The 72,089-nt window shown below is 38.1% G+C and overlaps 1 protein-coding gene across 6 annotated transcripts; it reads left to right on the top strand.

Moving 5' to 3' along the window:
- The first annotated feature begins 16,767 nt into the window (after positions 1 to 16,767).
- Positions 16,768 to 68,443, top strand: RASSF6 (Ras association domain family member 6). Of its 6 annotated transcripts, XM_060187851.1 has the most exons (12): positions 16,768 to 17,002; positions 30,324 to 30,416; positions 49,221 to 49,299; positions 53,702 to 53,832; positions 57,885 to 57,982; positions 61,704 to 61,888; positions 63,589 to 63,690; positions 64,136 to 64,187; positions 66,909 to 67,030; positions 67,126 to 67,223; positions 67,329 to 67,377; positions 67,726 to 68,443. In XM_060187851.1, exons 2-12 carry the CDS (start codon positions 30,367 to 30,369, stop codon positions 67,729 to 67,731), a joined length of 972 nt encoding a protein of 323 aa, XP_060043834.1. In that variant the 5' UTR covers positions 16,768 to 17,002; positions 30,324 to 30,366; the 3' UTR covers positions 67,732 to 68,443. The 6 variants fall into 6 exon arrangements, with proteins under 6 accessions (XP_060043834.1, XP_016043851.1, XP_060043833.1 ...); XM_016188365.2 differs by having other exon boundaries at positions 66,912 to 67,030; positions 67,329 to 68,443; XM_060187850.1 differs by having other exon boundaries at positions 67,329 to 68,443.
- The last annotated feature ends 3,646 nt before the right edge of the window (positions 68,444 to 72,089 follow it).

Raw genomic sequence — 72,089 nt, 5'->3', positions numbered from 1 at the left:
GCCATGTGCATGACCCAGGTTCAAGCCCAACCCCTACCACATTAAAGGAAGCTTTGGTGCTTTCATATTACTCTCTCTCTCTTTCTCTTTCAAATATTAATATTACTACTAGTAATTAATATTACTACTAATACTATTAGTACTACTACTATTAATATTGCCACTAATAAAATATTAATATTTCAAATATTAATATTATTACTAATACTGAAAATTGGAGAAGTCAGGAAGGCAAAATTGCATGTTTAAAAAGTTAAGTTTTGTGAGTTAGAGAAGTTGATCTGGAAAACTGCAAAACAACGTTCAAGGCTTTGCCTCCAAAGCTGTAATCTGAGTAAATTGAAACGCCTAAAACAACTGAAGTCAAAGTTCCAGGACCTCTCTCTGTAAATGAATAAGCAGTGTATGTTGCTCCTTGCCGTCCTAAAGGAGGAAGCACAGCCTGAGGAGAAGGTGCCTTTCCAAAAGTGTGTCAGAAAGAATATATGTGGTGTGATGTGGAGAGATAGCATAACGATTATGCAAAAAAAAAAAAAAAAAGTTTTTTTCCCTCAGGCTCTGAGGGCCCAGGTAGAGTTGAGGAGTGCTCTTGTCTTCTCTCTCTGTGTACCTTTCTCTCAGCCTATCATTAAAGCAAATAAAATGTTTTTTAAAAGAAAAAATATGTTAGAATCTGTATTTGCATTATTAATTTTGGAGCAAGGGAGCTAGGGAAAGTCTTGCTTGGACTGACTACCAGAAAATGAGGCAATTCTATGCTTGAGTCTCTTAATAAACATTTATAAGAAAGGAAAACTTGACGGTGCTTAAACTTGATTAAGAGGCAGCAGACACTGCTTTGTCAAAGGGTGGGGTAAGTGTTGAATCTTTTCTGTGTTTGAACCCTGTTCCTGGTGCTTTCAGTATTCATACACAGAGTGATGGTTAGTCAGGATCCAATCCTGTCGTGGTGTAGCTTGTTTGGTGTCAGGGTTATTGTATTTTTTTTTTTTTTTTGAAAGAGCAAGAAGAGCTCAGTTGGAGAGCCAGGTGGATTTTTAGACGTGGCACACAGCTCGTCTCTTTCTGAAAGTTACAGTTTCCAATATTTAATCATTGAAAGTAATTCATCCCACTAAGCAAAGATACAGCTACAAAAGCATTGGAAAAGAAGCCTGTGGTGTCAGAATGTGAGTGGGGAATTACTACGTCAAGTTAGTAACTTTTCAGAACAACTTGACAAGATTTCTCATTTTCATCATTCAAATTTTGAGAACATTTTAAGACTTTGTGAGCAAAAAGCTTCAAAATTAGCTAAACAAGATTTTTTTTATTTATAAAAAGGAGACATTGACAAAATCATAGGATAAGAGGGGTAAAACTCCACATAATTCCTACCACCAGAACTCTGTATTCCATCCCCTCCCCTGATAGCTTTCCTATTCTTTAACCCTCTGGAATATGGACCCAAGGTTGTTGTGGGATGCAGAAGGTGGAAGGTCTGGCTTCTGTAATTGCTTCCCCGCTGAACATGGGCATTGACAGGTTGATCCATACTCCCAGCCTGTCTCTCTCTTTCCCTAGTAGGGTGGGGCTCTGGGGAAGCTGAGCTCCAGGACACATTGGTAGGGTTGTCTGTCCAGGGAAGTCTGGTCAGCATCATGCTAGCATCTGGAACCTGTTGACTGAAAAGAGAGTTAACATACAAAGCCAAACAAATTGTTGATCAATCATGGACCTAAAGGATGGAATAGTGCAGATGGAACTGGGGGAGGGTCTTCCATTTTGTAGATAGTTGGTAGGCATATTTTAGTTATATTCCAAAGGGCCTGTGGCTATACTAATTTTTTTTCCTGAGCCTGAAATCTGATATACAGGTGGATCCAAGTTATTGTCTGGGGGAGATGATGTCATGGCTGGAAAAGGGATAGAAAGCTGGATCAGGGAAGAGAGTAGCTCTCTAATATGGGAAAGGGGTATAAATATTGTTGACTATAAACCCCATCGATTTGATTTGGTCTGGGGCCCATATTTAACTTAGGAGCCTATGTGACCTCTGCATCCCTGTAGATCTGAGCTCACATTCTGTGGTCATGAGTAGGAACTTTACAAGCTGCCCCAATATCAGGACCCATCTTCCTCAGGTGTAGCATAGAGTATATTGCCCAGCCTCCCTTTGGAGGATGGAACATTCTCTACCGTTGTTGATGCAAGTTGAGGGCAAGATCCTATGGGAGGCCCACAAAGGAATCTATTTTGTTGATCCTGATAGAAATGACTGGGAACAATGGAGAGATTTATTTTAGTAACAAGATATTTTATGCGAAGGAAAACTGGGCAGAACTTTTAAGAGTCCACAAATAACTGAACAGGCATGTTTATTTATTTATTTTAATTTTGCTTATTTATTTATTTTGGTGAAACTGGGATCTCCTGAATGTTTAATTTCATCGTCCCTGGGATGATTTTTTTTTCCCTTTTGATTAAGATAGAAAGAGTTGGTTTTGGGGGGAGAGCATCAGAGCTTTCCTCAGTGCAATGACATTCCTATGTGGTACCAGAGTTCAAACCTAAGCCCTACATTTCAAGGTGCACACCTTACCTAGTGAACTATTTCCCAGATTATGTTGGAAATGTTAAAATGCATGGGGATATACAGGAAAGTTATCTATATATAGGCATGCCTGCATTATCATTTTGAAAAGCTATCTGAGAGCTGGCTGGCAAGATAGCTCACCTGGATGGTGCCCCGATGTGACTGACTCCCATTCTAGTCTGGTTCCCACTACACTAGAAAAGTTTTGGTACTATGGTTTCTTTCCCTCTCACCCTCTGTCTGTCTATCTGAAAAAGTCAGCTTGGAGTGGTAAAGCTCCTACAACAACAAAGAAAAAAATAAAAGCAATTAGGCCACAGAAATCAGGAGGTTTAAAACACATATTGGAGAGGATGTGGAGGGAAGGGAACCCCTGTATGCTATGGGTAGAATTGTAAATTAGTGCAGTCATTATAGAACATAGCATGGTGATTCCACACAAAAATATCAGGTTTCTGGTTATTAAATAATTTACCTTGCTTTATATGTTATCACTTTTCAGTCACCAAGTTACAGATGCTACCATGACACCATCCTGACTTTCCTAGGCAGACGACCTCACCAATGTGTCCTGGAACCTCATCTCTCCAAAACTCTATCCCACTAGGGAAAGAAAGAAGCAGGCTGGGGGTATGGATCCACCTGCCAACATCAATGCTGAAGAATCCAAACTTTCTACCTTCTGTACTCTAAAAATAATTTTAGTCCATACTCCCAGAGAGATAAAGAATAGGGAAGTTTCCTGTGGAAGGGATGGAACATGGTTCAAACTCTGGTGGTGGGAATTATGTGGAATTGCACCCCTTCTTGTCCTAGAATCTTGTTGATCATTATTAAATCACTAATTTAAAAAATGGCAGATAGCACCGAGTAGTGAGAGAAAAAAAGTCAAATAGGAATTCCTTATGGCCCTGTATCATCCAAACACAAAACTCTTACCTCAAAATTAAATGTGCAGCCTCACATTTATTGCAGTTTTATTCACAGTAAGCAAAGGCTGGAAAAAGTGTCCAGAAACAGAGGATTGGCTAAGGAATGTCTAGTGTAGTAGTTGTCCACAATGGACAACTATGGAGCTATGAAAAAAATGAACTCCTGCAAATGTTCACCAACGTGAATGAATCTAGACAGAACAAGAATCTAGACATTAACAAGAATGGTAACAAATGATTTCACTTATATGTACAATAGAGAGAGACTAGTTAGTCAAATGAAGTAAATAAAGCAAAACAAAGAAAGAAAACTATTAGACTGTATAACCAAATTAAGGGTTATAAAAAAGAAGGAGGGGGTTAAACTGAGTAAGAGGGGTCAAATGTGTGATAAAAGATAAAATTGAAATGTTAGTGGTAAATTTAATATAGTATATGTAGATGTTCATCTAAAATGATGCACTCCTGAATGTTACATGTTGTTATAGTACAATTTTACCTTAATACATTTTAAAATATTTATTTATTCCCTTTTGTTGCTCTGTTGTTTGTTGTAGTTATTGTTGTTGTTATTGATGTTGTTTTTGGATAGGACAGAGAGAAATAGAGAGAGGAAGGGAAGACGGAGAGGGGAAGAGAAAGATAGACACCTGCAGACCTGCTTCACCGCTTGTAAAGAGACTCCTCTGCAGGTGGGGAGCCTGGGGCTCGAACCGGGATCCTTACACAGATCCTTGCACTTTGCGTCACATGCGCTTAACCCACTGTGCTGCCGCCTGACTCCCTATTTTTATGAATATGATAAAAAGACAGTAATATGGATAAGAAAATGGGTTACTTTATTACTTACTTAGATGACAGCTCTGGTAAATCTCTTGATCCATGACCTCTGATGTCATGGATTAACAATAAAGTCCGTTAACTTGCTCCTTTACATTTGAACATGCTGCTTGTAGACAGTTCAAATTAACTTCAGTTGTAGTTGCAGCAAAAAAGTATTTTATTTTGAGCCACGAGAGGGCGCCACAGCCCACGACCTGGGATGAGATAGCAACTACACTACAATGCAGCTGCAAGATTATATCGCATTATGCTGCATTGTTAGGTTTGTCATGTTGGAATGTACTGAACTATATTAAAGTTGTGACGTGTGCTTTGGATTTACAAGGTACTCAGATTAATTTATAGAAAGCAATCCCTCTTCTTTCTCCCAAACTCTTGCTCTCTCATTCTTTTTGGCCATCATCAGGACTACATTGCTCTGTGTTGACTTTTTCAACTAGAGAAAGACAGAGAGAAACAGGGAGGGACACCACACAGGAGCTTTCCCATGTGCCATAGTACTCCCATGCATTGTAGCAGGGTGCTTATACTTGGGTCATACACATGGCAAAGCAGGTGCCCTCCCAGGTGAGTTATCTCACCAGCCCCCGGAAAAAAACATTCACTCTGCACTCTTACATTGCTGTCTACAACTGATGCCTCTGGTTGTCAATTTCTCAGATAATAATGATTAAAACAAAGTACAGCAAAACAAGAATTCCTCATTAGACTTTTTTGGAAAGGACGTGGGGCTCCACCTTTCTGTGAACTGTTTCTTTTTCAGTGTCCAGAGCAATACCTGCACACAACATGTACTCAAGACCACATTTTCATAAGTTCGGTATACACCCTTCTAACTACTGTTTCCTTGGTTCCTGGGGACACCTTTCCCCAGCAGAGGAGGGTTATTCTCCTATTAAGGATCTAGAAGTACTTGTGTTTCCCTCTTAAGGTACATACTCAAGGTAGTTCCAATACTTCCAAGACTCCAGCCACATTCAAATGAGGCACTGAATGTTGTAGTTTCCTTTATTTGAAGGTAGAAAAAAAGAAAATTTTCATATTCTAGGTACAGTCTTCTGGGGATTGAACCAGGGACCTCTAGGACCTTAGGCATCAAGCCCTGAACTACAGTAGCACCTATAGATATAGGTATTTCAAAATAAAAATAGGTATTTCTAAATAAAATGTGAAATATCTGATCTGACTCTAGGGAAGGATGTATAAAATTAGAAATCTGATACAAAATTGTGACCTGGAAAACTGAAAAATGTTAAGCGCGTACAAACTAGTGGTTTCTAAAATTTTTTATCGTAGTTATTATTGTTCATGTTGTCGTTGTTGGATAGGACAGAGAGAAATGGAGAGAGGAGGGGAGACAGAGATAGGGAGAGAGAGACAGACATCTGCAGACCTGCTTCACTGCCTGTGAAGCGACTCCCCTGCAGGTGGGGAATTGGGACTTGAACCGGGATCCTTAGGCAGGTCCTTGTGCTTTGTGCCACCTGCGCTTAACCCGCTGTGTTACTGCCCAACTCCCCCCCTTTTTTTTACTGTAACCCCCCAATAAAGAAATTAAAAATTGTGACTATATAAATGTTAAACAGACAGCACAATTCTCACCAGAGCCGACTGTATGGGATACACTCTGTATTTGTGCCTTTTTGCTTGCACTACAGCTAAGAGACAGAGCTATGGACAGTTATCACTAGCCATCATGTTGCTTGTAGGACACACTTGGTTCTGTAGTCATACTTGAAGTAACAGTGAGTGTGTATGTCTTTTTTTTTTTTTTTTTTTTTTGTCTTTAGGGTTATCGCTGGGGCTCAGGGCCTGTACTAGGAATCCACTGCTCCTGTGGTGATTTTTTATCTATTGTTTTTTGATAGGACAGAGAAAAATTGAGAGAAGAAGAGATAGAGAGGGGAAGAGAAAGACACCTGCAGACCTGCTTCATCGCTTATGAGGCGATCCCTGCAGGTGAGGAGCTGGGGACTTGAACAGGGATCCTTAGGCGGGTCCTTCCGCTTTGTTGTACTATGTGTGCTTAGCCCAGGGCACGCTTCAGCCGGCACCCCTGTGTGACTTTTCTAAGTTCTCATATATAAAAGCAGAATAAAAAGTATTATGAGCTATCTATTATTGTTTGTCTGAGACAGATTCACAGTGATTTTATATTATTCCCTTTGCAATTTCAGCTACATAAAAGTAATATCTTCTAATATGAAGACTTACATAATTTAAGAAGATATGATATATTTTGAGTTTGTACTGAATACATCTCTCGGATCAGTTTCTATTTGCACTAAGGGTCCTTCCCTAGGTAAATTTTCCTGGGGTAAATTTCTGTGATAGCATATGATCATATGATTTTATGTTATACCATGTTGGCAGAGCTAGGCTCTGTGCCTACACCTACTACTACTTCTAAGTGTCTTTTTCCCCCCCTCTTCTGACTCAGATAAGAAAAACTGTTTCTGGCTTCCTCTGATGTTTTCCAGATTTATTTCCCTTTCATTGATGGCATAAAAACAAGATTCCTAGGGCTTCCGGAGGACTTCCTAGTGTGGAGTAGGAGCCATTTCAGATCACACACCTGATAAATTAGGAAAAAACAAACAAACAAACAAATGAAAAATCACCTGACAACTCAACAAAATACAGGCAGGATTTCTCCAGAAACTCACTATCCTACTAGGGAAAGCTAGAAATAGGCTAACTATGTAAGGATCCACCTGCCAAAGCCAATGTCCAGGGGAGAAGCAATTATAGAAGGCAAAACTTCCACCTTCTGCACTGCAAAAAGAATTTTGGTCCCTACTCCCAGAGGGGTAAATGTCAGGGGAAGGATGACCAGAGAACTCTGAACTCCAATTCCATTAGGACCTGGAGGGAGAAAAGGAGGGCAAAAAGAAAGAATATTCAGAAATAGTAGCTGTGACTTAGAAAGGAAGAGAAGGCAGGACCATAGGGGGGAAAGGGGCAAATATATGTAAATATAAATAGTTACAGAAACAATAGTCAACCATATCTGTAATCTTGGGAGAAATAGTGCAGTTTCCAATGGGGGAAAATGGGGACACAGAACTCTGATGGTGGGAAAGGTGTGGAGTTATACTCCTGTTATCTTAGAATTTGGTAAATTAATATTAAGTCATGATTAAAAATTTTTTTAAAAATTCCTGGTTACCAATGCTTTGGGTCTTGGTGGAATGGGGGTACAGAGCCCTCTGGTTTACTTCCTTTATCACTTACCCCTGGGAATGTGGACCAGAATTCGTTTTGAAGAACAGTAGGTGGGAGTTGTGGCTTCTGTAATTGCTTCTCTGCTGGATATGAACATTGGCAGGTTGATCCATAATCTCAGCCTGTTTCCAGACAGATATTGTTTAAATGTATTACATATAAATTCACAGTTATGCACTAAGTTCTAGATCTCATTGTAATTTGAGGGAAAGAAGAGCGTCATAGTTGAAAGGATTAGAATGTACATAAAATCAAGAGGTGGAGAAAACAAAGAAAACGCAAAGACAGAAAAATCCAGTGTAGCTGGATTGAAACTGGCCAAAGGAGAATGTAGGAATCTCATTTTCCTTGTCTGTAAACTGGAGATAACACCTTATGGATCAGTGAGGACATGTGATAGTACCCTGCCAATGGACGCTACTCATCATGTGTTGATTACAAATATCACTACATAACTGCTGCAAAGGTGAAGACATTGCTTGAATTGCGTAATGCCAGATCAACCTCTTTTTCATCACTGTATTGTGTTTATCCTCTATGACAGACCCTCAGATCCTGCAGTGCCCAAAAGACCTGCAATTTAAGAGAAAATTGGGGCATTTTCTTCTGATCTTAGACTACATAGATGCCTGTCAGTGGGAAAAGGAATGCATACTTGAAAGGAAGGAGGGATAAAGTCAAAGAAACATGATGCTGTAAATATTTTCCCTACACATGTATTGAAATGTGACATGCCACTCCCTTAATCTTTCATTTTTCCCTCCTATCAGCAAGGGATCCGGACTTCCAACATGTTCCTGCAGGCATAGTCTGAACAGGAAGCTACTGTAGAAAATACTCTTTTAGTGGCATCAGTGGGATTGGATTAAATTATAGAATTAAGTAGAGTTTTTTTATTTTTATTTTTTCTCTCATCTAGTGTAGGGTCAAACATAAAACCCATTTGCGTACTCTCTCTGCCACTGAACCACTTTTCCATCTGCCTTTTAAATGAACTCCCAAATGAAAGCATCTGGATACTGCAGTATTAGTAACCTCACTCCAAATCCATCTCCTTCTCTCACTTCTCTGTGCCTTAGTTTCCCCATCTGTAGAACAAGGGAATTCATGAAAACAGTAGTACGTACTTCACTGGGTTGTTATGAGGATTAAGTGAGTAAACACAGGGAATGCACAGTACAGCGGTATGTACAACAGACCTCCATGCCTGAGGCTCAGAGGTTCTAGGCTGCATCCCCAGCACCACCACAAGCTAGAGATGAGCAATGCCATGGGAAAGAAAGAAAGAAAGAAAGAAAGAAAGAAAGAAAGAAAGAAAGAAAGAAAGAAAGAAAGAAGGAAAAGAAAGAGAGAAATAATAATCAAGTGAAAGAAAGAGAGGGAGGAAGGAAGGGAGGGAGGAAGGGAGGGGGGAAGGAGGGAGGGAGGAAGGTAGGAAGGAAGGAAGGAAGGAAGGAAGGAAGGAAGGAAGGAAGGAAGGGAGGGAGGAAAGCAGGTAGGCCTAACCTGCTGTGTTGGGTATTGTGTATGAGAAAAATGTGTGTGTGTGTGTGTGTGTGTGTGTGTGTGTGTGTGTGTGTGTGTGTGTGAGAGAGAGAGAGAGAGAGAGAGAGAGAGAAACTCTAGCCATCTTGGGTGAAGGAAAATATCCAGTTCTTTCAGCCATCCCAGCCTATCAGAGAGGAGGAAATACTAACTCTTGTGTGAGGTCCATAAGTCAAAGACAGAGAGAGACTCACTGAAGGATTGAGACCTAACTACAGGGTAAGAGAATTCTTTCCTCCCCTCACCTGTCACCCCTACATTACTGTCGTTCCTAATAGCCAGTGCAAGCTTGGTTATTATTTAAAAATCAAAACAAAACAAAACAAAAAACTACAAAGTATACTTAGAGACAAGAAAAATTTGATAAGAGTGACCACAAATGAAAACCACAGTTAAGACAGGAATTTTGGAATTACCAGACCAGAAATTTACTTACTTTTAAATATAAAAACTAATCTGTATTGCCTCACTAGCATGGTTAGATAAAAGAGGATCTGACTCCAATAATGTCCCATTTTACAACATAGGAACTGTCCCTGACAAGTGTCTAAATGTAAGTGCAGACTTAGGAGAGTGTGCCTCACAGCTGAAGACTGTCCCCTACATCAATATGTAACCTCTTGATGGACCCCAGGACTTGGGTAGCTACAACTCTGAACAATGTCAGCATGTTTACTCATCTGTTTATCCATGTAATGCTTATTATATGGTTTCAGAATTGGTTGGCACATCCTACTAGAAGAGCAAAACAACTACAAAACTTTAATGGTTTTATTGTGTCAGGCTAGAAATTAAGGAGAAAAAACAGGCAATCAATATGGACTTTAAGGGGGAAATGCAGATGACATAGAAGAAAAGATGGGAAACTAGGAGATGAAAATCCTTGGGAGTCAGGTGGTAGCGCAGCGGGTTAAGTACAAGTGGTGCAAAGTGCAAGGACTGTCTTAAGGATCCTGGTTCGAGCCCCCGGCTCCCCACCTGCAGGGGAGTTGCTTCACAAACAGTGAAGCAGGTCTGCAGGTGTCTCTCTTTCTCTCCTCCTCTCTGTCTTCCCTTCTTTCTCCATTTCTCTCTGTCCTATCCAACAACAATGACATTAATAACTACAACAATAAAACAAGGGCAACAAAAATGGAATAAATAAAAAGAAAGAGAGAGAGAGAAAGAAAGAAAGTCCTATGAATAACAAAACTAAACACTCAAGCTCAATGATAATCTAACAGAATGGAGATTATCTCTCAGGGACACAGCTGAGACAAGAATCTCTTAAGAGAGAGAATACATCAATATATAATTTCAAAACCAAAACACCACAAGAAAATTCCAGAAAAAAGTAACTGAGCATCTATGGGACGAGTATGCACAGTGAGAATTTCAGAAGAAGTAGGAGGGAAAGGACTAGAGGCAAAATTTGACCCAATTACAACTGATAATTTTCACAGAGACCAAACTGTGTGACTCAATTTTAATCAAGAAGCAGAAGTTAAATTAAAGAAAATAAAATTAAAAGAGAAAAGCAGAGGTTATAATCCACTAGGAAATATACAAGGAAGTACTTGGAATGCTATCCTATCATGTGCTTGCTTTTGTGTCCAGTTCTTTTCACCCTATTGTCTTTGTGAGCTTCATTCAGAAATTTTCCTTGTCACAAGTGTGCTTCTTCTATTACAGAATGACAACCATAAACACACACACACACACACACACCATAGTTTGTTGATTATCTCTCCTTTTGCTGAATAACAGGGTCATATCCAATTTCTTTCTCCCTTCCTTCCATCCTTCCATCCTTTCTTTCTTTCTTTCTTTCTTTCTTTCTTTCTTCCTTCCTTCCTTTCTTTCTTTCCATTCTCAATGCATGATCATTACCACTAAGCCAATTCTCTGCCTTAACTTTTCTTATTTTTAGAGTGAGAGAGAAATGGGGGGGGGGGGAGGAGAATGGTGGCTGGGGAGCAGGCTACTTCGCCGTCCATGGAGCTTACTTGCTGTGTTCCTGGGATGCCAAGAATTGAAGTTAGAGCCTCACATCTGCACACAAGACAGAAACTCTACTGCTGAGCTTCCTCAATGGTCCTGTTTCCCGTTTGTGGCAATAATTAATAAAGTAGCTTTAAACACTTTATACAAGTTATGGGCTGATTTCATAAGAATTGATTTAATTCTTCATGAAAATTGTGGTTACTATAATAAAAGTTGTGAGGCAGGACAGTGACACATCTGGTTGAGAGCACATGTTACAATGAACAAGGACCCTGGTTCAAGCCCCTAGTCCCCACCTACGGGGGGGGGGAGGAGGGGGAGGCAAGGGAAGCTGCATGAGTGATGAAGCAAAGTTGCCTGTGTCTCTCTTTCTCTCTCCCTCTCTATGCAAATCTGCCCCTGAACTCCAGACTCTTAAATCTAACTGGGTGTTTCCACTTGGATGCCCAGTAGATTTCTCAAATCTCATGTCTGAAAGAGAACTCTAGCACAGCATTTTCCCCTACCTGAAAATTTTCCATCTTAGTAAGTGACAAATTTCTCTTCCCACTTGTTCAGGGTATAAAACAGGAGAGGCAACCTTTACACAGTCGCTGCACACAAAAGCCCACAGGGCTGTCGGGAATCCAGCCAGTACCTCCAGTTCCTCAGGTTCAGTTGGCCCTGTGGCAGTGCCCATGGAGTGAGTACAGTTCTCAGACTCTACCATGGTCACTCAAGGTTTGTTAGAATGCAGACTCAATGCAGGGACAATAGTCACAGAGTTTTTCATTCAGTAAGTCCTTGGTGATATTTGATTACTTATGTTTCTAGCAATTTCCCAGGTTGAGAAACCATTTAGAGATTCAGAGCAAGAAGTGATGATAGAGTAGCCCAGGGTGTAGTGGAGATGTAGAAATTAATAATACAACATCAGGGCTTGCCAGAAATGGAAGGAAGGAATCAGAAGTCACAATTAAGCATTTGGCTTGACCAATCATGAATTTGCCAAGTCACAGTGGAAAACCTGGGGGTAGACAGATGTAGTTCTTGCCTCATAGAGTTTATAATGTGTAGTTATTTAATTTTAAAAGATTATTGATTTATTTATTCATGAAGAATGAGAAGCAGAGACCAGATTATCATTATGGTAAATGTGTTGTCATGGATTGAACTCGGGACCTCACGCTTGAAAGTCCAGTGCTTTATCTACTGCGCCATCAACTTCCCAGACCACTGTGTAGTTATTTAATAAATCTTACTTCAGGAATACATTAATAATTTTGAAAACTTGTTAAATATAGAACTGTGGTTTTTAAAACCATAAAATCCAAATAGGTTAAAATATTAAACATAATAAAGGAAATATATAAATAAGTAAAAAAGAATATATACAATACATATTAGAATATATAAGAATTTATATATGACAAATGAACTAGAAATAAAGTAGAAGGTATAAATACATATAAATATGTAAATACATATATTTTATGTGTTTACATATATAAATATAAAAACAAATACATATCTACATTGTCTGTTTGCTTTAATAATGGGAAAGCTTCTGACACTAATGTGTGAGCAATAAAGGAATATATTAATAGTTTGAATATTCAGTTTTTACTTTAAGTTTGCATATTAAAAATCTGCCAAGAAAAATTAAAGGGCTGGAAAATATAGTCACAGTATGCATGACAAAAAGTCAGTGTGTTTCATATGTAAAGCAACATAAAAGACTGTAAATATGATAAAATGTAAGGAAAGTCTCAAGAAAGAGTTCAATCTTAGAGATAGTAATATGCATATTGAAAATAGGACATGATCTTTTTCTTTTGCCTTTCAATTTGGTAAATATTAAAAAAAAAATCAGGGTTTCCTTAGGAGTAAAAAACAGATATTTTAAGATAAATTACTTCTAAATATACATTTCCTTTTTTTCTGGAAACTAATCTTTTGAAATATATCTAAAAGGCATAACTATGATAGGTACGTACTAGTTATATATAAATATTTACTGGTTTTGCTTATTACAATAACATTTTCTCACAATAAGAAACTAAATAATGACACATGAATATAGTATAAGAGAGTGAAGCTACTTAAAATTACATTGCAGGAAAAAAGTTAACTGGCATATAGCAAAATGTTCAGAATTTGCTTTACATGGTCAACATGGGTCATAAAACAATAAATCAAATGTAATAACATTTTGGAAAATATCTATTGAGAAACTATGTCAATAAAGACATTTGCCCAATTGCTTATAGTATCTATATTTGAAAAACTGAAAGTACAAGTGGTTGAGAACTAACACAGTGGCTAGAACTTTGAGCTTTAAAAGCAAGAGGTCCTGAGTTTGGTTCCTAACATGACACGTGCCAGAGTGATACTCTGGTTCTCTGTCCCTCTCCTTCTCTCTCATTCATGTTAATAATTAAGTAAAATAATAGGTGATATTTTTCTTCTCCATATATACATATATATTTCAATTTTTTCACATTATACATGTTTTCATAAATAAAAAAGTGTCACATTTACAAAAATGTAGGTACTCAAGAACAAAAGGAATCACTGATTTTAGAAGGAGTGGAAGCTCGTAGTTATAATAAAATTTCAAAAGGCTGCTTGCAGGAAAAAAAAAAAAGCACGACCAGGCTGTCTTGATACTGATAATTAACCAAATGATCCCTGAAGAGAGCAGTCAATATAGGTGGAGCATAGATTTCACAGAGATAACTGTGGGGCCTAGGAGCTGTAAACCTTACAGGTCCTGTTAGTCCTTATTCAAAGGTCAGTTTGTACCAATAGACATACAACAGGAAGCTATGTTGCCAATTTGGAATTCAAATTAATGCAAGTCACACTCTCTGCATATGTGTAACTGTAGAGGCTTTGATTTTGAAGCAATCAGCCTACTTCTATGGTTCTATTCAGTCTATTAAAATAGCCCAAAGAATGATTAATCTAATTGTTCTTGATCTTCTCACACAAGCCAATCAAATACACTATTCAAAATTTTCAAATACACTATTCAAAATTTTGAGCAAATTGAATCCTTAAAATGCTGTATTAGCCAAGTAACCTGCAAATCTAAAGTGATGGTGAGTCTGTTAACTTGTCACTTGAACATGCAGAATGCCAATCAGCTCTGCCTACTAAACTCACTCAGGTCTTGTATTTCATTCCTTTGGACAGCTCAAAGTTTTAGACCTGCAAAATAGTCTTAAAAAAAAAAGAAATTAAGAAGTTCTAGATATATCATCAGTTTTTTGCCTCTCATATTAATTAAATAGTGGGTTATATAATGTTTACACTTTAATAGGATTGTACATAAACACCACTCCCACCACCAAAAGACTGTGTCCCATGCCCACCACCCACCCCCGTCCCCCCACCCTCCACCGTGCCGGGAAGCCCAATGGCCACCCTCCCCTTCACCACAGTGTTTTTACATTGGTGCCCTGCTCTCGATTTAATCATATCCTGCTTTTAGTTTCCCTTTCTGTTCTTCTTTCTCAACTTCTGTTGATGACTGGGGACATCCCATACTCATCTTTATCTTTCTGACTTAGCTCACTTAACATAATTCCTTCTAGCTCTGTCCAGAATGGGTCAGAGAAGGTAGGCTCATTGTTCGTAATAGCTACATAGTATTCCATTGTGTATATGTACCACAGCTTTCTCAGCCACTCATCTGCTGTTGGGCACCTGGGTTCCTTCCAGGTTTTAGCTATTATGAATTGTGCTGCTATGAACATAGATGTACACACATCGTTTTGGTTGGGCATTATGGAATCCTTGGGTATATTCCCAGGAGAGGAATTACTGGGTCATATGGAAGGTCTATGTTTAGCCTTGTAAGAGTTCTCCAGACTGCTGTCCAGAGAGGCTGGACCAACTGACATTGCCACCAGCAGTGCAGAAGGGTTCCTCTGTCCCACAGCCTCTCCAACATTTGTTGCTGCTGTCCTTTTTGATGTATGCCATTCTCACAGGAGTGAGGTAGTATAGCAATGTTGTCTTTATTTGCATCTCTCTGACAATCAGCGACCTGGAACCGTTTTTCATATGTTTGTTAGCCTTTTGGATCTCCTCTGAAGTGAATGTCTTGTTCATATCCTCTGCCCATTTTTGGATGGGGTCATTTGCTTTTTTGGTGCTAAGTTTGCTGAGTTCTCTGTATATTCTGTTGTATGCTTTACATTGGGTTCTAGTTCTGTCCCGCCAAGAGAATTGGATCAATCCAGTTAGTTTCACGGCCCGCTTGGCCCCGCCTCAAGGAACCCTGAGAGAGGGTTCCTGAGTCCGAGAGTTCCACAGTTGGAGAGTTGAAGAGTTGCAGAGTGCCAGAGTTCCAGAGTTGAAGAGTCTCAGAGTTCGAGAGTAAGAGAGGGTTCCTGAGTTCCAGAGAGAGAGTTCGAGAGTTTGAGAGTTGGAGAGGGTTCCTGAGTTACAGAGTAAGAGAGAGTGCTTGCGCCGCTGCAAAGAGACAGCAGAGTTCTGTTTGGTGATTATTTTGTCTTAGTTTATTAATCGTTGTTCCTGAATAAAGAAATACAGCTTCCCTGCCCAACCGTTGTCTCTGTGTCTCTGTTACCCGCCCGTGAAGCTAACCCAGCCAGCTAGAGCCTTCCGAATTTTTAACAACAAAATTCCACCTTCCACCCTCTGCAACCCACAACGACCCTGGATCCATACTCCCAGAGAGATAGAGAATGGGAAGGCTATGGGGGGGGGGGGGATGGGATATGGAGATCGGGTTATGGGAATTGTGTGGAACTATATCCCTCTTATTCTATGGTTTTGTTAATGTCTCCTTTCTTAAATAAAAAATAAAAAAAGAAATTAATAATTGCTTTACATAGAGAGAATGTGAAGTACCAAAAGTGTATGTATGTGTGCCTATGTGTGTGTTTGTGTGTGTGTGTTTGTGTGTGTGTGTTCTCTAATAAATGCACCTTACATTTCCACAGCCCTTGGCATCTGAGAATGTCTTAATTCATTAGTGCCTGCTTCCATATTTCAAAATGATGTTGATTTTCTTTATCCATTTACTTTTTACATTCAGGTATAACTGACATATAATAGTTTCAGATGAATGATTCGTACATATGCAAAATAACAATAAAATCAGTTAACTAGACTTTAGTGCCTTTTTCAAAATTGGAAGAGGTATTGAGAAAAAGCAAAATCCCCAAATCTACTTCAGTAAGTAATGAACAAATTATTGTTGATTTCTTCTTTTATACTTCGTTAAGAATCATTTTCAAGTTTTTCTAGCTACCAGATCCTTCTGTACAGTTTATGAAAATCATCATCATCATCTAAAAAATAAAAGCCCTCTGGTGACCCTTAGCCTATTCCACATTGAGGCTCACTGCCTGGTGGCTTAGCAAATTTCATGGGTGGCTTGGTGAGAACCTTTGCTCTATATGAAAAGATGCTGGTAGGGAAAGAGGGTGATAAAAGTACAAGGAAGAGAAAATTAAGAAAGAAAAAGAGATCTTTAAAAGAGAGACAGGTAAATACTAGCATTCAGTCCTAGTTGTCGCCATCTCTTTCAGACTATTCTCTGCAGTCAGGACCGCATAGCAGCCTAGCAAGAGATTAGAATCAGTCCCACCAGGTGGATAAAGCCTTCACCAGGATTCACTTCTGGAGTTGTGTGGCAGGAAGCAAAGGAGGGCTCCTGTCAACTGATTCTAAGAAAGAAAAGTAAACACTCCCAACATGCACTGAGGCACAGGGAGTGGCTCAGGTTTCCAACACTTGTCTGCTGAGCCAAAAAGGAGTAATAATTAACAGCTTCTGGGGCCGGAGGATCCTGAGGACAGTACCAGGGGTGCTGCAGGCAGAACATAAGGTGCTCAGAAGAAGAGCAGCCCCTGCTCCTCACTTGGCTTCCACTTCAGGACAGGTGAGTGAGTGCTGGCTTTCACTTGAGTCTGGGACCAAGCAGGGGAGTGTTGTCTCTGGAGGAAGTTCAGTGGACAACTAAGGGGAAAGGCTCCTCCCGCTTTCAATGTAAATAACAGGTAAAAAAGTGGGGGTGGGTCAGGGACAACCCCCTCAAAGCTGCTTTTGGGGGGGTCAAGTTGAAGGCACATTATTAGACAGCAGAATCACAAGCAGCCAAGTTGAATGTGTGCCTGTATCAGAACAGCCTGGAACCCAGACATCCCCTTACTGTTGATTTATTTTCAGAATCCTCTCTCTTGGCCAAGGTAAGTTTGAGGAGTGGGAAGAGGGAGTGCTGAAATGGAGGCTGTGATTAAGGTACCAGCCACTGAACTCTTCCCTTTCCTCTTGGGAAATAGCAACAACGAGCCTGACAAAGATACTAGACTTCTGCATAACATCTCCTTTCTCTTAGTATTTTATAGTTATAACATTTTACTGAATTTTTCAAATTCTGTGCTGTCAAGGGTCTCCTTAATTAAAGAAACTTAGTTAAGGAAACTTTTGTTTCCACAAAGCAAAAGACACATACTCCCACCCATTAACAATGAAAGAAAGGAAGAAAGATTTCTGATAGTATTCAAGCCTCCATAAATTAATGAAAAAAATATTCATAAATAACTAAATGAGAGTCATTATATTAAAGATACAAATTCTTTTTTAAATTTTTTTCTTTTTTTAAATATTTATTTATTCCCTTTTGTTGTCCTTATTGTTTTATTGTTGTATTTATTGTTGTCCTTATTGTTTTATTGTTTATTTATTATTGATGTCGTTGTTGTTGGACAGGACAGAGAGAAATGGAGAGTAGAGGGGAAGACAGAGACGGGGAGAGAAAGATAGACACCTGCAGACCTGCTTCACCGCCTATGAAGCGACTCCCCTGCAGGTGGGGAGCCGGGTGTTTGAACCGGGATCCTTATGCTGGTCCCTTGAGAAAGATACAAATTCTGAAGCTGGAAAGCCACAGGTTCAAATCCTGGCTTTGCCATTGATTCATTTTTCCCTAGCAATTACTTTACCCATGAAAGTATCAGTTTTTCTAGTATAAAACAAGATTGCTACCAAGGTCTTCCAAAGGACTTTGAGGGGAACTAAACACTTACTGAGTGTTTTATAAATGTTGCCTCCTATTCCTGTTCAAAAATAAGCAACTCTGCTACTGGGACTAGTTCAGGGAGGAGATAAGGTGAGACCCCAGACACTGTGGAGGTACTGGATCTGAACTGATTTCTAGAGAATGAACAGGGTCAGCAAGCAGATGGCAAGTGGGCAAAGGATCATCTCTCTGAGTGCAAATGAAAATACTGGCTTCCTGCCACTTTACAGAGTATATGGTGATAAACTTCAAGTTAATGCTCCTCAATTACTTTCATTTTGAAAAGTCACTTTCATGATCTTGTTTTCATTCATTTATTTACCTGTATTTATTATCTGCTATTTCTACAGAGAAAGTAACATTTTAAAATAGGAGTGTTACACACAGTCCCATATTGTGGAATGCATCACATCTGAGTTTTGGAAGAGAGATTACACTTGAATATCTTTGATAAAATTAGACTATATAGTCTGTGTTTGACACTTCTATCTCATACTGTGTTGTTGCTGTTGAAGTGTGGTACACATTCACTTGTGTTGACGGACAAGAAACATAAAAAAAAAAACTTAAAAAAAAAAACTGATGTGTGTCTTGTAGGTCTTCACCTCTTAAATTACAGGAAGTGACTTTATTTTAAAAGTGTTTAAACGACACTTTTAGAATATGGTGCCCGAAATTGAAAGCAAGGTCTCACACATGTACATTTCCACAGAGTTACCAATCCTTCCCCACTTTCTCCACTGTTCACTGAGAAAGACAGACAGAGGTAATGAGAGAACTAAAAAGAGATAGAGTGGGAGAGAGCAAAGCACCACTTCACCATTCCTGGAATTAGCCTTGTGGCTTCAGGATGGTGCTGGGATTGAACTCTTAACACGTAAGATAAGCACTTAAGGGCTAAGCCACTTTCTCGGTCCCTAAAAATACTACTAGTTTAAGTAATTTGACAACTTTCAGGAAGGAACAAACTTATAGCCATGCCTAGCAAAGTATTTTTACTGATGATATTTTGTCTTTTTTATTTTATTAATTTAAAATATTTACACTTGATCCTAACTTATTGGCATCATAGAGTTTTCTAATACTTTATTTTAATGAGAGAGTGAGGGAGAGAGAGAGAGAGAGAGACAGAGAGACAGAAAGACACAGAAATAGCAGATTATTGCTCAACTCTGATTTCTGGTGGTACTAGGGACTGAACCTATGTAGGACCTTGGAGGCTCAAGCAGGGCCATCTTTTGCATAACCATTATGCTATCGCCCCAGCCCATGTCATAGTTTTAGTAGATTCTTTTCTCTATTTTTCAAACTTCTATGGACTTTGGAACCTCATTATTTTTAATGTAGTTAGTTTTTAAAAATTATAAAATAAACCAACCTATTTAGAATAAATTACCATACCAGTACTTACTAAGCATTTTTGCAAATAGGTAATACACCTTATACCAAATAAATATTGATAGAACTTCCTAAACCAAATTATTTGACATTATATTTCTTATTACATATATGTCTACACAGTGAACAATAGCTCCAACTGAGATAAATCTATGTAACCATTTATGAGTTTATAGTTTAATTCATTTAACCACATAACTGGGCATAAATCTTCCTGGTTAAAATCTAATTTAGAATGCATGCTTTCCTACTATTTCTAATGTATTCCTGGTGTCCTACCATTTCCAAATCTACTATTTCTTACATTCTATGATAAACCATTTAGTGTTTTGGTCAATCTAAAGAGAGAAATAGTCAACATGATTAAAAAGAATTAACATTTATGATTATATATATGCAAATAGCATAGTGCTATATAACATGTTTATAGCATGTAGTACAAAGTTTTATGTCTGATGTTGCCTTTAATTTCCTAAAATAAGAATTGTGTTATACTTTTAATTGAAATAGAAAATTATTACTAACAGTCAGTTTACTTGTATAAATTTATTGGTTATAATTCAGATAGAAAACTTAGGATTGTTAGAAATACTTGGGTGTCATATAAAAGTTTATTTAACAAAATATTCAAGTCTTGGTCAACTGAAAATACAGCCGCTAAGTAAGAACTTCTGAACATCACTGTTAGCACCAACATCTAGAGTTAGAGAATGGCTCTTTTGGAGAAAACAAATTAATATTTTCCAAAGCTACTAAATTTAGTTCACGTCAAATAATCTGAGGTGCCAAGTAAGACAATATTACAATTTTCTTAGTTCAATAGGAAAGTGTCTCCATTTTTAAATGATGAGATTACAAGTTAAGTAGTTGAGTGAGCTGAAGGAAAATAGCTTACTCACCATCCCATAGTAAATAGAGCTTAAGAGAAAGAGAAAGAATAATGACTCTTGTAGCCAACATATGACAGGTGAAAATGAGTCTTGGTTCCTGAAAAGTCAACCTTAGAATTTCCTCTGGGAATTCAATTGGTATCGAGAATTCTTATGCTATACCATAGCAATAATTCCAAAAGATGTCTTTGGCCATCTGAAATTACTCTCCCATAATGAATGTGTTCAGATCAGATGCCTTGAATTTTTGCTGCAGCTCAAAATTAGTCTGCATCCAAAACTTATGTTTTCCTCACCTCCCTGAGGGCATTCTGGGTAGGATAAAACAAATGGCTTTAGCACTGTATAAATATGCAGTTGAATATTAAAGGTTTGCCATTTCAAACTAGATTCTACTGGAACTGATGGCAATGGCAGCTCACATAGAATAGACATCTGTTGATCTGATCCACATCCTGTTTCAGTTCTGTTTTACACTCAGGCACTGTAATGATTTTTTATTTGCATCTCAAAGAAAACATTTCCTAATTGCAACCAATATCACTTATTGAAGTCAGATTCTACCCTGACTCTTGGTTTTGAAAGTCAGTACAAAGATGTACATTCTTGAGAAAAACTGGAGCCAAGTGTTTCCTAGAAATTATGCTTTTGACTCTTTTCCTGTTTCCAAGAATTGAATAATGGATAGGGTTATAAGTGTCTTATTTCCTTGATGTGATGTAATTGCTTTTTTCTACTAGAAAGCTCCAGGACAGAAATTAGAAAAACAGATTTGTGGGGGCAGCTGGCAATAAAGCACCAAGTGAAGTGCAAGTTCGAATCCCAGTCCTCACCTGCAGGGGGGAGGCTTCACAAGTAATGAAGCAGTCCTATGGATGTCTTTCTCTTTCTGTTGCCCTCCCCTTTAAATTTCTATCTGTCCTGTCCAAGAACAAAAAAGGAAAAATGGCCACTGGGAGCAGTGGATTTGTGTGCTGGCATGGATCCTCAACAATAACCCTGGTGGCAATTAAAAGCAAAACAACAACAACAACAACAACAAAAACCCAGAAAACAAGGAGAGAGAGAGAACAAGAACAGATTTGTTTTACAGCTGAATATATATATATATGAAAAAAAATATATATTTTAAAAAGGAGATATTAACAAAACCATAGGATTAAGAGGAGTACAACTCTACACAGTTCCCACCACTAGATTTTCATATCTCATCCCCTCCCCTGATAGCTTTCCTATTCTTTAGCTCTCTGGGAGTTTGGACCCAAGGTCATTGTGGGATGCAGAAGGTGGAAGGTCTGGCTTCTGTAATTGCTTCCCAAATGAACATGGGCGTTGACTGGTTGATCCATACTCCCAGTCTGCCTCTCTCTTTCCCTGGTAGGTTGGGGCTCTGGGGAAGTGGAGCTCCAAGACACATTGGTGGGGTCATCTGTCCAGGGAAGTCTGGTCATCATCATGCTGGCATCTGGAACCTGGTGGCTAAAAAGAGAGTTAACATACAAAGCCAAACAAATTGTTGAACAATCATGGACCTAAAGGATAGAATAGTGCCTATGAAGTGTGTGTGTGTGTGGGGGGTACTCACTGCAGATTATTGTGTACTTTTGCTTTCAGGTATATATTTTGCCCTAGTTTATGGGTGAATATATGCTCTATCTCACGGGACCTGGTCTATATCTAAGTTTCGGGACTTTGTTAGGAAGTGAACAGAATGGAATGGAATTAGAGAATACTATGAAAGGAAAGGTCTCAGCCAAGTAATGAAGCTGAAGGGTTGTCATTCCACACCTGAAGTCTCTGGACACATTTTGAAGTGAAGCATGCTGAGGTGGTACTTGTTGCATTGATTAGGTTAGGATCAGTGGATGCAATATTATTTGATATGAATTGAGAGAAGCATGCAGGAAAGTGTGCCCCACCCTAAGGTTCCAGGACTGGGGAAAATATAGGCTCTATAGTAGAAATGTGAGGTTTCTGCTGTCTTAGGTTTCAAGAAGACAATATATAGTTATTGTTATCATCACATTATTTGGTAATTGGGCTAACTTTCAAAAATCCCTTTGTTAGGATTTGCTGTATAATACCCAACATCTTGTATATAGCTTTGCCACCGGTTGCTTCTGTTGTCCCTGGTCTAGGCTTTTGAGAGAGTCAACATATCAAAGATTCAGCCTATGTATTAAAAAGACTCAGTTTGTGCTTTAAAAATTTTGAGACATACAATCAATTTTCCCCTCTTATATTAATTAAATAGTGATTTATATGACTACAAATTAATAGGAGTGTACATAAATAAATATATATTTTTTAACGTTCTAACACTTCTCTAGGCTGACACAATAATTTAAATAAAAAGCCCACTGTGTACAGCTCTTAGTATAATCTACTTCATAACTGAAGTATGTGCTTGTGCTGCCAGTGTGATACTCTGTTCTTTTTAGTAGCTTTTAATATGTGTGTTATATAGGATATGGCCTTCCATGTGATTTACAAAGTATATATTACAAATGATACACAATATAACACACACACACACACACACACAGAAGACAGAGAGCAGGGATCAGGGGGAGATAAACCACTGATCCATCTCTCATCTCTCAGGTCCCAGCATTACCCACATACTTGTTCTCCCAGTTCTGCAGTCTCAGGTTCATCTTTGCCTTGCTCAGAAGAGTTCTACTTTATCACTTTTCCTAGAGTTCTAGGATGAACTTCCATTACCTTTACCTATTTGTGCCTACACCTATCTAATACTTCCAGGACTTTATCAAGTCTTTATAGTTTATAAAAACTGTATCAAGTTTGAGCTTTCTGTGAATCATAGTTAATGGAAATAGAGAGTGAAATTTGTACAAATATTTCTTATTTAAGCAATTAATAATAAAATGAGACACTCACCAAATCCTACTTTTACCTTTTAGGCATTGGACTGTGAGAACTTCGCTTAACCAATTTCTAAATTCAGTTAATATTACTTTCAACTAACAATGTGCACCAAGTTTAAGAAAAAAAAATCAAAACCTTCAATCTCTTTTCTTAAATTTTATCCAACTATTATCACTCCTGAGGTCATAAAATAAGGTATGGCCTTTTGAAGTCTTCTGTCGCTTCTTCTGAAATCTAAAGTTGCCAGTAATATGCTTTGGAGTAGATCACAAGCTTGTGGATATAATGTAGACTGTAGTCATTTGCTACATGTAACAATAATTTTGTTATGTTTTATGACTACAAATTAAGAAGGGACCTACCAACAAACCACTGCTGTGATTCTTCAGCCCTCCATTTTCAACTCGCACTTTGTAACTATATGTGGCTTCAGTTCAAACTAACCCCAACTCCCAGTTCCAGATAAAATATTACATTCACTCTGAGGTCAAGAGACATTTTATACAGTGTAATTTATCATTCAGGCCACATCTACAACTTTCTTTGTAGTCAGCTACTCAGAGAATTAATTCCTTCCACATTCCAGGCAAAATTATGAACATTGAATGCATGCAGGTAAGCATATACACATGAAAAAGGGTCTTTTCTGTAAAAAAAAAAAAAAAAAAAAAAGTATGTTGTATTTAGGGAAGAAAGACAAAACAAATAAATAAACTCACCTACTAATTGATATTATTATTATTTTTTTGCCTCCAGGGTTATTGCTGGGGCTCATCATGAATCCACTGTTCATGGAGGCCATTTTGCCCCCTTTTTGTTTCCCTTGTTGTGATTATTGTTGTTGATGTCGTTCGTTGTTGGATAGGACAGAGAGAAATGGAGAAAGGAGGGGAAAACAGAGAGGGAGAGAAAAAGATAGACACCTGCAGACCTGTTTCACCGCCTGTGAGGCTACTCCCCTTAAGATGGGGTGCCAGGGGCTCGAACCCGGATCCTTATGCTGGTCCTTGCCCTTTGCGCCATGTGCCTTTAACCTTGCTGTGCTACTGCCTGATCCCCCTCACCTACTAATTCTATACCTAGGTGAAGATGCCGTGATAGGGAGTAGAAGGTGTGCAGGCAAAGTCTCAGAGAGGAGAGTCTTGGACTGAGATGGAAGGACGCGAAACAAGCAGTCACTTGAGAGTGTGAGGGAGGATACTCCAGGTAGGAAGAACCACAAGTGCAGATGTCTGGATCTGTGTGCTCTTAGGGAGTGACTGAGAACAAGAAAAAAGGCCGATGTAGACAGAATGTGATCAGTGAAGACATTAATGAGTGAGATGAATATCAAAAAGATTGGCAGAAATTTATGAATTATCATAAAGAGGTAATACTTTATTCTTGATCATTCTTGGAAGTCTTTTCAAGGTTTGAATTGTGGAATAACAAGATGCAATCAGAGCTTTGAAATTATCTTTCTGGGTGTCTTGTGGAGACTAGAACATAGGTCACAATGTGGATGTAGGGAAGTCATTCTGGGAGCTGATAATGATAAAAAGCTAAAAAAGATAATGATGACTGGGTGCAGGGTGGTAACAGTAGGAAATAGAAGGTTTTAGATTCAGCCTATATATTGTAGATGCAATCAGTAGCACTTGTTTTTGGATTGGAATCTGGTTGTGATGAAAGAAAAACAGTAAGACTGATTCCTGGTTTTGATGCCTAGTTGGATATAAATGAGAGAATTGTGGAAGCAGATATTTTGGAAGATAAAAGAATGACATTATTTCTGATCTTGCACATACTGAAATACTTGTTAGACATCCATATAGACATTAAGTAGATAGGGGGTTGGGTGGTGGCTCAACTGATTAAGTGCTCACATTACAGTGCACAAGGACCTGGGTTCAAGCTCCAGGTCCCCACCTGCAGGGGGAAGCTTCACAAGTGTTGAAGCAGGGCTGCAGGTATCTTTCTCTCTCTCTCCCTCTCTATCTCCCCATCTCTCTTGATTTCTGGCTATCTCTATCCAATAACAAATAAAATAAAATAAAGAGATTAAGTAGATAGTAACAAGAGTGGAGAGAGACTGGGATGAACATAGGTTATATTTCTGGAACAAAGTATAGATGAGAAGAGAGAATGACTGGGGATGATCTCAGACAGTCTCAACTTCTTAGAACAAGTGAGTATTTTTGTAACAGTAGAGGAGGCAGCAGAAGAAGCTGAACAGTTAAGACTTTTGAAACAGCAAGAACATAAGGCAAGCTTGTTGTCATTGCTGTTTTGTCTCAAAAGCAATAACTTAAAAAAAGTGTTTCTAAATTAAGTATTATGGGTAGAAGTGGAAGTGATTGTGCTTATCAAAATAGAAGGTGAAAGACAACTATTGGATGGCTTCATTCATATGTGGAATCTGGAGAATAGCAGTATGGACTTGTAAAAATAAACTATCTCTAAAATCATGTGAGAACTATGGTGGTTATAGTTGGGAGGGCAGGGGCACCAAATTTTTGTGTCAGGTGCAGTGTGAAATTATACTTTGTAATCTTACAACCTCAAAAAAAAGTCTCCATTAATCACAACTTTTAAAAAATGGCCAAAAAAAGAAAGGCACAATCAGCCTTGTCATGTGCTACTAAGAAGCAGAGAAAATGGTATATGTGTCTGAACATAGGATGAGAGGTGCAGGGAGGGCTCCACTAATAAAACTAATGTTAAATAATGTGTTGATAGGTTCTAGTAGAAGTGTTTGAACCAGAAGGTGACCACTGGGGAAATCTAACTAAGAACATGAGTAACCCTTTTTATGGATGATTTACAGTCACAAAATCTAAGAGTAAAACAGGTCATGGAGACAAGAGCAAAAAATTGTGCAAATACTCAGATCAAATCCTGTGAGTGAATAACTGGGATTTCTGGGTTCTTCATTTATTCTGTGACTTATTTTAAGGCAGCTTAAAATAGCTACGTAGCTTCTGATCTAGAGTCAATTTGCCTGGTTGACTAAAATTTCTGCCTTCCCCCCTCAAAAAAAAAAAAAAAAAAAAAACACACCTCAATCTAGCAATGTGCTGTTCCCAACTAGAGGAACACCATGCTTTGTGTCAGTGGGTATAAGTACAAAGAGTGATAAGACATAAATCAATAATGAGAACACAATTTGGAAAGTACACAGTGTCATCGCAGTCTGGCCTTGTAGGTTATTACTTCATGGGGATTTAAATAAAGATTTGAAAGAGTCCCTCCGGAGCAGACACTGGAAGGAAGCAGAGATCTGGGCCTCCAGGGTTGAGTTCTCGGTGATAAGAAATATGATGGTATAAGATTTCTATTATTCTAGATGATCTGATATGAGAGAAAGCTTCAGTTCAAAGCTAGAAAGGTAGATTGGGGTGGAATTACAAAAAGTCTGATTATTGGGTTAAGAATAAAGGTAGTCAAACATACATCTTAGAGACAACAATAATATGCCTAATGAAATGTGCTCTTATCATTCAAATACAGTATATATTTTCAAGCAGGCAATGCACAATAAGAAAAAATATGTTTCTGGAATGTTTTGAGAAGTTTTTTTTTTTCAATTGGGAAGTGGTGGTCATGAGGGAAGAAAACTGGCATTGTACTGGGGAAAGAAAATATAGAAGAGCTTTCACATGCCTTACCTCAATGAAAATTACCTGGGTTGAAGAGAAAAGAAAAATTCTTTCCCCTTTTAAAAAAAATTTGCTTTCTTTCTAGCCTACTTTTTAATTCTTGATATATATTCCATATGACTCTATAGGCATGAACAATAATAATTTAATTTTGAAAAATGGAATGGCTAGAAAAAAATGTACTTAAAACCGCTGGTCACACCCTACTGCCATTTATATGAAGACATAAAAGGAGGCTATTATTTATGTCTGACCACAATTTCTAGAGCCTGAAGGAGAATGGAAGGATGTTATGTTACATTTAAGCAACCCTTCGAGTCAGAACTTGAGTTAAGATGCCTGGAAGCTTAAAATTACATTTGTGGGACTAGGGTAGGGTTCAGTCAGTTTAGGTTAAGCTGCTGTGGTAGAAAGAACTTTTTTCTTGCACACATACTGGAGAAAATTCTTTCTTGAAATACTAGAAATAAAAGACTTAGAAAAAGTAACTAGTTCTTCCTTATCCTAGGCCTCTGCTTGGTATTTTACCAGTTCACTGAGTACTTTTCCCCGCTTTACACACCTTCAAACTGCCCTGGGACTTCTTCTCTAGTTTAGCTACCTGGTATTCCCATACTATAGCTTTAGTGGTTGCAAAATGCCCCCTCCCTCTTGAATCATAGAAACGTTTATAAATTGTACTTTTTATTTATTTATTTTTTATTTAAGAAAGGATAAATTAACAAAACCATAGCGTAGGAGGGGTACAACTCCACACAATTCCCACCACCCAATCTCCATATCCCACCCCCTCCCCTGATAGCTTTCCCACCCTCTTTCCCTCTGGGGGCATGGACCCAGGGTTGCTGTGGGTTGCAGAAGGTGGAAGGTCTGGCTTCTGTAATTGCTTCCCCGCTGAACATGGACATTGACTGGTCGGTCCATACTCCCAGTCTGCCTCTCTCTTTCCCTAGTAGGGTGGGTCTCTGGGGAAGCTGAGCTCCAGGACACATTGGTGGGATCTTCAGTCCAGGGTAGCCTGGCTGGCATCCTGATGGCATCTGGAACCTGGTGACTGAAAAGAGAGTTAAAATACAAAGCTAAACAAATTATTGATCAATCATGGACCCAAAGCTTGGAATAGTGGAGAGGAAGTGTTGTGGGGGGGTACCCACTGCAAACTCTAGTGTACTTCTGCTTTCAGGTATATAGGAAATATAACAGCTTCTAAGAAAGCAGAAGTTAAAACTGACTAAATATTTTTCACAAGTCTCTGGTAATTTTATTTTTAGATGTAACAGCAAGACATCGAACATTTTCATAGATTTCTAGAAAATTTTCTGTCAAGTATGAAATCAGAAAGACTTCAGAAGGATTATTCCAGTCAGACAGAATTCCCTATGAATCTCTTGTTTTCCCTTTTTTCCTACATGCCTATCAATAAAAAATGAGCTCTGTACCAGTGAGTTGTTTCAAACACCCCAAGCACATGTATCCATTTCTGAGAGGTAAAGCAGAAAGATAACTAAATTACTAAAATATGGAAGTATCAGAACTACAGATAAATTACAAAATGAAAAATATCCATATAGGATTTCAAGTCAAATACTAAAACTTCAAAAATAAAATTCATTTTAAAAGGAGTTATGGCATGCAAAATATACATTCGTTACCAGAAATATAGTTAATATTACCATCAACTCTCAGGGAGAGGGGTGGCACACTTGGTTGAACGCACATGCTACAGTGCTCAAGGACCTGGTTTCAAGCCCCCAGTCCCTACCTGCAAGGGGAAAGCTTCACAAGTAGTAGTGTCTGTCTGTCTCTCTCCCTATCTCCCCCTTCCTTCTCGATTTATGGATGTTTCTATCCAATAAATAAATAAAGACAATAAACATAAATAATTAAAATATATTAAAAGCAAGTGAAGCGTGGCCAGGTGATGGAGCACCTGGTTAAATACACACATGGCACAAGGACCTGAGTTCAAGCCCCTGGTCCCCATCTGCAGTGGGAAAGCTTCACAAGTGGTGAAGCTGGGCTGCAGGTATTTCTGTCTCTTTCCCTCTATCTCTCCCTTCCTCTCATTTTCTCTCTGTCTCTATCCAATAATAAATAGTTAAAATAAACTAAAAAAGAAAAAAAAATAAGTAAAGTGGTCATCAGCACAACTTTGAGTCAGGATTTTACTTATAAATTTTGATAGTATTTATTATGGATCAACATTGTGTCTGCATTTATTGTATTTTTTCAGAAATATTTCACTTCCCCTGTGTGCCTTTTCCTCTTGCTGTCTCCCTATACCACACTTGCTGATCTCTAGTCCATTACTAAGGAATGGGTCATATGTCAAGTTATGTATTTCTGGCTTTTCTAGTATTTCTTCATATTCCTTTTTCAGTGCCTTGCTTTAGATATTATCAAAATTAAATCATGTGTTTCTTTTTCTTTGCTGCTTATCCTCCCTAAGTTATAGGGAGGATATGAAAAATATAATTTTCAGTTTAAAATGGGAAACTGAGTCAAGAAAGATAAAACAGATTTTTCTCAAAAAAAAAAAAAAAGCATATTGAATAAGAAGGCCAGAGAAAAACATCGCAACATTTTTATATTAATACGAGGGTTGGGGGCAAAAAAGAAACAGTCACTTACTTCTGAAACAAATTTTTTGAACATTCACAGATGACATCATTTAAAACTCACTCAAAGTGAATTATAGTTTAAAATCAATTCTATGTTTACTTTGCATTTTTAGGCAACTAATGTTTGCTTTATTTAACTAGTAATTTGATAATATTTTTGCAAAAGAATTAAATTTCAGAAGTATAATTTCACACCCATACATGCTGTGTGTAAGTTCACCACAAACTCCACCAAAATGTGCCAACCTACCTCCCAACAACTACTATAGTCTCAGGAAGGCCAAGAGTCAGCTCTGTGCCCTTTGTTTTTCTACAAGTTCATTGAGCTTAGTCCTCTATTACACAGAGCAAAACCATCTTGCAGTTGTTCTTCAATTCTTTACTTATTTCATGTAGCACAATCATCTCCATTTCCACCCATTGTGTTCCAAAGGATACAATTTCATCTTTTTGATTGCAGAGTACTATTTTGTTGAGTATACCCCACTATTTCTTTTTCTATTTACTTCTCCTTGAGCATTTAGATTGCTTGCATATTATCATTAGTATAAATAGTGCCGTTATAAATATAACAGTGTATATATATCCCTTTGAATTCATGTCTAAGCATCTTTTCTCACAATGTGAGGTTTGAAAACTCCTTCAAAATACATTTACAAACTGGGAACATACACAAAATAAAGTAAAAAATTAATTCATGGCTGTATCACAGAAACATATGATTCATGTTGTTCAACTGTTTTAGGATATCCTCCTATGGTCCCAAGAAGAAGAAAGAGATAATTATAATGGCTCATGGATCTTGGATCTTCTTCAATGACAGGATGTTCCTTACCAGGTAACTGTGTTGCATGTTATTTTACTAACTACAATAAATCATCCTCTAACATTATGGCATTCTAAGTAAAACTTATCACCCACAAGATCCATAGTTCGAGACACTGAATAAAAGTTGACTAAAAATGTTCCTGTAGGACTGGCAAAATAGTTCACTTGGATAGTGTGCATGCTTTGTCACATGCAGGACCCAGGTTCAACTTCAGTCCCCAAAGCACTGAAAGAGGCCTTGGTGCTGTACTATCTTTTGCTCTGTCTCTGTTAGCCTGGAGCAATGAAACTTTAGTGACAAAAAAAAAAAAAAAAAATCCTGTAGAGTGCTTTCCACAGCCTCTTGGGAAACAGTCAAAAGTTAGATTTCTGGGTCCTAGCAGTGGTGTACCAGGTTAAGTGTACACATTTCAGTGTGCAAGAACCTGGGTTCAAGCTCCTGGTCCCGACCTGCAGGGAGAAAGCTTCACAAGTGGTGAAGCAGGACTGCAGATGTCTGTCTGTCTCTTTCCCCCTCCCCTCTCAATTTCTCTGTTTCTATCCAATAAATGAATTAAATAAAAATTAGATTTCTGTTTAAATGGTTGGCTAGTTTTCAGGAGCCACATTAAGTCAAAGGCATAACACTCTTTATTGGATGCTATATCAAAATAATTATTTGAGGAGCCAAAAACAGGCATTTATTTTCCCTCCCACTCTCTCCCCCCTCAGGATACATTTTACTCCTATAATTGCTATCTTAACACTAGGCTATACAACATATTGTCAACATATTTAGCTGTTTTATGATACATGTAAAATGGTGACATATACTGGTTTGGAATGATGGAGCAGGGACAAATAAAAGTAACAACTGAGTCTGGCTGAGCTACAGCATAAGCTGAGGAGAGGAATGGTGAAACAAAACAACAATAATGACAGTGGCCCATGACCCATGTCTTACAAAGGAGATAAGCAAAGGGAACTAGAGGTAAGTGATACAAAATTGGGCAACAAGAAAGTAGAAAGGAGAAATACAAGAGGAGAGAAGACATGAAGTGAAAGAGAACTGCTAATCCCCCCAAGTATTTAGTAATGTCTTATTGTAGACCCTCTTCTGGATCCTGAACAAATCCTGAACAAAACTCTTCCTTTACTGGAGTTACCTGATAAAAGATAGATAACAGTCAATATGTAAGATAAATAAGTAAAGCTATATACTACTGAAGATACTATTGGGAAGGGAGGAATGAGTGTTAGGTGTAGACAGTGGAAGAGGTTACAACTTCATAGAAATGCATACAGAAGATCTCAGAGAGGAGGTATAACAAAAGGAAAAGCCAAAAGAAGATGGTTGGTCAAGCAGGTGTCTGGTTGGGGACATTTCAAGTAAGTGGGACAGTAAGTTAAAAACCCTGAGATAGGCACATATCTATAAGGGTAGAAGAAGCCAATGTGGGTAAAAGAAATAAAAAGAAGAATATAAAGTAAAATCAGAGATTTTAGTGGAGTCAGAACATGTGGGATCTCATAGCCATTGAGAAATCTTGTCTTTGACACTTAAAGACTGAGAAACCCTTGAAAGAGATTGAGTAGGTAACAAGATCAGTCTGATACTGTTTTATGGACAGACCAAAGAGTGAACAAGAGTAGAGACAGAAATTGTGAAGGAATTAATAGTCCACAGTAGAGACAACTGTTTCTTGGGCCAAGTTAGCATTATGGATGAAGAAAAAGTTTGGTCACATTGTGGATGTATTTTTAAGGAAAAGATTATGGAATTTCCTATAAGTTTAGATATGGTACATGAGAGAAAGAGTATAATTAAAGATGAATCCAAGAGATTTGGTCTGAGAAAATGAAGTTAACATTTTCTGTGATTATAAAGACTACGGGAGGAATGGACTCAGAAGAGAAGGTTGGAATTTCAAATGGGGACATATTGGGGTTGAGTAAGAGCACAAAGGCAATATGTGTAAGCAAAAATTCAAGAGACAAGGGGAAAAACATGAAGCCAAGCAGGAAACAGGAAAGTGGGGCATAAGTACATTGGGTAAAAGGTAAGCAGAATGAATATGGAAATGAAAAAGAAGAAAAATGTTTAAATAGAAGGTAATATAATGGATAGAGAGGGAGAGAGGTAACACCACTTTGAGTCATCAAGGTAATTGAAATGTTGATGGAGTTACAAACAAAAGAGCTAATAAATTGAAATGGAAGACTGAGAAATTGATCTTAATATAGAGTAAGTGCAGATGAATGATAATGAAGGCCAGAGGAGATAACATCTGCATTGAGAAAAAGGTAAATGAGACAAACAGTTCCTACAGATAGGTGAGAGGTAAAAGATGGTATCATGATGGACGCCGTTGAGAAGACTTGAGTGATGGTTGGAAGCAAAAAAAGATAAAAGAGAAAGTATTTGTGTTATCTGCAAAAGAAGCAGAGGTGAGTGAGATTTGAAGTAGATAGATGATGGAGAAGATGGGAGAGCTTGTGAATAAAAGGCTAAGAGCCTCACAAAAGAATGCAGAATATAAAGCACAAGTTAAGAGTCCAAGACAGCCCCAAGAAAAACCCAAGAACACTCAGCTCCTCCATTGTTCCTTATCTGTGTGACCTCCACAATGTAAGCTCAACTAACCAAAAAACAAATGGTTCAGGATTGAGGAATCAGTATAATGGTTCTGCAAAAGATTTTCCTGTCTGAGGTTCTGAGGTCCAAGATTCAATCTTCAGCACCATCATAAGTCAAAGCTAAACAGTGATCTGGTCTCTTCCCCATATGTGTGTGTGTAGACACACACACACACACACACACACACACACACACACATGCATATGTGTAATATCTTTTATCTAAAAAATACATAAAATATCTTTTAAAAAGAAACAGAGGTTCTACCAACTAACAAATTTACCATACTGGAAGGAATATTAAGAGGAGACACAGTGCTCAGAATAAGAGATGAACCCATAGGCATGTTTTCCTTTTGTTCCCATCTACTTAGGTTCTATTCAGCTCAGGAAATTGTGACTGTCATCAGCACATTGCTAAACCACTCCAGGGCTCAGTTTCTAGCCTGAGGGTAAATTGTTTTCCATTCATCTATTTCACCCATGGCACAGAAACTCTTTACGGCCATGGATTCCTGAGGAAACCAAGACCTTTCTCTCTTAAGCCCTTTAGACTTCACCTGTATAATCAGACTCAGCCCACAAAGCAACAATTCAAAATCCCCAACCTGAGCTCACTGGCATCTCCATGAAGCAGATCTTCTCTTGCAGATCATACACACACACACTTTCTATGTAATCTTTTCCTCTCCCTTAACTGTCATCATTCAGGTCTTCTCAGCAGTGTCCATCATTATAGCATGTTCTATCTCTCACCCATCTGAAAAAAAACTCACAACAAATGTCATAGAAGAGTCCCTGTGCTATTCCTGCTTTTCTCTGTTCTTGGGGGATTCCTGTTCCTCCTGGTCCTTCACCGCTGGTAGTTGTAAAACAAAATATTTTATAACTATCTTTATGAGATATTTATTTTATCAAATAAATAAAACATTTATTCTATTAAATTGTTTTAATTTATAATAAATAAATATTTTAATAAAAATTTTGTACATACTTTTTAGTAACCAGGAGTAAGAGAAAACTAACAAAATTTGAGAACTTATAACCATCCCCATTTTGTAACTGTATAAGATCTTTCTAAATGACACCATGTATTTGGGGAAGGATATTTGCAAAGAAAGGGCTGACAATTGTAAGTGATCCTTATGTCACATTTTGAATGAAACAGAAACTTTGAAATGTATCCCTTGTCACCTAAAAGTCCTTTCAGCCCCTAGAAAAGTAAAATATTACATAGAATTTTATATAAACATTTAAATAGAAGATGACACTTCTCCTTAAGTGGTCCATGGGCCACTCACCTCCCACTTAGCTACTTGTTAACAGTGTAGATTCTGGATTCCATCCCAGAACTAACCAGGTATTTCTGATGCTAAAGTCTAAAATCCACGGTTTAGATGATAATGGAGTAAAATTTGAAAACTTGTGACCAGTTGAGGAAAATCTCTGCAAAAATAGTTGCCAAAAATAATAAATACAGTGACCGTCTTGGTATCCAATATGTCACAAATCTGGCAAACACCTCCATTAATTTATTCACTTAACAAGTGAATACATTCAGCTTCTACTTTATTGGGGGCACTGTTCTGATGTGTGACAGATAAGTTGCCAAGTTAGTAAGAGATTTTTATATTTTTCTACACAGAAATACATGACTATAAAGAGTTAGAAAATAGGATCTGCTTTTTAGGAATTTTGAAGTCAACAAGTTTCATGAGAATTATATGTGCTCAACAGAACTAGAAGTCTTGGTATTAATTAGCATGATAACCAATGAAATATTCTGTCTTACTCTAGGTGAGAATTCCCTGAGTTTAGAATCTTTCCTGGGGTCAGGCGGTGGCACATTTGGTTAAGTGTGTGCATTACAGTGAGCAAGGATCCAGGTTCAAGCCCCTAGTCCCCACCTGCAGGGGAAAAGCTTCACAAGTGGTGAAGCAGGGCTGCAGGTCTCTCTCTCTCTCTCTCTCTCTCTCTCTCTCTCTCTCTCTCTATCTTCCCCTCTCAATTTCTCTCTGTCCCTACATAATAATAAATAAATAAAACATTAAAAACAACAACAACAAAGAATCCTTCCTGAGTGAAGGTACTAAAAGTATTGTCATCTGCTCAAAGGTTCCAGTTGCTGTTTCATAGTCTGGAATCATCACTGCTGTGCTAAGTGAATTGAGTTTTTGTGTTTGTTTTTGTTTTTTGAGGTTTAAAGGAGTCTATATGGTTGCTTAAAAAATACTTTCATTCAAAAGAGAGTCAGGGGGAGTCGGGCTGTAGCGCAGTGGGTTAAGCGCAGGTGGCGCAAAGCACAAGGACCGGCATAAGGATCCCGGTTCGAGCCCCGGCTCCCCACCTGCAGGGGAGTCACTTCACAGGCGGTGAAGCAGGTCTGCAGGTGTCTGTCTTTCTCTACTCCTCTCTGTATTCCCCTCCTCTCTCCATTTCTCTCTGTCCTATCCAACAACGACAACAACAATAATAATAACTACAACAATAAAACAACAAGGGCAACAAAAGGAAATAAATAAAATTAAATTAAATTAAAAAATTAAAAAAAAAAAAGAGAGGCAGGCTGGGAGTATGGATTGATCTGTCAAGGCCCATGTTCAGTGGAGAAGCAATTACAGAAGCGAGACCTTCCACCTTCTGCACCCCACAATGATGTTGGGTTCATACTCCCAGAGGGATCAAGATTAGGGAAGCTATCAAGGGTGGGATTGGATACAGAGCTTTGGGCGTTGACATTGTGTAGAAATGTATCCCTCTTATCCTGTAGTCTTGTCAATATTTCCATTTTATAAATAAAAAAATAAATACTTTCATTCCAGGTCCTAGACTGAAATCTGGGCATGGTAGAGATGAGGAAATGTCAACTCTGCCTTTTAAAGAAGTTCAAATCCAGTTTTAGTCTGCAGATTGGATTTCACTCTCAGAAGCTGTTGAATGTTTTCTCTTATTTAGGACCTTAATACAATCCTACAATAGGCTTCAGACCTTCTAAAAGCTGTCCAGAAAGCACATGAGCATTCTTGTCATTAGTAAATAGCTTTAATTACATAATGTAATAAATGTGAGCAGAAAGTGCATCATTCAATTTCCCCCCCCCCCAACTATGTAAGCTTGCTGAAAAAAAAGGAACCAGACACTTACACCTCTGAGCACAAATTTATCACAAATACCCAGTGTTCCAGAGTCTGCTCCTAACTGGACAGCAGAGGCAGAGAGCAAAGTCTGCTCAAGTTCACAGGCAAGGTCCTTAGGTTGAGGACATGGAGCAGACATGGCATTGTCCATCTTGCCCAACAGATAGGCTTATAAAGAGAAGACGCTGTTTTGAGGACCTTTGGACTTTATTTATTTATTTATTTATTTAGCTTGGGCCTCATATACCCATGATTCACTATTCCCAGGTCACTTTTTCATTCACCTGGAGATACAGAGATGGGGAAAAGACACCATACTGCCAGAGCTTCCCCAAGTACAGTGACACTCCCATGTGGTGCTGGGGCTCCAACTTGGACAATACACATGGCAAAACAGTCACCCTACCTGGTGAACTATCTCTCAGGCCCTTTTGTTTGACTTTGGTAAAATGTGAAGTTTTTCTCTCTCTGATACATTTTTAGAGAAATAGCATTTTAAAATTAGCTGAAAGCAAGGGGGAAAAAAAAGAATCTGGGGGTGATGGTAGATAGTATACTGGTTATGCAAAGAGATTCTCATGCCTGAGACCCCAAGTCCCAGGCACAACCCCAGATTGAACCCCAGTGCTCTGGTTAAAAAATAAAAAGAATTTTGTACATTGATTTTGTAGCCTGACACCTTCCTATATTGCCTAATAACTTCCAGTAGTTTGCTGCTGAATTCTTTTGGTTTTTCTATGTATACTATCATATCATATGCAAAGAGTGACAGCTTGACTTCTTCCCTTCCAATCTGTATTCCTTTGATTTCTTTCTCTTACCTGATTGTTATGGCAAGAACTTCCAATACTATGTTGAAGAGTAGTGGTGACAGTGCACAGCCCTGTCTAGTCCCCATTCTGAGAGGGAATGCTTTCAACTTCTATCCATTGAGTATGATGCTGGCTGTAGGTTTGCTATATATGGATTCCACTGTCTTGAGGAATTTCCTATCTATTCCCATTTTTTGTAGGGTTTTGAGCATGAATGGGTGTTGGATTTTGTCAAAGGCTTTCTCTGCATCTATTGAGATAATCATGTGGTTTTTGGCTTTGCTTTTATTGATGTGGTGAATGACATTGATTGACTTATGTATGTTGAACCAATCTTGCATTCCTGGGATAAATCCCACTTGGTCGTGATGAACAATCTTTTTGATATGCTGCTGTATTTGGTTGGCCAAGATCTTGTTTAATATTTTGGCATCTATGTTCATCAGAGATATTTGTCTGTAGTTTTCCTTTTTTGTTGTGTCCCTATCTGCTTTTCGTATCTGGGTGATGTTGGCTTCATAGAAGGTGGAAGGGAGTGTTCCTGTTTCTTCGATCTTACGGAAAAATTTTAGAAGTATGGGTACTAACTGTTTCCTGAAGGTTTTGTAGAATTCGTTTGTGAAGCCATCTGGTCCAGGACTTTTGTTGTTGGGGGATATTCTTAATAACAGTTTCTATTTCTTTGTCTGTGATTGGTGCATTTAGGTTTTGTAGTTCTTCTTGGTTCAGTATGACTGTGTTCTCAGTAAAATGTACTCTGTATTGATCTGTTTTTGTCACTTTAGTCAACTGAAAATACAGTAAGTTCATTTATTTACTTCCAGAGTTTACTGGAATTTTTGAATATGAACCACACCAGTGAAAGAATATTTTTCTCAGCGCTGGGTGGTGGTGTGCCCAGTAATGTTACAATGTACAAAGACCTGGGTTCATGTGCTTAGTTCCCATCAGCATGAGGGAAGCTTTGCTATCAGTAAAAGAATGCTGCAGACATGTCTTTCTTTCTCTGTCCCTCTCTATCCCCCCTTTCCCTTTCAATTTCTCTGTCTCTACCCTAAATAAATATAATAAAATATTTTTAAAACATCTTATTTTTCTCTATAAAAATAGGGCAGGATATAGTGAGTGGGAAACTATACCAAAGCTGGGCCATGAACAACAACAACAACAAAAAAACATGAGAGTCCTCCTCTGGCTGCTGTCTGAAACTACAGGTCTCCAACATGAACTTCCATCATCACCTGAGGGCTTATAGATTTTTTTTTGTAAAGAAGAAGATTTCTGGGCTCCATTCCCAGAATATCTTATTCAGTAGGTCTCAGACAGGTAGGCATTTGCATGTCGGATCCAATCAGGTAGGAATGGAAGGACTACAAGCTTCTACACTGGATCAATGTTATGAAGAAAAGGAAGTCAGTTCCATGACAGGAAAAGATCCCTGTCTAAACAGGGGTCCCAGAGATGTGAATGGGAAGTAAATATCAAGTTTAAGAAGATTGCATATGTGAATCTTCCTGGCATAAGGAGACTGCCTTAAATCCCCCTGGTCAGCAGGAGCATGGAATTCCAGCAGCTGAAAGGCACCCACTCCCTGTGTCTGCCACAGGGAAAGGCATCTCTTGACAGAATGCCAAAGAGGAAGGGAAAAGAGAAATAAAGCAGGACTTCATATTCACCATAATAAGATTAAAAAAAAAAATCTCTGGGTGGGGGGTGAAGGTAAATGTTCGGCTTCATGGGGTGGGGGGAAAGGGGAGGGGAAGGGACACAGACCTTTGAGAATAAAAAAAATTATTTAAAAAAATAATTTTTGTTAATTCCAAGAGCAGCAAGAAGACACTTAAGGGTGCTAAGCAAAGCAAATATTATCAGAAATGTCCTATATACTCTGAGTATGGTCTGGTAGATACATAGATAGATAGATAGATAGATAGATAGATAGATAGATAGATAGATAGATGATGCCCAGAGTAGAAATAAGGAGATCACTTTTTGGCTGGTTGGTTGTTGTTTTTTACAATGTAAAGAGACTTGGAGAGAGAGAAAGAGAGAGAGAGAGAGAGAGAGGAAGAAACCTGTCTCTTGCTCATGCCCATGTGATGGCCCTGAGGATTACTCAACACCTGTTGGAGTCCAGCCACACCAGCAACAATGTGCTATAGGAGGCTGAAAGTAAAATAACTGAAAGATGTCTTAATAGAATTGAAAGATTATTTCCCCATTCTATGAAAACAAAGTACATCTGAGTATAAATCCAGGACAGTCATCCTGGACATACACAGAAGCCCAAGTCCTTCATGTACAGAGGACTATATTACAAGCAGCTTGTTCTTTTTTTGCTCCACAATTATTGCTCCAATAATAGTTGGTGTGGTGTGATACACCTGTTTACTTTGCAACTTTTTTTTTAATTTTTTATTTAAGAAACGATTAATGAACAAAACCATAAGGTAGGAGGGGTACAACCCCACACAATTCCCATCACCCAATCTCCATATCCCACCCCCTCCCCTGATAGCTTTCCCATTCTCTATCCCTCTGGGAGCATGGACCCAGGGTCATTGAGGGTTGCAGAAGGTAGAAGGTCTGGCTTTTTTTGTAATTGCTTCCCTGCTGAACATGGGCATTGACTGGTCAGTCCATACTCTCAGTCTGCCTCTCTCTTTCCCTAGTAGGGTGTGTCTCTGGGGAAGCTGAGCTCCAGGACACATTGGTGGGGTCTTCAATCCAGGGAAGCCTGGCCAGCATCCTGGTGGCATCTGGAACCTGGTGATTGAAAAGAGAGTTAACATACAAAGCCAAACAATTTGTTGAGCAATCATGGACCCAAAGCTTGGAATAGTGGAGAGGAAGTGTTAGGGAGGTACTCACTGCAAACTCTAGTGTACTTCTGCTTTCAGGTATATATTTTGCAGTAGTTTATGCATACGTGTGAACATAAGCTCTCTCTCACAGAAACTGGTGTATATCTAGGTTATGGGACTTTGTTAGAAAGTGAACCACCTGAGATGAAATTAGAGTGTACTATAAAAGGAAAGGTCTCACCCGAGTAATGAAGCTGAAGGGTTGTCATTCCACACGTGAAGTCTCTGGACACAGTCTGAGGTGAAGCATGTTGAGGTGGCAATCGTTGCATTGGTTAGGTTGTGATCAGCGGATGCAATATTATTTGGTATGGATTGGGAGACGCATACGGGAAAGTGGGCCCTATCCAAGGGTTCCAGGACTGGGGGAAGTAGGGGCTCTATAGTGGAGATGTGAGGTTCCTGCTGTCTTAGGGTTCAAAAAGACAATCGACTTTGCAACTTTTTTAAAATCTATATGGCTTGTATTAAAAACTGCTAAAGATAAGTTTAAGTTATGGGAAATTGAGGTGCAAGACGTTAACATGAGCTGAATATCAATCATATTCTACATTCTTTCATCTCTATACCCAGGCCCACAGCAAATCCAGTCAGCTTCACCGCTTACGTGTGACATATCATAAACCATAGAGGGAAAGGAAGAAGAGTGTATCTTTTTCATGCAAGACTGTTGGAAAACAAGTTAGTGTATTAAAATAGCCCTGTAACACATTATCCTGCTTTATTTATCTCCTGACATTTGTCCCTATGTGAAACTGTCATATTACTCATCCTCCCCACCCTGAAAGTAAGTACAGCCTTGCTGACACCTTGGTTATATTTAGAAAGACCCATATTCTAACCTACAGTGTTGTAACAAATTCTCTGTGTTGTATAAAAAGACTAAATTTAGGGAGTCAGACAGTAGTGCAGGGGGTTAAGCACATGTGGCATGAAGTGCAAGGGCCAGTGTAAGGATCCCGGTTTGAGCCCCCGAATCCCCACCTGCTGAGGGGTCGCTTCACAAGTGGTGAAGCAGGTCTGCAGGTGTCTATCTTTCTCTCCCCCTCTCTATCTTCCCTCCTCTCTCCATTTCTATCCTATCTAACAACTACAACATCAATAACAATGACAATAATAACTATAACAACAATAAAAAAACAACAAGGGCAACAAGAGGAAAATAGATAAGTACATATAAAAACACTAAATTTATGTTGCAGTTACCTGGAACAGCAATAGGAAACTGGTAAAAAAAATTTCTCCTAGTAAACATCTGATGAGACAGTACTATTTCAGTAATAGATGGAAGAGCTAAAGAATTAATAGTTAGCAGTCAATATATAAAATAATGTATAGTTATTTTATTCAATTTAATTATTATATATTTGATACAGAGAGAGACTGGCAGTGAAGAAACTGCCCCAGTGCTGGTGGGGTTCAGGGCTTGGTCTTGTACCTGGGCCCATCATTTTATCAGGTGTGTCACCAACCAACCCCTGTATAGTTATTTTAGTTCTATATGGAATGTCCACTTATTTTTGGCATGCCACCTGCTTATAGAAAGATTTCACTTCCCCTTGAAGAGTAATAGCACTTAAAGTCCTAGCACCCTAAAATTTAAAGTGTGGCTTCTGAACTGGCAGCACCAAATCACCTGGAAACAGGTTAGAAATGCAAATTCTCAGAACTAATCCCAGACTTACTTGATAAAAATCTGTCTCAGGTTACCACATACTTATTGACTGGTTCAGTGAGCTCCACAGGTGAGTCTGATGCTGACTCCAGTTTTAGAATCACCTGTCTACACAGCTCTTTATCTCCTGTTATTCATGCAGACAGGGGACCCAGGTATTGCATATGTCTGCTCCTTCTAGCTTTTATTCTCTTTTTAAATAAGCTTTTCCAAGAATTTCTTAGTTCTTTTTTCTTTTTAAAAGTTTTGTTCATTTATTAATGAGAAAGATAAGAGGAGAGAGAGAAAAATATTAGACATCACTCTGGTACATGCGCTGCCAGGAATTGAACTCAGTACCTCATGCTTGAGAGTCCAATACTTTGTCCACTGTGCCACTCCCCAGACCACTATTTCTTCTGACTTTCAAACAATATTGTCTTGCACAATGAATGTTTCTGTGCTCTACTACAATCAGCTACAACTAGGAACAAACAGCTTTTCAAGTGGATCTAATATGAAGTTGCTACTTTGGATAAAATTAGAAATATAAAAATCAGAATTGATTTGTAAAAAAGTATCTGGGCTGTGAACCAGAGAACAGACTTCTACTGAACAGGGAAAGTGATGTGGCAGGGCTCCCCTACTGCTTTCCTTCTGATCCATGTGCTGCCTGGGCCACCCTGAGGTCAGCTGCATGTGAGTCACAGACCCCTGGGTCTGATGTGGAAGCAGCTCAGTGTGATCCCACTAGGAACAAAAATTTACCAAAAAAGATTTCATAAAAATCTTTAGGAAGTTCCCAATTCATAGAGGAAGAGGAAGAAGATAATGTTTCCTTTTGTTCAAAAAGTTGTTAGAAAACATTAGTGTGTTAAAATATCAAATCCATCATAAAGGGATTTTACCAGCATAAAGGGATTCTCTTAAAAGATATCAATTCTAGAGCCCATCCCAACTTTTCTTCAGGAGCTTGAAAAAATGCCATACCTATTCTTTACCTTTCTCTTTTCTCCTCTTCTTCTGTATTCTACCATCTAATAATACTCCTTGAGAGGAGAGGAGGAGATAGAGAGGGAAAGAGACAGAGAGACACTTGCGGCCCTGCATCACCACTCACAAAGCTTTCCCCCAGCAGGTGGGATCAAGGAGATCGAACCTGTCTCTTCAAATTGTTATGTGTGCACTTAACCATGTGTGGCACCACTTGGCCCTATTACTTCTTTCTGAGACAATAAAGTACTTTGTTTTTTAGAGACAAAGACAAAACAGTGCATTACAAATGAAAAAAAGAAAAATGTCCTGGTTTCTGTATCATATAAGTAAGGGTGCCAGGGTGAGCAGTTCCTTCAAGGAAGAGTTAGGCAAGTTTAGAACTCGCTGATAATTTCAGGTCTACAGTTTTACTTCAATCAAGATAGCCCTCCTCTTCCCAACTTTCATTTTTCAGACCATGCGGCCCAATTCTTCATTTGCAAAGGAAATGGGAATGACCTACTTTGTTAGCTGAGAAAGGTCTTTATGCAAAGGGTGAAAGACAGCCTTCCTTATCATTGAAGCCAGAAAAGAGGCCAGTTGCACAAAGTTTTGGAATTGCAGTTGCACACCTACAAGGTTTGCAGTTTTAATTTTTCCGAGGATTCAAGTTGACAGTAGCAAAGGGATAAAGTGGGCTAAGCGAATTCTGCTATTATTTGCACATAGCAGTAAGAAATTATTTGTCTTGGCAAAAGTTTTCATGATAAGACTACTTATTCTTTTCTGTTGTTCTCTTATTTCTTGCTACCACCTACCCTAAAACATGTAGGAGTTTACATTATGTTTTTGTGGAACATAAGATAAAAAGTATATATAAAGGTATTGTGAATATTTTGCATACTTATGTAGTATTCAAAAGTATTCAGAAATATAGCATATAAAATGAAAACCACAATCTAAATCCTTAGAAAATCATCAGTCAATTTTATGTACATATCTGCCTTTCTGTTTAACTCAAAGTTTCTTTATAAAAGAGCTTAAGTTTTAATTTTAGCCTTTGAGCTTAAAGTAAAATTGTTAACTAATTGCCTTGCTACAGGTAAGCATTATGAATAAAAACCAATGTCTGTATGAGCAAGCTAAATGTGTAAGAGATCAAGTTGGTGTTTTTATTATCCCTGGCTTTTATTTCTTTTTAAGATTTATTTATAAATTTATTTATTTACTTATTGGGTAGAGACAGAGAGAAGTCAAGGGGGGAGGAGATAGAGAGGGAGAAAGGACACCTGCTGCACTATTTCACCACACATGAATGTTTCCCCCCAGCCCCATGGGTGGGGAGTTAGGGGATTGAACTCAGGTTCTTGTACATTTTAACATGTGTGTTCTACCAAGTGCACCATCACCCAACCCAGCCTTTTATTTCTTTGAAGAATTTTTTTTTCCAAAATATCTAAAAATCACAGGGACAACTAGTTATATAAAAGAAAGTCTTTACTGGAGAAGGGATAATTTGTGAGTTTGGAAATTTGTCTAACACACACAGTCTATAAAGCAAGGTTTTTTAAAAAAAGAAAGAAAGAAAGCAAAATTCTGGTTTTATATTGAGTAGAGTTAAGGTGACTGGTAGAATTAAGATGATGTGGCAATCTATATATATTTAGGAATTTTCTTTTATTCATTTATTTATTATTGGATAGAGAAAGAGAGAAATTGAATAGGGAGGGGGACTTAAAGAGAGAGAGAGAGACAGAGAGACTCCTGGAAACCTCCTTCACTACTGGTCAAGCTTTCCCTCTGCAGGTGGGGTCTTTTTGCACTGTAATGTGTGTACTTAACCCGGTGTCCCACTGCCTGGCCCCTATATCTAGGAATTTTCCAGGAAAGCAGTATATGTTGGTGAAGGAGAGAGGTGGGATGCAAAGTTGAGGAAAATACAACTGTATATATAATTATGCATCACCTCTAGATAAAATGGTGGAGAGTTGAGTGTCTATTTTAGTATATTAATGAGGAGAGATGTGACTTGTTGGTCAAGAGGGTCTCTATTACATAATGTCCATGGACTAGTCCAGTCAGGGACCCGAGGTCCTTATCAGTCCAAAGTGATTTCTTAGTTCAGTCAAAGACAGAAAAGCAAACGTTTTCAAGGAGGGCCTGACACGTTGTTCAAACTACAAACTTTAGCCAACGTGTGTTGTCTTCATTTCATTTCTTTAATCCTCAGCATTGTCAACAAAGGAAAGGGGCATAATTTTATATGAAGTTTTGGTTATTTTACTTCAAAACATTTTGAGTCCATGCTCCCAAGTAAGGCAACTTATAGTTTCTTGTGTTGCTGCCATGATGGTTGCCTGCCTGGATGGAGCCTGAACACTTTTTAGCAAATCTGCAAGAGACTAAAGTAACTCAAATACAAGAAGCATGGTCATCAGCGAGTAAGTCTTTGGTGGCTACACTGAGTTGTCTTTTTTCTGATGTTTGTTCTTGTCGTGTGGTAGCCTCTAAAATTGTGGCTTTTGTTAATACTTAGTAGGTTTAAATTATAGTCCCTTCACCAGAGTGGAGCAGGATTTTTTGGATTCCAGGAAAGGGATATGGTATCTACTTAACTATCCTTTGAATCCCCACTAAAGCAAAAGAGAGAACTCTTATTTATAAGGAATATTTAATATCTACTTATAGGTGTAAGGCATCCACCCACCATGCTATCATTAGCCATACATATCACACTTTTAGAAAGTTAAATAGAAATGATTCCTTCCTATCAGATGAATGGCATGATAAGATTGAAGAACTTGCTTCTTGTAAGTCCGTTATTCATGGAGATTGTCAGAATGTGGGTAATACCCCTCTGCTGAGCAGCTAGCTGCAATTCAGGCAACAAAGTGCAAAGTACATCTAGGCACTTTACAGTTAACTCTGAATCCACTATTACTCATTCAAACCAAGCAGGGCAATTTTTTTTTGCCTCCAGCGTTATTCCCGGGGCTCGGTACTTGCACCACAAATCCACTGCTCCTGGAGGCCATTTTCCCCCCTTTTGTTACCCTGGTTGTTTTTACCATTGTTGTGGTTATTATTATCGTTGTCACTGATGTCATTGTTGTTGGACAGGACAGAGAGAAATGGAGAGAGGAGGGAAAGCCAGAGAGGGGGAGAGAAAGACAGATACCTGCAGACCCACTTTACTGCCCGTGAAGCGACTCCCCTGCAGGTGGGGAGCCAGGGGCTTGAACCCGGATCCTCCCTCCGGTCCCTGCACCTTGCGCCACATGCTCTTAACCCACTGCGCTACTGCCTGACCCCCTAAGCATGGCATCTTAAAGGAACAGGAGCCCCTAGACTCAGCAGCGACTATACCGCTGTTTTTACCTGCTAAGTCTCTCACTGGTCTCTATCTACTCTTTCAAGACCTATAATAAATAAAATTATCATTAATGATGTTTTGTTTTGTTTTGTTTTTGCCTATGGAGTTTTGTGCTCTTAACTCTTCAACTTCCATTACAAATAGCATCTGTTCCTTGAAGTTCTCAATGTCTCTAAGAGTGTGACTGAGCCCTCACACACTGTACTCACACAGTGATTATATAACTGTGAGTGAATGACATTGGAACACAGCCTTCTGCTGGAAGACATATAATATACTAATATATTAACTTTGATGCATATACTAATCATACAGAACTCCTGTAATTAGTTTACTCTATTCAAGTATAAAGACATCTTAGTATTTGGAATATGCCCCCCTCAATAATAGCTGGCAACTTCCCACTTTCTGGTAATTACTTCCCTTACATTGCACCACTAATTTGTCTGAATTTTACCCTAATACTTTTATTTTGCTGATATCTTTTACTCCATATTCTAAATTTATTCAAAGAGCAATCAGTAGTCAGCCTGAAAGACCTTGCCTGTAGTTTCCTGTAGTGAGAAAAAAAAAAAAAAGAAGATGTTTGTGTTATTCTGTTACTCAATGTTTCTTATTGTTTAGGAATTGGCCAATTTTCTCTGTAAAGGGCTAGATAGCAAATATTTCAGGCTTTGTGGGCCATATGGTTTTTGTCATAACTACTCAACTCTGCAGTTTTTGAAAGAAATCAGTTACAGAGAATAAGCAAAGAAATTAGTGCATCTGGGGAGTTGGGTGGTACCACAGCTGGTTAAGCGCAGGTGGAGCAAAGCGCAAGGACCCGCATAAGGATCCTGGTTCTAGCCCCCAGCTCCCCACCTGCAGAGGAGTCGCTTCACAGGTGGTGAAGCAAATCTGCAGGTGTCTTTCTCTTCCCCTCTCTGTCTTCCCCTCCTCTCTCCATTTCTCTCTGTCCTATTCAACGATGATGGCATCAACAACAATAACTACAACAATAAAACAACAAGGGCATCAAAAGGGAATAAATAAATAAAATAAAAATAAAATAAAACTTAAAAAAGGAAAAAGAAATTAGTGCATCTGTATTCTAATAAAACTTGGTGTATAAAATCAGATGGCCTGGGACCACAGTTGGTCAATTCCCTGGGACATCTGGAAACTTTATTTCCATGAAAGAAGATTTAGTCTGCTTCTGTTAAGGTACAGAAACATTTTCCAAGCAACTTGTTTCCAGAGACTAATCTTTCTAATTATACATGGTCCCAAGGCAAATACTTCGAAGGATGCTTGTATGCTATTTTGCTACACAGTCTTATCAGAAACAGAAGCTGAGGGAATAGGATTATGTAAAAATTCATTTGCTTTAATAACAGCTCCCATAGCTCAAAATATCAGGGACTATATCCCAAAAGAACCAGTATTTCCTGTCTGCTACTCCAACATTCAATAATGGAAATTACAGACATGTTCAAGTTCTTTAGGATTAGTACAGTTTGCAGAAAATACACCACAACAATGACATTAGTACACAACCCAGTGCATCTTAGTGTAATCTGAAACTGACCCCCCTACCCCCCAGAGACACACACACAAGCCAAGGAAAGACTGAAAAAAAAAAAAAGAGAGAGAGAGAAAAGAGAAAGAAAAAAGGATCAGGCTACTCTGGGTTGGTAGGTAGCAGTGTTTAGTTTTTCTGTTTGTTTGCTTGCTTGCTTGCCTGCTTGCCTGCTTGCCTGCTTGCTTGCTTGCTTGATTGCCAGCTTGCTTGCTTATTTAGTTGGTTTTTAACCAGAGCAGTAGTCAAGCTCTGACTTATAGTGGTGTGTGTATATGTAAATGTGTGTGTGTGCACATGTGTGTTGTTTTGGGAAACTGAATGAAAGCCATTTACATAACCATTTTACTGTCTCCCCAACCCAGAAGCAGCTTTAAGGAAGAATTTTCATTTATGAGTGGTTCTTTTGGGTGGCTAAGAGGAGGCATTTTCTGCTAGACTTTATAGAAGCTTTAACTGTGGTAACTCATAAACAACATAACATATCACACACCCTCTCAAGGGCCATGACATTGGAGTAGTTTGTGGGAATACACATTCCTAGGGCAGGAGCTTGAGAAGTTGTAGCTTGCCTAAGTCCAGATGACCAGTCAGTTCCTTGGTCATGCTGTTTTGACTGCCTTCCCTAACAAAAGACTCCAAAGGAACACAATTAGTGTGCACAGTGTTATTTGCAGCAAAACTACACACTAGCATGGGAATCTTCTTTTATTTCTGTGAGACACAGAGAGAGAAATATATATATATATAGAGAGAGAATAGTTTAGTAGGAAAGACAAAATTTAAGACCAGAAATTTCTAGCAAGGTTAGATGGTAAGTAAGGGTAGAAAAGAAGAAAACAGGATAGAAGTGTTGGGGGAAAGCAAACTTTTAATCTGGTGGGTCAAGAAACTACTCACGATAGTGACTTGGGAGTAGAATTAAAGAAAATAAATGCACCGGCAATACTGAGGAGGGCTGGGGGAGGAGTAGGGTCATTCTGCATTGAGGATTTGGCAAATACAAAGATTGTGATGTGAACATATATATGGAGTGTTCAAGGAGCATCAGGAAGTCCAAGAACTACATTATAGCAAGTGAAGAGAGATTGGTAGGAAAGGAGATCAAAGGGAACAACAAGGAGAACACATCTGGCTTTTGAAGGCAATGAAAGAGTGTTGGCTTTGATTCTGAATAGATGGGAAATTAGTAGGAAGTTCTGAGCAAAGGAGAGATGATTACATTTAAACAGATTGAATCCTTTAGGAAACTGTTTCAGTAACTCAATGAGAGACAGGAACTAGGCCTCACAAGGCAGGTAGAATAATCATTCTGAGAGGTTAAGTATCAGAGAGAAGGATGGAGGTGTGATAAGAAACTCACCTGTGAGACTCCACTTGTCATGTGGGAGAAGTTAAATGCAGGGTTGTAACTGTTACTGAACAATTGCCACTCCAGAAGAGTCAGGTACCTACCATCTACTTACTACAGACCTAACTTTGATTAGTTACATGCTGAAAAAGCACATATAAAGTTAATTATCTCATAGCTATCTCCTGTTAAAGAACACCTTCCTCTCCACTTTTGCCTTCAGTAATTTTTTTTCTATCTGTGACTGTGTATGAGATTTAGTTATGAATTAGCACTTACAATGTCTGTTGATGTCACTAGAATGTTTCAGTTTTCAATAGCCCATAGTTTTCAATCGTTTTATGTTAAAATGATAGAACAGTAAAGAATACATTGAGTGAATTTTGTTAGCACCTTCATGAAGTGAATGACTTATTGTCCTTTACTATTAAAAGAAGCTAAGACTGACTGTAACTGGGTGTCACCTTTTTTTAGGGAACAGCTTAATTCTTTATTGAAAAATTATAACATTTCTTATGGGAACCAGAAAAATCTGCAAATTGAATATGGACAGGTAAGCCCATCAAAGGGATATTTTCTCCCATTTATTAGTATGTATTTTCTCTGTGGTGGTAGTTTCTGTCATTGTGCAGAAACACTTTAATTTTCATCTTATTTCATTTTATTTTCATTTCATAGTTTGTTTATCTTTGATTTTGTATTTGTTGTTTTGGAGCTACCAGACTTACCTAAGGTCAATGCTAAGCCATACATCATGTTTTCTTTGACGTGTCTTTTTATGTTCTTTGGTCCAATTTGAATTAATTGGCATGTGTGGTGTTAGTGGCCTAATTAACCATTAACCTGTAGATTTATTCCTGGGCTTTGAATTCTGGCTTCTGTATTTTCCAAATCAACTAGACTTTTAATGCACGAATGACAAAAGACAAATACTTACAGAAGACAATAGATTAAAAAGGCAGTTCTATGAGAATATGCTTTGATATTTTTATTTACATTCACAGAGTAAGCATATTTGTATGCATGGCATTTCATTCTCTTGTCATATGTCTAATTTAATTCTTCAATAGCTGAAGGTCCCAGAAAGGGTAGAATGTTCTTTGTATAGGGGAGGAAAACTTTCAAATGCAAGCTGAGAGATGCAAATCAAGTTTATTAAAATACAAAGCAGACACAAATTAGCAGCCCTCAAGGGTGGGAACAACCGTGTGACTTCTTTGTGTCATCTTTGGTGTTTCAGAAAATGAGTAGGTGTGTTACTCTAATCTGAGGGTGGAACATTCCTTGATTTTATGGGGAAAAGGGTGAGGATTCCTCATAAAGCTAAGTCTTTCTAGTTCCTGACCTTAACATGGTCCTTTCCAGACATTGCCATAGCCATCATAAAGTCTCGGTGCTGGGGCAATGATTCTTACTACGTTAATGTATTATAACTGAGATTGGGGTCTCTTGGAAGACTTCTTCAGTTTATATCCATCCTGGCTTTGGCTGGTCTTCAGGTAACTGCTTTATGTTTTGCTGGCAGTAGGACACTTATAAGTCGCTCCTCAACTATTGTAATTGTTCAGTTGTTGGGGACACCACACTATTCTTTGACAGCTGCTTATACCTCCAGACTATTTCCCTCATCATTAATGTGTGGTGAGGCCTCAGGTTCAATCCCTAACACCACATGATCCTTAGATACAGTTTTAAACTTCCACTTAATGAAGAATATGAGCTCAGACAGCATATGACCATACAAGGCCTTCTGGAGAGCGAGCTATTGGGTGCATAGATGTTAATAATTGTTAAATCTTCATTGTTGATTGATCCTCTAATCATTATGTAATGGTCTTGCCTATCTTTTATTATTTTATTTAATTTAAAGTCTATTGTGTCAGTGATGAGAATGGCTGTTCTTGCCTTTTTTGTGGTTCATTAGCTTTTATGATAGTTTTCCATCCTTTCACTTTAAGTCTGTGTTTGTTGTGTTGGGTCAGATGGGATTCTTGCAAGCAGCATGTGGTTGGGTTGTGTTTTCTGATCCATACTCCCACTCTGTGCCTTTTGATGGGTGAGTTTAAGCCATTGACATTTATTGATATTATGGATTGAATGTATTGTATCGCCATTATTCAACAATTTTTTTATTTGCTCTGATATATGGCAAGTATTATGATGATGTTTATAAAAGATCTTTTATATGCTCTTTCAGGGGAGGCTTTCCTCCTTTAACTGTTGTCTGTCTGAGAACATTTTGATCCCTCCATCTAGTTTGAATGAAAGTCTAGCAGGATATATTATCCTTGGTTGAAACCCCTTTTCATTCAGGGCTCGATAGATATTTTGCCATTCTCTTCTGGCTTTTGGAGTTTGAGTGGAGAAGTCTGCTGATAGTCTTATGGGTTTTCCCCTGTATGTGACTTTTTGTTTTTCTTTTTTTGTTTTTCATTTTAACTATGATGTGTCTTGGTGTCTTCAGGTCTGGGTTGATTCTATTTGGGACTCTCTGGGCCTCTTGAATCTTAATGTCCTTTCTGTTTTTTAGGTCTCAGAAATTTTCTTCCATTATTTCCTCTAGAATGTTTATTTCCCCTTCCTCTCTTTCTTCCTCTGGCAGGCCAATTATACAAATGTTACTTCTTTTGAAATCATCCCATATGTCTCTGTTGTTGTTTTCAGTGTCTCTCAATCTCTTTTTAAGCACTTTTACCTCTTTCTTAGTTTTCTCTACCACACCCTCTGTCTGGCTAATTCTGTTTTCTGCTTCTGTTAATCTACTTTCCCTTCCCTCAGCTTCTTTCTCCAGCTCATTTATAGTATTAGCTTGTTCTGATAGTTGGCCTTTTAGCTCAGCTATTTCAGCTTTCATTTCTCTAATTAACTTGAGGTAGCTAGTATTTTCCTTGAGGGTCTCATCTATTGTTTCCCTAATTCTCATAGCCCTTTCCTCCATATTTGTCTTCATTTCAGTGATTACTAGGCTTACTATTGCTTTCATACTTTTATTATCTATGGTTACTTCTGACTGATTTGGAGTTTCTTCTGGGATCCTGTCTTGATTCATTGTAGTAGTAGTTTTATTTGCTCTTGATTTAACCATTTTTTAATTTATGTGTTTTTTATTTTTCTGTTCTGTTGTTCTTCAGATGTTGTGTTTAAGTATAAGCCATGCTATATTAAATATCTTTATGACAAATGCAGTCACCAACCTCAGAAATTACAGCTATAGTAACTGAAGCAAGGATTGATGCAGTTTAACCAATACCAGTTAGCCAAATAATGCCTACAATCCAAGAGAAAATAGCAACTAAATCCAAATGAAAAAGAAAGAGAAAGGAAAAAATGGAAAGTAAGAATAGACAATTATGCAAGTCTACTGTCTACTGTAAATTCTAGGGATAGCAAGAGGAGAAAGAGAAGTAGAGAAGAGAGACACACACAGAGAGTCCACTTTGAGTCAGATTTCTTCCCCCAAATCATTCCCAAACAAGTGTCAGTGAATTCAGAATGCAGAAGAAGGAGGAAGGAAGAAAAGTGGACAAGAACAAGAAAAAAAAAAAAAAAAAAGAGCAGTGAAAGGAAAGAGGTGTTTTTTTTTTTAATTAGCTAGGAGGAGGGGAAAAGGGGAGAGAGGATGGAAGAGGTAAAGTGAAACAAATTTCTCTCACAATGGATAGGACACCCAGTCACCTAGCAATGGAAAAAACAGTAACAGTTAATTTTGGCTAACTGAAGGGGGGGGGGGGACACACATATATATAATAGTAATAATAAAATAGAATAGAGTAAAAAAACCCTAACAGTCAGTCTGTAGCTTGGATGGCTCCAGATTGGCTCAGGCAGCCTGAGCAAAGACAGCCAATTGTTAAAAAACAAACAACAAAAATAAAAACCTCCAGGTAGTCTTTCCCAGGCAGAGGTGAGGCTCTGATTGGTCAGATATTTTGTCACTCAAATAGAACTCCAGCCACTTAGAAAAAAGAGAGAAGGAAATCATAAAGGAAAAGGATTGGAATGACACCCCTGTTGAGCTAGGCATCTTGGTAAAGAAAACAGCTCAGCGGGGAGCCTGCTATTAGCAGCTCTCCAGCCCCTGGGATCTGGTTATGGGGTGGGGGCAGGGGTGCGCTTCAGAAATAATCAGAAGATTTCCTTTCTTTTTCCTCCGTTTTCTAACCCAAGACTGAGCTATAGGATCCCTCCTTGGTGTCACACTTAGGGCCCCTTATTCACTGTCCTGCTGACATCCTAATATCCTACCCTATCCCACCACTGTTGTCAGAGCTCATGCCAGCAGCTGCCTCCAACTAGCCATCTTGGCTCTGCCTTCGAGAGCAAGCTATTAACATGACAACTTACTCTACTGGTTAAAACTGTTTCAGAAAAGAAAAGGATGCTTGAAATATTTATTTTTTTGTGATTAATTAAAATGCTTAGCAGTTCCACGTGGGAATTAATACTTTTACCTGCTAATGTGCTAGATAGACTTTATTCCTACATCTTCATATAACATAGCTGCCTTCTTTTTAAAAAATATTTATTTATTCCCTTTTTCTGCCCTTGTTTTATTGTGTAGTTACTATTGAAGTCATTGTTGTTGTAAATGGAGAGAGGAGGGGAAGACAGAAAGGAGGAGAGAAAGACACCTGCAGACCTGCTTCACCACTTGTGAAGTGACTCCTTGCTGGAGGCTCGAACCGGGATCCTTATGCTGGTCCTTCGGCTTTGAGCCATGTGCCCTTAACCCACTGTGCTACCGCCCAACTCCCTACAATTCTTTTTGTTTGTTTTTTTGCCAGAGCATTGCTCAGGTCTGGTGCATGGCAGTGTGGGGGATTGAACCTGGGACTTTGGTGCCTCAGGTATAAGAGACTCTTTGCATAAGCATTATGCTAACTACCCCTGCCCCATAGTTGCCTTCTATAAACTGTAAAATAAGCAGTGCTTAAGACTGTTGATTTCTTCCTTAGACTGAAGATGGTAAACTAATTGTGGAAGGAATGCTGGACATTTCCTGGGGAGTAAAACGGCCTATACAGCTGAAAATACAAGATGAGAAGCAAATTCCTTTTTTGAAGTCACCAGATGTCTTTTCAAAAGGGTAAGCTGTCTTTCATGTTCAGTTTCTTAGGACATGATCTTTGTTTTTTGCTTTTTATTGTGTGTATTCAAAAGATAGGGGTGTTGGGGGGCTGGGTGGTGGTGCACATAGTGAGGAGTGCAAGGACCCTTGTAGGATTCCTGGTTCAAACCCCTGGCTCCCCACCTGCAGGGATGGGTCACTTTGAAAGCAGTAAACTAGGTCTTTAGGTGTCTTTTTCCCCCTCTCTGTCTTCCTTTCCTCTCTCAATTTCTCTCTGTCCTGTCCAACAATAGCAGCAGCAACAACAACAATGGAAAAGATAACCCTGGAGGCAAAACAAAAAAGATAGTGTTATTAAATGCTTGTACAACAATCCTCTGAGCATCCTTATGAATAGATGTGCACTAGGGCTCTGAGGAGGCAGGTGCTTTTATTTTTTATTAATAAAAAGGAAACATTGATAAAACCATAGGATGAGAGGGGTATAACTCCACACAATTCCCACCATCAGAACTCCATGCTTTTTTTATTATTAATATTAATTTAATTTATTTTTTATTTAAGAAAGGATAAATTAACAAAACCATAGGGTAGAAGGGGTACAACTCCACACAATTCCCACCACCCAATATCCATATCCCATCCCCTCCCCTGATAGCTTTCCCATTCTCTAGCCCTCTGGGAGCATGGACCCAGGGTAATGGTTGCAGAAGGTGGAAGGTCTGGCTTCTGTAATTGCTTCCCCGCTGAACTCCATGCTTTTTACAAGCTTCTTAGTTACCATGAGGCAAAGCTGGGTTGAATCACAGTATTCAGATTTCAGATCCTGGTTCTTCACTTTGCTCTGTTGCATGATGTCTGTGACATGATGTCTCAGCTATGATGGCCTAGTGATTAAGGTCTTGACTCAAATAGACCCCTTACCTGGTCACCATGGTGAGGGAAGAGATACATTTTAAATTTCTTCTCTTTGAAACAAAGGGCTTTCCCTGCTTTCTGAGGAACTTAATTATTCTTCATTTGATTGTCTCAATTCTGTTCAACTAGACATGGCAACGTGAATTTGTACACGTTGTACACGCTCAAAAATGTACAAAACATTAAACTGGGTTGATTACATTATCCTTTGCAATTTTTAGAAAAATTAATAAACCCAGAAGGAATGATTAATATACAGGTGTTTTGTTGTGTTCCTCCCTCCCTTCTTCATTCCACTGTAATCACAATTTCTCAAATCATCCCAATCTGGAATATATATGTGGGGGTACCAAGTCTTCTCCTCATCATTCTCCCATCCACTATTAGGAGGGCTGGAGTTCTGGTAGAGCAAAAGGTCAAGAGAGACTAGCTAGGACTTTCCCTTCAAATCTGATCTTTGGTCAGATCCAAGGAAAACCGGGTATTACCTTGAATAAAGCCCCACTTTTTCTTTAATAAAATACTGGAACCTCACCTTACCAATATTTCTCAAACATGATGGTCCAGCAGTGCTGAATATTTTGTAATTCCTGATACATAGCATACAGTTTCTCCTCTCTCCTCCTCCTCCCCTCACACTTTTCCCTACCCCCCTCCTCCTCCTTTTCTTCCTGCTCCTTCTCTTCTTCTTCCTCCTTATTTGTCACCTCTGGAGTCTAACCACTCTAAGTAGAGTTTTCAGTGAGAATAAGAGAGAGGAAAGGATACCACACCACTGAAGCTTCCACAATTAAGGCTCAACATGTAAATGAACATTGTAACACTTGTACTCTACTGGGTGTACCACCAACTACCTGGCCAGAAGACACCAGTTTTCAGCTCTGAATTGTGTAGAAGTGTTATCAGATAGAACTGTACAGACTACTAAACTGGAGGCCAGTTATCAAGAGAAAACTGGTGAGAACTTTTATGTATTGTTAAATGCTTCCAACATGCGCAAACATTGCCTTGTCCAGGTTTCAGGATAAACACCATTCACAAATTTACACTGGGTAGTCATTCTAATGAATTGAGAAATATAAAGGAAGTAAAAATTTGATAAACAAATAGGATGTGGGCACTTATTCATCTGTACTGTAACAAGAGAAAAATCTCACTCGATGTTATTCAAATGCACAGCTGTCCAGTTGCTGCTCATTATCTCATTCTACCTTGAGTTGACTGAAATGTGACAAATTTGACTTGAGAAGGCATTGAAACAGAAAAACTAAATTGGTACAAGCAAACAAAACTTTTGTGCAGATGTCTTCTTTTTCAAATGAAAAAAAAAATCTCCAAAACAAAATAGTTAGATATTAGAGATCGAAGTATTGCCCACAGAGTTGCTCCCATAAAGGATCACAAGTGGCCATAGTTCAAACAAGCTTATTTATTTTTAAACTTCTGCCACTCCCATTCAGTTGACTCAGTGTGACTCATTTCAAAGATAATGAAAACAAACTGCCAGGACAAACTAATGACGTTCTCAAAGGGTGAACTGGAAAACACAGGGCTGCTGCTCTTCCTGAAGCTGGAGTGCACACCCTCTGTGTTCTTTACTTCATGTCCACCTGCCAGAGAGAGCAAAGCAGAAATCCTCTAAGAACTGAGGTGCAATTTTTGCTCACTGGAATCCACTATGGGGATGGACACATGAGGCATTTTAGGGAGGGTGGGGGGTATTTTGTTTCTTTACATGATTTCAATTGAGTCTCAACATTGGAATGAATGATGTTTTAAAGGTGGCATCCAGAATGGATGTCTAGGTTTGGAACAGAACAGACAATTACACCAAGATTATGCTGTGCCTTTCTGCTGAGTGTACAGCTAGTTACACACAAAGGATTCTTGGCCAATTCATCACATATGAATGGAATCCTGTGAAAGGGATGTTGTAGGGTGGGGAGGCAGGTAGAGTCATTGTCTGACAATACCAATAATATTTCATACACTGAAAGTATATACTTCAGATTTCTTCCTGTAAGTTTTATTCTTGTGGTCAAGGGCAAGAACAGTTTTCTAGAGAAAACTTTCTCAACTATAAAGGAAGTAATTCCTGTTTGAATACTATTATTTAGATGAATAGTGAAAAGCCCTTGTGAAGGATATACCCTGAGGATATCAATTTATAATCTGCTGCAGTTGATGGAGAGGATAAATATTACTTTCTCTACCAGTTTCCCAAAGTTAAGGACTTCTAAGTATAAGTGTTTTGAATTTTAATTTAAGAACCAAAAAAATATTCTGGGATAGCCATTCAAATAGCAATTGCTTCATGTGATTATGCAAACACCATACTGCATCTCCTTGACACTGTCCCTAAATTTCCCATACTTTCCAATTTTTCATGGGTCAAATAACTAACACACATCAAAGGGAACTACTTAGATAATTTTACAGTGAGTTTGTAATATAAACAATGATAGCAAATTTTGCTAAATCTTATTATCTTAGATTCTCCCTACCTTGCAACAGCTTGAATATTATAGTATTACACTTATACTAACACTGCCGTGTGTACAATAAACTTGGGCAGAATTAGCATTCTTTGTGTGTTTAAACTATCCAAGAACATTGTGAGATAGTCATATCATAATGGACTATATTGGCTTTTACTAATCTTATTTGCACATGTTTGTTATGATATATTTTATTTTGTTTTTGTGGAGCCAGTGCCTCAAACATGTGTGATTTCACCTTTTCAGACCATTTTTTTCGTTCAGACAGAGCAAAGAAAAAGCTAGAGAGATAGAGAGGTGAGATACCACAGCACTTTCTGTATGTTGCCAGAGCCTAATCCTGGAACTTGAGCTTGGTAAAGCATATACCCTGGCCAATGAGTTATTCTTCATCCCAATAGCTTGTATGTTTAATAGAATCTATGTAGTCGAGTTTCAATTTATATCTGAATTATTGTTTGAAGATATGTTCAAAATAAATACAGAAAGTATTTTAAATACATGTTGACCACCATATCACAAATATAATGTCATAAATACTGTAATTTAAGATAAGTATACCTATAAACACCTACATTATCAATATTAATAGTCTACATCTGAAAACAGTCATAGTCCATCATAAATGGAATTACAAGATTTGTTACTTTTCAGGAGAATGGCACGCTGGGGGGAATTTGATGATCTTTATCATATCAGTGAGCTGGACAGGACCCGGGCTCCAGAGTCTGAAGCAGTCAACTTCCAGGAAGGTGAGTATTGAGCTTTTACTACTGGGAAGATTTTATAAAATTAGTATAAAGCATAAATTCCAAGTATTTCTCTAAAATTTGGTATTTTACAAAATATTGTTTAATAAGCTTTTATTAGGTATTCTTATTTTTAAAAGCCTTTTTATTTATTACCTACAAGTTTTATATGCACTATAAAGTGGAAGAGAAAACAGAGAAAGACTCTGATACATGCAGTGCTGGGGATCAAACCAAAAACCTCAGGCATCCCAGCCCTGTGTTCTACCTGCTGAGCTATTTCCCTTGCCACTTATTTTACATTTTTAAGAGAAACTCTTAGGAAGACAAAAGCATAAGACATCAGAGTGCTGGGATGATATTTAAAAATCTTACTTTGCTATATAGAAGATGATTTTCTAAAGTTATATCAAGTCACTTAGATTATTGGATCCGGAAGAGTTCATTTCAATATTTGTCTAAATAAAATTGTTCAGTATTACCTACAAGGATTAGGATTATTTATTATACTTAGTAGTTTTTTATTATGTTAAATCAAAATTCTCAGGCTAAATTTTACATCTTTTTTCATTCTTTTTGGGCAGAGTTAGAGTTTTTTTCTTATAGAAAAAGTTCTTTGTCATTGCAGTGAACTATTTATTATTAAACTTCCCAGCCACAGTCACAGGCCTGTGTTTGAGAAGCAAATCTGTCTTTTCTACACAAGAGCCTAGGAAACAAAATTTATTCAAGAACCACTTACATAAACTTCACTTAACGCATGAAATCATTTGATAGTACAATAGTAATAAGAGTAAATAAAATTAAGTCAATTTTCAAAATCTCTTCTGATGTATAATGCAACTTCATTCATAGAGAAGCTTATATGATATGTAATGCCAGGTACACATTCATTTAATGGACATTTCCCCCCAGACATTTAACTCTGCAGTGTACATTATATTGGGAATTGTGGATACAAAGGTGAATAAAAATTCTCTCTTATCAAACAGCTTTATGTATGTAGACAAGTCAGATGTATAAAGAAATATAATACATTGATTAGAATGAACAAAATATTGCCCTTTTTAAATCAAATTAAATTTTAATTCTTTTTTTATTATTTATTTTCCTTTTTTGTTTTTTTGTTGCCCTTGTTGTTTTATTGTTGTTATTGTTCTTGTTGATGTCGTCATTGTTGGATAGGACAGAAAGAAATGGAGAGAGGAGGGGAAGACAGAGAGGGGGAGAGAAAGATAGACACCTGCAGTCGTGCTTCACCACTTGTGAAGTGACTCCCCTGCAGGTGGAGAGCCTGGGACTTAAATCAGGATACTTGGGCTGGTCCTTGCGCTTCGCACCACGTCCACTTGACCCGCTGCACTACCGCCTGATGCCCAAATTTTTAATTCTTAAGGAGTTCAGTAATTCATTTCCTAACAATGTACTATTGTGTTCAATTTTCATTTGTGTGTTAGGTAAGATGCTCTGAAGACTCAGTGCCACCAAACAAATGAATTTAATGTAAAATTTGCTTTTAATGTGTTGGTTTTGAGAAATTAAGGATAAAAAATATGACTTCCTCACAAATTCAGACTAACATACAAATAAAATCCCGACTCCAGGGCCAACGCTATGAGGTGATGGCAAATAGAAAGGTGCCCAGCAAGTGGTACATTAGTATGAAGGACTTCATGTGTGAGGCCCTCTCTGATGCCACATTACTACCACATATGCCAGAGTTAGACTCTAGGTCTCTCTCAACCTCTCTTTCTTTCTTTTGCTAAACAAATAACTAAATAAATCTCAAACATAGACAATAAAGCAGGTCTGAAAATTAGGTTTTGCTTGGAACTGGTCCTGATAGCAACACTGGGACTGGAACTATACTTAAAGCCCACCCAGAGTAGAACTAGGGAGTGGGGTGAGCATGACAAAGAGGGACAAAGAAGAAAGGAGAGAGAAACTTAGTCTTTTACCAGAGTCCCATGAGAGTTTTTTTTTTTTTTTTTTTTTTAATGAATTGAGGTCCATTAAACTAGAAGTTTATAGTTCACCTAAGAAGACCATGCCAGGAAACCAGGTATCAAAATGTAACTCTTGAAGAACCAGGGAACTGAAATTCCAAGATCCGAAGGGGAAAAAAAATCACTATGGCTGAAAGATGGGAGAAGATTCAACACCAGGAATGGCATTAAAATGTTTCTTTCCAATAAATGATAAACTTATCTGTGTAGATATAGTAAATACATCTCCTCTCTTTTTTGCTTTAATCAGTTTACTAGATAGTATTGGATTACCATGAGCAACAATATGTGGTTTTTATATCTTCCACTGTGCATCTTTTTAAAGCTGACTATTTTAGTTGATGTTTGTATAGTTTTTTTTTCAAAAAGAGGTAGATAGGTAGTAGACACTATATATGATGGAGCTGTTTTAAGCATTCTCTAAAAGAGAAATCCATTAAAATATCACATGAGTTCATATCAAACTTATCCAACCAACAAAAGAAAAATGCTAGCTTTTTTATTGCATTAAGTAATAATAATGACATAAAAAGTAATAATGATGTTAGTAGCTGTCACTTACTGAGACTCTGCTAAGAATCAGGCATGATACCTTACATGAATTACATGAATTTTAGCTTTCCTGTAATCCATAGAGGTCTGAGGAGGAGCTGAATACTGAGACTGGGAGTAGGTTCCATATCCCTGGGTGGGGAGGTAATACTACCCAGTTGGAGAGACGAAAGCATCCTGCTGGCTTTACTTTCATGAGCTCACCAACAACTTCCAATTTTGTGTTTTTCTCCAAACCATCCACAATTCAGCTTCCTGTACTATCTCTCTAAGAGTCTAGTATCTGTAACTAACATGCCATTCTTTACAGGATTTCTTACTCATTGTCTTATGACTCCAAGGAATCTTTTTTTTGTATATATATTTTTTCATTTATGAGAGAGAGAGAATGAGAGCATCATTCTGACACCAGAGATACCGGGAATTGAACTCAGAAGCTCATGCTTGCTTGAACGACCAACACTTAATCTACTACACAAATTTCCCTGGCTACCTCTTGGTGTTTTTTATATAGGATTTTATTCAACTAATCCTTGAACATATACATATGAATCTGGAAGAATCTCAATATCTTGACACTAAAGATCCCAGAAAAATCCATGTATATTTAAACATTAGTGCTATAGAATGATGAAATATGGGAGTCGGGTGGTAGTGCAGCAGGTTAAGCACAGGTGGCGCAAAGTGCAAGTGCCAGCATAAGGATTCTGGTTCGAGCCCCCGACTCCCCACCTGCAGGGTAGTCGCTTCACAGGCGGTGAAGCAGGTTTGCAGGTATCTATCTTTCTCTCCCCCTCTCTGTCTTTTCCTCCTCTCTCCATTTCTCTCTGTCCTATCCAACAATAACTACAACAATAAAACAAAGGCAGCAAAAGGAAATAAATAAATATTTTTTTAAAAAGAATGATGAAATATCTGTGCCTATTTGATGATACTTTGTTTACAACATTATTAATAATAATTAAATTAGAACATTATTTAAATGCCACGGTAAAATGAAACACAGATGTGCTACCAGATGAGACTATTCTTGCATAGGAACATTGTTAAATCTTCACTGTTTAAAAGCACTAGCGCCCATTGCTTAGCAACATGCACCAATCCACCCAAGATGCAAAAGAATTGGGCAGCCAAATAATATGACTTATAATCTTTATTCTTCCCAGATTATTTATCTTACCACAGCAATACTCTGAAACTTCAAGCTGATGAAGAGCCAGACTCCCCTTTGCTCTACAGAACCATGAGTGAAGCAGCCTTGGTGAGAAAGAAGATAAACCTTCCAAGGATAGACCGGATGAACAGGCAGCACCATAGGGCCTCTATTAATGGACACTTTTATAACCATGCAGTGAGTACAGTTTTACTAGTGCCATTTAAAATATTTTATCATTTGACCCACCTTTTCTCCCCCTCTGGAAACCGCCACTCTATTATCAGAAATACGAGTTTGTTTTGTTTAACTGCCCTTGTGAGTTGCTTTGTTTCTTTGTATTCCACACATAAGTAAACAGATAATTATTTGTCTTTTTCAGTCTGACTTGTTCTACTAAGTATAGTCTCAATGCATGTTGTCACAAATGGTAACAGTTCGTATTTTTAAATTTTTTTTTATTTTCCCTTTTGTTGCCCTTGTTTTTTATTGTTGTTGCAGTTATTATTGTTGTTGTTATTGATGTTGTCATTGTTAGATAGGACAGAGGGAAACAGAGAGAGGAGGGGAAGACAGAAAAGGGGAAAGGCACCTGCAGACCTGTTTCACCGCCTGTGAAGCAACTCCCCTACAGGTGGGGAGCCAGGGACTCGAATCAGGATCCTTATGCTGGCCCTTGCACTTCGAGCCATGTGCACTTAACCCACTGCACTACTGCCTGATTCCCTAATATTTCGTATTTTTTATAGCTGAGTAGTATTCCGTTGTGTACATATGCCTTATTACCTTTCCCTTCTCTCTCTCTCCCTCTCTCTCTCCACACACACACACACACACACACACACACACACACACACACATTTCTCTCTTCCTCTCTCTCTCACTCTTTTTTTTTTCTTTCAATAGGGCATGGAAAAATTGAGAGGGGAGAGGGAAAGGGAGAGGAGAGGGGAAAGTGAAAGAGAAAGAGGGACACCTTCTTCAGCTTCGCTTCACTGCTCATGAAGTTTCCCTCCTCAAGGGGGGAAAGGGTTTTGAACCCAGGTTCTTGTGCATGGTAGCATGTACATTCAACCAAATGCATTGCTGCCTAACCCCACCACATCTTTTCTTATCTACTCGTCTGTCGATTGGCATTTAAATTGCTTCCATATTTTGGACTGCTGTGAATAATGTTACAGTCAACACAGGGATTAGGTACCTTTTCAAAGTATTGTGCAGTTCAGAATAAATGCATTCCAGGATAAATATCCAGAAGTGCAATCACTGATTACTCTATTCTTTATTTTTCAGAAATGTCCATACTGTTTTCCTTAGTAGCTGCAATTTACATCCCCACCATGGGGACACGCCTTCCCATTTCTCCACATCATTGTCAGCACTTGTTTCTTGCTGTTTTCATAAATGACAACATAACTGTATGAGGTGGTTTTTAACTGTGTCTTTTATTTGCATTTCCCTAGTAAATGATGATAAATATCTTTTCACATCTTTGTTGGTAATCTGTATACCTTTGCTGACATGTTTCTTTACTGATAGTATATCTTATTCTAGAAATAGTATAAAGCTGCTTAAAAAGACACAAAGTATTTAAGAAAAACAAAAAAATTTTTTATACAACTAGTAGTCACAGATTCTTTTCCCCCATAAGAAAGTCAAGTTCAAGATAGTGAGTTGTCAGGGAGGTGGTGCACTGGATAAAGCACTGGACTCTCAAGTATGAGATCTTGAGTTCAATCCCCAGTAGCACATATACCATGGTGATGTCTGGTTCTTTCTTTCTCTCCTCTTATTTTTCTCATTAATAAGCAAATACAGTCTTAAATTGAAATGTTCAAGATAGTGACTCTTGTTGTTTGATGTAATCTTAAGTACTGATATGATAATTTTTTTCCTAGACATCAATCTTCACTCCAGTCTTTGGGTCAGAAACTAAGGTCAGAATAAATAGTGAAATGAATACTGAAGAAGTAATAAAGCAACTTCTCAAAAAATTTAAGGTAAATGTTAGCACTAACTTGAGTTACATGGGGCAGGAATATAGTATAACAATTTATGTGATAAACTTTTATATCTGAAGCTCTAGAGGTCTAAGGTTCAACTGCCAGTACCACCATATGCCAGAGCTGAGCAGTATTCTAGTGAAATAGTAAATAATAATAATCTGATTTGTAAACATTGGATGTGTAATTTGACTGTAGACACACATGCTCACTCTTCTAGGAAAAGTCTATGAATATGTAAATCTAAATTAAACATCCAGTTATGGAGAATTTTTTGCTATGCATAACCTATAATAATTATATCCTGAGAAATTACATTATTCATGGAGAACAGAGAAGGTTTTATGTCTGAATGTGAAAAATGAAAGTAAGGACAGATATAATTTGTACCTGGCTAGCTTTGAAAACTAAGAACTCATGCCATTCTCTTTCCTACTGACAGATTGAAAACAATGCCCAGGATTTTGCACTGTACATTATTTTTGCAACAGGAGGTAAGAAAATTTGATTGGTCCTTTGTCATGAGCTTAGTGTGTTCTTATATTTGTTCTTGGAAAGAGGAGAGAGAAGTTTGCCTTATTCTTAGAAGAAGTGGAGGGAAGTAAGCAGAGAAGAAAGTGAATGAATTTTAGATCTTAAGATCAAGGTACCCTGTAAGAGTTTATAATAGAAAAAACATGTTGCTCAGATATTAGATTATCTTCTTGGAGAGCAAAGCTCTCAAATCCATTGAGAGTTCCCAGGAATTTTTGAGAATTTCAGTTGTTGACTTCTGCACTTCTTACTTTTTGCATTCCTTCCTACACATTAGAACTCTTACTGGAGTCTCATCTTGTGCTATTTATCTCTTATTACCTCTTTTTCAGTATAATATCTGGTATACTTAGGAGTGTTAGCTCTTTTTTAGGAGAGAAATCTGTTGGGAACTTAATAGGAGACAAAAGAATAGCAGCAGGACATTGGGAATGCACTAAGTGTGTGGAGCCAGGAGCAAGGAGTGACAGAGTCCAGAGAAAACCTAAGGCAAGGCTGAAATGAATACTTTGAAGACTGTAAATTGAAAAACTGTAAATGTCAACTTATCAAACTACCACAGGTTATAATTTAAGTATCAGGATATTCAAGCCAGAAATTGAATGAAATTTATTCTATTTAAAGTAACACATTTTGATGCCCGAACAGCCATAAAAAAGTGAAAGCAGCTTTCTGATCCTTTTTCCAGCCATGACATCATCTCCCCACACAATAACTTGGATCCACCTGCGTATCAGGTTTCAGGCTCAGGGAAGAAAAAAAAAAAAAAAAACGACTACTATAGCCACCGGCCCTTTGGAATATAACTAGAATATGCCTACTAGCTATCTACAAAACGGAGACCCCCCACCCAACTCTTCATCTGCACTATCCCAGCCTTTAGGTTCATTATTAGTCAACAATTTGTTTGGTTTTATATGTTAACTTTCTTTTCAGCCACCAGGTTTCAAATGCTAGCATGATGCTGACCAGACTTTCCTGGACAGACAACCCTACCAATGTGTCCTGGAGCTCCGCTTCCCCAGAACCCTGCCCCACTAGGGAAAGAGAGAGGCAGGCTGGGAGTATGGATGGACCTGTCAATGCCCATGTTCAGCGGGGAAGCAATTACAGAAGCCAGACCTTCCACCTTCTGCATCCCACAATGACCTTGGGTCCATATTCCCAGAGGGTTAAAGAATAGGAAAGTTATCAAGGGAGGGGATGGGATACAGAGTTCTGGTGGTGGGAATTGTGTGGAATTGTACCCCTCTTATCCTATGGTTTTGTCAGTGTTTCCTTTTTATAAATAAAATAAAATATAAAATATAAAAAAGTGAAAGCTAGTTCTCAAAAATATATAAAATTCAAGGTTTTTATCAATGGAAGATATATATGTTTAATGAGTTATGAATATACATATGCACACATGTCTAGGTTTTCATAAACATTTATACCTACAGAAAGTTTATTATAAAAACATCAGGTTGATACCTGCTTATCAAAGAGTTCTTATATAATTGTAACAAAAAGAAACAATTCAATAAAGACAGAGTGAAGTGCAATAAAAAATTCAGGGAATAAAAAATAAAAAACAGTTCTAAGAAGTCTTAAATTCAAGGAAATGCTGTTGTCAAGGAAATGCAAGTTCAAGTCATAATGCACTGCCATCCCACTCTTACTATAATTGACAAGGCAGATAAAAATTATTCTACCTGTGGTTGCTATGGAAAAGAATAAAAGGCTATTTTCATTCAATCCTGATGAGAATAAGATTTCCTTTGCTTTTTTTGGAACTATTCTAACAATACTTGCCATAATTTGCAGCATACATATACCTTAACCTCCACAATCCCATTGATGAGACTACTTCAAAATATTGAAGGAGTAGTACCTATAGATTTGTGCTCAGGGCTATTTATAATGGCATAAAGCTAGACTGAAGATACAGCTCTGGCTGTTATAGTACCAGCCTGAATAACAGCAGCCTCAGAGGTCCCAGGTTCAATTCCTGGCACCACCTTACCTCATAACTGAGTGGTGAGTGCTCTGGTCCTTTCTCCTCTCTCGTTCTTACTTTATAATAGAAAATACATATTACCAGGAATCCTGACTGCTTTAAAAAAAAAAAGTAGAAGCATTAACATGTTGACCTTTGACTGTGAAAACAGTAAATAATACCACTTTAACAGTGGAAAAGCTGACCTTCTGTATCCTAGTGTTTTCTTGTCTTTTACCCTGGGTTAAATCCAATCCAAGAGAAAAGGTCTGACTCTTGAATCTTCTAGGAGTCTAGAAGAATTTATTTCATGGATGGATGATAGCATAAAATAGACATTCTGGTCTAACTTTGCCCTTTTGTCTATTTTAACACAGCAGACAGCTTGTTCTTTAACAATAAAAATTGTCAGAGCTGTGAGTATGCCAAACTGGAAGTTATTTTCTCATCTGATTGTCATGGCTTAATGAATAAAGCCTGATGATTGGGAGAAATAATGAACTTACTGACCCCAAGTGCAAAAATATTCTGAATATATTTTTTTAAAGAAGAAATAGGGACCAGATATAGTGTGAAAGGAAAAAGAAAGAATTCAAGATATTTAAAAATTTGGGGGCCTGTACAGCTGGAAAGGCAGATAAGTGAACCAAATGTCTTTCTTCCCAATGGACTCTTCACTACAGTTGATACTTGTTTTTATCAGCAGAGAGGAAACAGCTAAAGAAGACAGACATTCCAATACTGCACAGGCTTATGCAAGGACCTTCCAAAATGAACGCTCGCATTTTCCTCATGGAAAAAGATACAGAAGAAATTAGCAGTGATGTAAGAATACCACCGTCCTAGATATAGTTTTGCTTCCTCAGCAACTTTCACATAAATGCTCTTCCTGTTTTATTTATTTATTTTTTCTTTTTCAGGTGGCTCAGTATATTAACTTTCATTTTTCTCTCCTGGAGTCCATCCTTCAAAGATTAAGTGAAGAGGAGTCAAGAGAGATTCAAAGAACAAGATCAAAGTAAGTTAAAAATATGCAGTCTGGTTTTGGGTCCTTTAGTAGGTTCAATGAACAAACACAATGTGTCCAGATTTTAATGCTCTCTCCTACCACCTTCATTTTCAGGTTTGAAACCCAGAAGGCTTTCATACGACATTGTATTCAAAATAAACAGGTAGTAAAAACAGAGACAACAGTTTAGTAGATGTCACTACTGCTAAAACACTTTAAAATTAGAGAGATGTTACTATATGATGAAAGAATAAATTCTATACATGCATTCATACAATCTATATGTACTTGAAAGTTAAATGCTGAAAAAGCTTGTCTCTCTTTGAAACAATGAAGTTCAGGTAGGTTCTCAGTTGGAATAGAATGAACTGAATTTAGTTCAGTAACTGAAATAAGCTTGGATACTGTGTATCCCAAATAGTTTTTATAGTAAAATGCTCAATGAACTTGAATTTAAATGGTGTTTTCAGATACCATGCAGTTTTAATTTCTTTTTGCTTAAACTGCCAAGGACTGAAATATCCTAGCCAATTCTCAGAAAGGAATCAGAAATAAAAGCTGCCAGCACTTGACCCATTGAGGAACCTGACAGTAACAATGTTTCCCAACTCCCTGGATACACTAGCATTTTTCATAAAATCTGGGACTATCTTATACTAATAAGTGATTGTTGGCTATTAGTAACATCAAAACAAGCTGTTCAGTGGAATGAAAAAAATCATGTATTCTATTAAGAAACCCAGTTGTAATTTTTTCAAACTGAGTCTTTGTCTTTTCAAAAATGTCCTTGAACTTTTTTGTTTATTTAAACTAGTTTTTTTAAATCTTTCCAAACAAATATACAAGAGAGATTTAATATGTTTCATCAACTAAGACAAATTTTGGCCCACAATAACTGTTGGTGTATTAATGGATAAAAAGGATAAAGCAAAAACTATTGTAGTTCAACTTGGGTAGGGAATCTGGCATTCTACAATATTTCTCCAAGACAACTCATTCTACAACTCTGAAGGTACTTACAAGTCTTCTAAGCTGATTTAAAGAAAAAGAGACAGAAAAAAAGGAAAGAAGAGAAAAGAAAAGAAGAGGAAAAAAGAGAAGCACTGAGAATATCACAGTATTATCTATGACTTTATTTATGAACTATATATTTAAATGGAGTGGTATACAACATTCTTCCATACTTTTCCCACTTACACTGTATTAAATTACTTATTACATTACATGTACTAAGGAGTAATGTTGTCTTTAATAAACCTAGCTGGATTATTATGAAAATTGGAATATGAAACATACTATTTCTTAGTATCAGTTAAACCTCAACTGGATGAAAGTACAAGTGCACCAAGACCATTTCAGGGGCTGGGCAGTGGCACACCTAGTTGAACAGGTATGTTAAGAAGTGCAAGGACTCAAGTTCAAAACCCCTGGTCCCCACCTGCAGGGAGCAAACTTCACATTGGTAAAGCAATGCTGCAGGTATATCTCTCTCTCTCCTCTGTCTCCCTCCCTCCCCCTCTCCTTCCCTCTCTATCTCCCAGTTCCTTCTCAATTTCTCTGCCTCTAACCAATAAATAAATAAATAAAACAAAATATTTTAAAATAACATTCAGCTTTAGGAAATATAAACTCTTGTATTGAGTTAAATGGGCTTTTTAAAAAACTAGAAGGGGGAGATAGAGCACACAACACTGATGCTTCCTTCAATGTAATGGAAGCCAGACTTGAACTTGGGTTACACACATGGCAAAGCAGTTCCAGGTAAAATAGGCCTTTCTCTTTTCTCTTTCACCAATCAGTTAGGAAGAACATAGTCTCATTTTGTTCATGTAAGGCAAATACAGCAATTAAATTTAATAATAATTTAAAAAGTAGTATCCACTACCTGACATAAATATTATAAAAATTAACCCTTAATATATTTAAATTTTACAAAATGAGTTAAAAAATATCAAAGTTAGGCTAAGAAGATAGCATAATGGTTATGCAAAGGGATTTTCATGTTCAATCCCTAGCACTACCAGAACCCAGAATTAAACAGTGCTCTGGTAAAAAAGCAAAAAACAACAACACATACACACAAAATGGGTTAGAGAAATGGGCAGATGGCATAAAAAGTAAAGTCACAGAAAGAAAGGTGCAAATGCCACTAAGTATTTGGGGGAAAAGTTTTACTTTAATTGAATCAAGTGTATTAGTCTGTGTTCTTCAGCTGGGAGACAGGAAATACAGAGAAATTCAAAAGGAAGTATGTACATAAAGGATTATATAGTACAGATGGAAAAGTAACTACAAAGATGGAAAATGACATTTACATGGTATTCTTTTTAAATTTTATTTATTTATTATCAGATAGAGACAGAGAGAAATTGAGAGGGGGAGATATAGAGAGGGAAGAGAGACAGAGAGACACCTGCAGTCCTGATTCACCACTCATGAAGCTTTCCACCTGCAGATGGAGGGGACCAGGGGCTTGAACCCAGGTCCTTGCTCACTGTGATGTGAGCACATAACCAGGTGCACCACCACTTGGCCTCTATATGGTATTCTAATGCTAAGAGAGATTGTCCTACATGGATAAGCTTTGAATGAAGGGTTGACTTCACTGGAGGTCTGCTTACAGTCTCTGGTTAGGAGTCTGCTGCGTTGCCCAGGCAAAAACAGAGCCACAGTCACAGGGCAAGCAGGAACCATCCAGGATACTAACCAGAGACGGCAGGTAGACAGATGTGCACAAAGACTTGAGGCTTCACTGCTGGTACCAGCCCTGGATCACTATGTCTGTTGACCCACAGAAAACAGAGGACATAGGTAACAGAGTTGGGGTGCTGCTACAGGTGCTACTGTGAGGACTGGGATCTAGAAGAGCCTCTTTTGCAGGAACCACGTCTGCATATGACCTATGACCTCACCTGTGAGTGTAGACATAGGCTAGGTGGGTGACTCAGTAGATGTTCATGCCCCCTCACCTCCTACCCTCAAGAGCTAGTGCTGAGTTAAGAAGATAAGGACAGTAATCAGTGGAGCTAGGGCAGAGGTCTGCGCTGATGTACAGCTTTGCCACCAGAAATAGAATCAAAAGCTGGAGGATCACAGGAGAACAAAACTATAGAAACTTGTAGCCTGTGGGGCCAGGTTGGGCACACATGTTACAGTGTGCAAAGACCTGAGTTCGAGTCCCCGGTGCCCACCTGCAAGGGGAAAGCTTTGCAAGTGATGAAGCGGTGTTGGAGGGGTCTTTCTGTCTCTCTCCTCTATCTCCCTCTTCCCTCTTGATTTCTAGCTATCTCTACCCAATGAGATAATAATTTTTAAAAAAAAAAAGGAAGAAAGTTGTAGCCTGGAAGCAGTTAGATTGGGGAAACCACTTGAACCTAGCAGTGGAGGGGAAAAGCTTCCCAGGGGCCTGGATTAGCCAGCATTGCAGACTAACTTCCTCTTAAATTGTTTCTTCAGCGCCCTCTGCTGACAAAGTTTGATATCATGCAAACTAGATGGAAGGTCCCTTAACAATTTCCTGAGCTGAATGAATTTAGAGCTGATAGACAAATTGTTGCCATGTCAACAAAACACAAAGTCAAGTGAAATAGCTTTTTTTTTCTTTTCTTGCCACCAAGGTTATAGCTGGGGTTCAGTGCCTGCACAATTTTCCTGCTCTTGGTAGCCATTTTTTTCTTTCCTGTACATATAGGGTGACAAAGGAGAAACACCACAGCACCACTCATAATACATGCCCCCCCATCCATAAAGTTACTCCCATGTAGTGAGTGACCTGAGGCTCTAACACAGGTCCTTGAACATGATAATCTGTGCACTCTACCAGGGCAGTCACTTGCTGGCCCCACAATATACTTTTTAAACTATTGAATTATAAAATATTAAGAAATTATATGAAATACTTAACAATTTACAATGAACAGAAGTAACAGCATTGGAAACAAGGTCATAAGAGTACCTTGACTTCCTAATTGCTCAGTCTCTTAAATTTACAGCTCTGGGAGAAGCCATAGACCTTCCACCTTCTGTATCCCATAATGACCCTGAGTCCATACTTACAGAGGGTCAAAGAATAGGAGAGCTATCAGGGGAAGGGATGAGATACATGGTGGTGGGAATTGTGTGGAGTTGTACCCCTCTTATCCTATGGTTTTGTCAGTGTCTTGTTTTTATAAATAAAAAAAAAATTTTAATGCAAGTCTACTGCTGAGTTAAAGCAGATCATAATGTCGAGAGCTGGGGAGTTGGTAGCTCAGCGGTGGCGCAAAGCGCAAGAACTAGTGTAAGGATCCCAGTTCGAGCCCCCAGCTCCCCACCTGCAGAGTAGTCGCTTCACAGGCGTCAATCTTTCTCTCCTCCTCTCTGTCTTTCCCTCCTCTCTCCATTTCTCTCCGTCCTATCCAACAACAACAACAATAATTACAACAATAAAACAACAAGGGCAACAAAAAGGGAATAAATAAATAAATAAATATTTAAAAAAACATAATATCGAGGGCTAACTTTAATAATTCTAAAGAAGGCACATGTAACAACATCTGAAGGCTTGCCACACATTTTTTTTTTACATTCTTGAGTCCTGGTTTCACTATATTATACATTTTTCGGTATGTCTTTCATAATCATGATCCATTTTTACAGTGTATATCTATCCAAGCAGATTACCAAGGACAAGTGTCATCATCTCCCAAGAAGTGTACCCCCCAGTCATGGAACAGATGACTTAGAAATTAAATCAGAAGCAATGAAACATGCTGAAAAAACACAAAAAATTACCACTGTAAACCAACTGTAAGATTTCCTACATAAATGCCAAATTTACTCTGCCTCTTTACAATTGGCTTCTCTCTGACTTCTCTCTACTCTACCTCACTGGTC

Source organism: Erinaceus europaeus, chromosome 3 (genome assembly GCF_950295315.1).
Source record: "Erinaceus europaeus chromosome 3, mEriEur2.1, whole genome shotgun sequence".
Classification (NCBI taxonomy): Eukaryota; Metazoa; Chordata; class Mammalia; order Eulipotyphla; family Erinaceidae; genus Erinaceus; species Erinaceus europaeus.
This window is presented reverse-complemented; position numbering and strand designations above follow the sequence as displayed.

Bases quoted from the DNA above. Each gene is read 5' to 3' on its own strand.
- RASSF6 (XM_060187850.1), top strand. From the start codon at position 30,367: ATGGCTCATGGATCTTGGATCTTCTTCAATGACAGGATGTTCCTTACC. The intron at 49,300-53,701 runs GTAAGCCCATCA...TTTCTTCCTTAG, and splicing joins TGCAAATTGAATATGGACAG to ACTGAAGATGGTAAACTAAT. The intron at 67,224-67,328 runs GTAAGTTAAAAA...CTTCATTTTCAG, and splicing joins ATTCAAAGAACAAGATCAAA to GTTTGAAACCCAGAAGGCTT.